General features: G+C 34.8%; 2 protein-coding genes across 3 annotated transcripts; both read left to right on the top strand.

The window, feature by feature from the left end:
* The first annotated feature begins 22,494 nt into the window (after positions 1-22,494).
* On the top strand, positions 22,495-30,291 carry LOC131156436 (kinesin-like protein KIN-7F). 2 transcript variants are annotated; one of them, XM_058110129.1, is made up of 16 exons: positions 22,495-22,757; positions 22,935-23,034; positions 23,424-23,537; positions 23,995-24,353; positions 24,971-25,060; positions 25,157-25,257; positions 25,380-25,493; positions 25,571-25,652; positions 25,728-25,795; positions 25,909-25,974; positions 26,124-26,248; positions 26,395-26,731; positions 27,608-27,712; positions 27,799-28,770; positions 29,274-29,572; positions 29,799-30,291. In XM_058110129.1, the coding sequence occupies exons 4-16, from the start codon at positions 24,131-24,133 to the stop codon at positions 30,112-30,114; spliced, it is 2,898 nt and encodes a 965-aa protein (XP_057966112.1). In that variant the 5' UTR covers positions 22,495-22,757; positions 22,935-23,034; positions 23,424-23,537; positions 23,995-24,130; the 3' UTR covers positions 30,115-30,291. The 2 variants fall into 2 exon arrangements, with proteins under 2 accessions (XP_057966112.1, XP_057966111.1); XM_058110128.1 differs by having other exon boundaries at positions 22,495-23,034.
* A 2,661-nt stretch (positions 30,292-32,952) lies between these two features.
* On the top strand, positions 32,953-56,388 carry LOC131156435 (NADH dehydrogenase [ubiquinone] 1 beta subcomplex subunit 9). The gene is made up of 6 exons (XM_058110127.1): positions 32,953-33,188; positions 33,289-33,330; positions 41,095-41,176; positions 41,528-41,583; positions 54,471-54,544; positions 56,100-56,388. Exons 1-5 carry the CDS (start codon positions 33,063-33,065, stop codon positions 54,510-54,512), a joined length of 348 nt encoding a protein of 115 aa, XP_057966110.1. The 5' UTR covers positions 32,953-33,062; the 3' UTR covers positions 54,513-54,544; positions 56,100-56,388.
* Positions 56,389-72,089: the final 15,701 nt, after the last annotated feature.

Raw genomic sequence — 72,089 nt, 5'->3', positions numbered from 1 at the left:
CGCTGTGGAGGTTTAATGGTCCTGGAAGATCTACAGACCGCAGCTACAGGTGTATTCTGATTTGCTTGTGATTCTAGATTCTCCTTATCATCTTAACCCCTTTCCTGGACAGTACCTTCAGTCAACTTATCTAAGTTAACAAACTCAGATTTCTTCTGATCTATCATTGTGACATCTGACACTACAGTTGACCTGTCCTTGTACATAACATGTTCATTAAATATCATATTTCTACTTTTTATGATTTTCATGTTTTGTTCATCCCAAAATCGATAGCCAAATTTCTCATCACCATAACCAATGAAATAGCATATTTTGGACTTTGCATCAAGTTTAGTACGAGCATCAAAATCAATATGAACATAAGAAACACAACCAAAAACTTTTAAGTGAGAAAACTTTACCTCTTTATCGCTCTAAACCTCTTCAGGAAGTCTGAACTCCATGAGAACTGAAGGTCCTCGATTGATCAGATAAGCTGCAATACTAACAGCATCAGCCTATAAAGATTTTGGTAGTCCAGCATGCAACCTCATACTCCTAGCACGCTCATTGAGAGTTCTGTTCATGCACTCAGCTTCACCATTCTGTTGTGGTATCCCAAGAATGGTCTTTTCTATTCTGATTCCATGTGCAGCACAATACTCTTTGAACCCTTCATCTATATACTCTCCTCCATTGTCCGACCTGAAACACTTTACTTTCAAACCTGTCTCTGTCTCAACCATAGCCTTCCACTTCTTAAAAGTTTCAAATACATCATATTTATTTTTCAGAAAATAAACCCATACCTTTCTGGTTGAGTCATCAATGAAAGTAACGTAGTACCTTGAACCTCCAAAGGATGCAATGGGAGAAGGCCCCCAAAAATCTGTGTGCACTAACTCCAGTTTTTCAGCCTTTGGTGTTCTGCCACTTTTCAAGAAACTCACCCTTTTCTGCTTTCTTAAGATGCAGCTTTCGCACAAGTAAATATCAACGGACTTCAATTCCGGTAGTTTCCCTTTTGACAGCAGCATCTTCATCCCTTTCTCACTCATGTGACCAAGTCTGCAGTGCCATAAGCTTGTATAAGTACTTGCTTCAGCAACTGCAATTGTGTCTCTTGGAATTGAGGTCATGTATAGAGTACCAGATTTCTTTCCACGAGCCAATACTATGGCTCCCTTTATAACCTTCCAAGTGCCACCAGCAAACAACATTGCATGCCCTTCATCATCAAGCTGTCCGACAGAAATCAAATTCCTACTCAGGTCAGGAATATGTCGTACCTTGTCCAGTAACCAAATAGACCCATTGGGCAACGACATCTGAACGTTTCCCATACCCACAACATCCAAGGTTGTACCATCAGCCAAATACACCTTACCAAAATCTCCTACTACATAGTTATGTATGATTTCGTAGTGTGAAGTGGTGTGAAACGAAGCTCTTGAGTCCAAAACCCAATCATCAAGTGGACTGTCTACTACAAGAAGTAGTGCATCCTGTACCTCTTCTGTTACAGCATTAGCAGAATCTTTCTCATTTTTCTTCTTAAGGCTTTTGCATTGTCTCCTAAAGTGACTCGCTTTCTCGTAGTTCTAGCATTGTCCCTTTTGTCCAGATCTGGATTTACTTCTGTTTCGATTATAGTTTCTGGATTTTGATCTACCCCGATCTGAATTTTGGTCATTACCTCTGCCTCTTGTCTCAAGGTGTAAGGCAAAACTAGATCCTGAGGTTTCATCTGCATCTCTTCAGTGAATCTCCTCAGCCAGAATTAAATCTCGTATATCATTATACTTTAGTTTTTCTTTTCCAGCAGAGTTGCTTACTGCCATCCTCATTGCCTCCCAACTGTTTGGCAACGAAGCCAAAACGATCAATGCACGAATCTCATCATCAAAATCAATTTCTACAGATGATAATTGATTTTTGATAGTATTAAACTCATTTAGATGTTATGCTACTGATGCATTCTCTACCATCTTTAAATTAAACAATTTTTTCATTAGATGTACCTTGTTATTTGTTGACGGTTTTTCATACATACCAAACAAAGCCTTCATCAGATCTGCTATAGTCTTCTCCTTCACAACGTTGTGTGCAACAGACCTAGATAGAGTTAATCTTATAATTCCCAGTACCTGTCTGTCAAGGAGAGTCCATTCTTCGTCCTTCATAGTAGTAGGTTTTTCTCCTAAAAGCGGCAGATATAACTTCTTCCCATAGAGATAATCCTCGATCAGCATCCTCCAGAATCCAAAGTCTGTGCCATTAAACTTTTCTATTCCAGACACCTTTTCTGCTTCCTCTGCCATTGCTCCCACTTGAACCTAACCCTAGGCTTTGATACCAGTTGTTGGGAACTAAGAACAAATTCCTGAAACCTGTGAGAAACAAAATAGAGAAACAATACGTGCCAAAAATAAATAAATCACACGCACAAGACAATATTTACGTGATTCGGCAATTTTGCCTACGTCCATGGAGTTGCAGGGATTTCACTATTATCAGGAAGAAAATACAGAGAGTGCAGCGGTACAATGCTCTCCCTTTCGCTCTCTCACGAAGTGTGAACACATAACCCTAATCGCCCAAAAACAATCACTTTATATGTTGCGCACAAGGTTCCGAATGGGCTACAAAACGGGCTCAAAAAATTTTCAGCCCAAGCCTTCGCTCCATGGACTAAGCCTTAGGATAGAAATCTCTTATTAAATAAAGGTCGGGTCATCATCCAAATTTAACGCAACTAGGCTCCACAAAAGCCCAACATACTTGTTTATATTACATACCAGTATTTAAAAAAAACATACATAAACTATATATAAGCTGTTTATACAAACTTTCCAAAATACTCAAAACTTTACCCTGCCAGAGTGTTTAAATATTACAAAATATACAATCTTTTGTCAATCATCATCAACCCCAACTGAGAAAACATGTCATTAATATCAACATAAATCTCTATATTTATACTCACATCTAATATGCATAAATACTAGTTTCTGATTTCATACTCACATTCATAATAATTTTAAATAATAAAACCCGAGAATATGAAAGATTACCCGCCCATACAAGTAGCTTCCCTCTACTCTAATACCAGTATTAGGGCACTCACCTTACTCAGTAAGTCCTCGGGCTATGTATATAAACAAAGTCTCCAATAATAGGGAAGATTACCTACCCATACAAGTAACTTCCCTCTGCTCTGGCATCAACTAAAAATACCAAGGCACTCGCCTTTTTCAATAAGCTCTTGGTAGAAAGTTTTACTTTACCATATATATATATATATATATATCTATATATATATATATATATATATATAATTAAATTAATATATCATTCATCTTATCAGATCACATTCCATATAAACGATACATAGTCCACACAGGACAAACATCATCACATGGTCCACACAGGACTGGTCCATGCAGAACAAACATCATCACATGGTCCACACAGGACAAACATCTACACATGAACACAACGTGGCCCACTCAGGCACCACTAACCACCAATACAAATCTCCATGACCTACTGTAGGAACCTGAACCGTGATAAATGGGTTTAAATAAATAAAAGAGGGGCAAATTGGAAATTTGGCATATTTCATCGACGAAGCCTTTGTTCTTCTCGTCGACGAAATTCAGAGACTCGTCGACGAGGAGAAGCCAAGGAGTCTTGGAAAAATCGGAGATCCCAGATTCGTCGACGAGGCCACCGATTCGTCGACGAAGTCAGTGGAAGATTCGTCGACGAGAACACCATTTCGTCGACGAGTTGGGCCGGGTCAAAGGGCTATAAATATCAAATTTCATTACTTCTTCATTAATAAACTTCAATCCTATCTCTCTCTCTCTAGAACTCTCCCTACTCTCTCTCTCTCTTTCTCTCTCTAGATTTCTTTGCCAATCATTGATGGAATCAAAAATCTGAAATTACAACGAGGATCGTGGAAGGATTCTTTACAACTTCTACGGATCAGAATCTCATTTCAAAGATTTTTGGGTTTCGGCGTAAAATCGAGGTAAGACTCGGTTTTCAATTTGATCCTGTAGTTTTGTAGGTAACTGTCTTGTGAGTATATTCTGTACTTTGATTTGTAGGTTTTGGAACTTGGTTCGCGATTTAGGGGCCTTGGAGTTCGGGATTTGCTATTCAGGGAAAAGGTAAGGGGAACTATGTTTATATTAGTTATTTTTTAAATCGGACGCGGTGGAACTGTGGTCCACGGTCCTGTGTATGTTTTGGCTACTCATTTGGGGGAATCTAAAGGAAAAACTATGAGTTTTTCATTTTACAGTTTTTGGAAAAAGGAGGCGACGGGTTGCATCCCTAGTTTTGTTGAAAACCAAGGGTATATGTTGATTTATACTATGATATTGGGATGGTTGTGCCTTGACTTGTTTAAACTGTATTTGTGTGAAAAACCATGATTTAGATTACCAAATGGGTGTGGTTTGTTTGGTTATATGAGCATGCATGTGTGTATGATATGTGGAAATGCTAGTAGGAACGCGGTTTCGAAATTGTTCCAGGTACTGAAAGTGTCGGGCTCTATATTCGAGGGAGTGAGCCTATTCTGGCAGATCAGGCCGAAGGGTGTGGATCCACCAGTTAGCGCCGATACGATGCCATGGGAGTTGGAAACTAGTCATGTGCCGGTGGCGCCATGTTCGCGAGTTGGCTACGGGCCAATGCCGTATGTCGCGGGCTGGCTTCGGGCCGAAAGGTGTGACGACACTGAGATTGCTGATCATGTGTATGTGTATAGGTGCGTGTATGCACTATGGAAATTAGTACTAGAATGCATTTAACTGCGTGCATATTGTATCATGATAACTCTGAAATGTCACACACCGATATAACCTGTGTTCTTCCTTACTGAGAGGTGTCTCACCCCTACTGAACATACATTTTTACAGGTCCTTCGAGTAACCGGAACTAGCGTCCTGGTGTAGGGAGCGTAGTGGCCGGTGTATTGCGTTTAGCACTTGGGTAAGTGTTAGGACTGTAATTTTTGGTGGGTTGTCATTTTGAGATGTGTTTGGGCACCCGTTTGTACATTTTGATAGAGTCATGTTCTGCTTTTGTATAGACTCTGGTATGGTACTGCATATGTGTATATAGATGACCTTTTTCCGTTGCATATATGTTTGTGATTGGATGTGTTTAGGGTACCTGGGAACCCCACGAGGTCGGACCCTTATCCATTGTACTGTATCTTTGGATGTTTTATCAGATACATGGACAGGTTAGTTACATTTTCACCCTTGGGTCCCATTTCGGGGTTCGGGGCGTGACAGCTACTCGTAGTATATCAGTAGAACAACCTCCTCAAGTCTGCCAATGCTCTATCCCAATATATAATGACAATATACGAACTTCTCAGGCCTGCCAACGTATATCATGATTACATCTAGGTAATATAACAAACTCCTCAGACCTACCAACGTTATATTGTGATACACTCGAATAATTATACAAAAATCCACACACATATCACATTATTTGTCACGCAGCAAACTCAAGCAACTGTATTCACAATTAATCAGCATTCATCACCAATCAGTATTCACAACATACCAGAATCCACAATTAACCATTGTTCTCAATCCAACAATATATTTCATCATCCCATTCTTACAATAACCAATTAAATTGCAAAAAGTTGTGTTCATTTCAAACAATTTCTTTTTCAAATATATATATATATATATATATATATATATATATATTCTCAAAGTAACCAGTTTAAACTTTAATAAAAATCCTACTATAATAAATTCCCCTTACTAATTCTTCTAAATTATGCCTGTGAAAACCCCAAAATGACGCCGACGGTACTCACCCAGACCCTAATTCAAAAACCCAAGTTTATCAGCCCAAACTTCAATAAAATGTTATTTTATCACTCCCTAGACCCTATATATTCCATATTAACAATATGACTTAAAATATCCTACTTACCCTGATTTTGGGATGATTCCCAAACTCCTCAAACTGAAATTCTGTTCTGGTTAAATTGTAGAGAATCTCCGCCAAATCAACGTGGTAATTTCTAATCATCGAATCGAGGAGAAACGGGGCCGGAATCGTAGAGAGAAGGTAGAGGAGCCAAATTTTAGAGAGAGAGAAACAACAGAGAAATGAATTCCTTCGTATTCTGATTTTTGCCTATTTATAGGCAACTTACCACGTGGCCTGGTCGACGATACATTTAGACTTATCGGCGAGCCCAAGCACACCGTTCATGGACGAAACTAGGAGCTCATCGACAAAATTCAGAATATGAAAACCTCTTTCGATAAGTCATCGTTGACGAGACATGCATACTCAGTGACGAGGCTCAAAAAATCGCTCATCGACAAGAAAATTAGGTTCGTCAACTAGTGCTTGCTTGTTATCCTTTTTAAATTCCTTTCTTCAATTTCCCCTTTTTCTTTTATTTTTTCTAAGTTCAGGTTATTACACCAATTATGTGAGGCATATTTTATCGAACAAAACTGTGAGACTAATGGACAAAAATAGGGCTGACTAAATGAGAGTTAGGTGGATTTTAGTTATTTTGACGACCTTGATCAAAACAAGAGTGGTCAAGAAGGCTCTTACTTTTAGCCTATGTTTAATGCATATAACACACAACTAAAGCGTGCTATTTAGCATTTTTTTTTTATTTTTTATTCTAATTTTATATAGTGAGAAATAAATTATAAAAATGTATTTATTTACATCATTAGTTTTTTGTTTTATCATTAATCGTTAGTTATTTTTGCAAATATTGAATGTGGCTTTCAAAATGATCAAGTGAATTTAAAATATAATTAAAATAAAAATATCAATAAAATTTATAAAAAGTTGAAAAATATTAAAATGAATTCAAAAAACATTTTTACCATTTTTCAATTAGGATGTATAATAGCTAGAAAAGTGGATCTTAAAAAATATATATAATTGATTAAAATAATTATAGTAATTTAAATTTTACTATTTTGAATTTTTATTCTTTTAATCATATATTTTCAATATGATTTTGAGGATATAGTTGATCATTTTTTCAATGGATTTAAATTTATTTAATTTCAAAAATTACAACCCAATAAGTTTTAAATTTTTAATTTTATTTCTATTTTTAGTTTTCTATTATGATTTTGATTTTCATGATTTTTCTACAATATAATAAACAATCCTAGCTTTTACAATTTAAATATAGTAAACTACCCAAAAAGATATAAATCAAACGTAATTTTAGTCTATTTTTTTTTTTTTTTCATTTCTTACTTCTTTATTGCTTTTTTGAAAACACCAAGGAAAAAAATTAAAGAAGAATGAACTTAATTTCTTATTAGTTATTTTTTAAGGGAGAAAAATAAAAGATATATAAATCAGTGAACAAAAAATTGATTTTACAAATTATTAACACTTAATTGTTTAATTCTTATCATATTGGGAATATATATATATATATATATATATATATATAAATGTGATTTTTTTTTTTGGTCTTTTCCCTTTTTCTCAAATAAAATTCTCAATCAAAAAACACAACACACATATATCCTATATTCTATGTCAAAATTTTAGTTGATACAAGCAAATAAAATATTTTCATTTAACTATTCAGTAATATTTCAAAACTTAAATGAATTACATAATAACACAACACATGCTTGAACCCTAACTTAGTCCACGTGATTCACCTCTCGAGTCTCTAGTCACTTTGGGAGAAACGGTTTTAAGGAGTTCTATTGAGGTCGTTGTGTTATTTTTATATATTTGTTCAATATTAGGGTAGTTAGAGGGACTCTTGAGATGACTGAATGTGATTATCAGTAACGTGTTACATATATGCAAGCGGAGGGTAGGAGCCCCACTGAATTTTGAAAATAAAGAGATGTTTAAGGTAAATTAAGGAGATGTTCTCACTAAGAAAATTCATTTGCTCTAATTTTCAAGTGCAATAAACGTAAAATATTTGAATTTTTTTTGTTAAATGATATCATTTGAAACAACTATTTTTTTTACAAGGGTCATTTGAAACAACTATTATTATGAATATGCGTATTTTAAATTACTTGAGTAGAAAATATGAAAATATATTTTTATTTATATAATTTTTTGTCCCAATTGAGAAAAATTTCTAGATCTGTCACGGATGATTATGAACTCGCATGTCTTATAGAAGTCTTTACAAATACATCTTGTGAAAAGTTTCAAAAATAATAAAAATAAAAATAAAATAAAAGGAGTAGAGAAAAATTAGGATAAGGATCGGGATTGGGCATGTGATGCATGATGCCACATTAATATTAAAACAAACAAAAACAAAAGAACAAAGATCTCTTTGGACTACTCTCATGTACAATCTCTTCTACCATATGATTGTTGTACTCTAATCCACTTATCCTGTCTCCCAATTCCATTAGTCCAATGGCCCACCAGCAAGCCCATGCCATGCTACCAAGTGGGCCCCTATAGATTTGACCAATGATAAAAATCTAATTAAATCCATTAATTAATGCTACTATTGCTATCATAATCTAGGGTTTCTTTTTATTCCAATTGAAATAAAAAATTGAATGAAAAATGTAAAAGAATTGGATGGTAACTTAAATTTTATTTTGTTTGGTTTTATTCCATTCTTTTGTGTTAGATTCAATTCATAAAATGTATATTAATTTCAAATTAATCACTGGACTTTAATTTAAATCATATTATTTAGTGCTAAACTTTAAATATTATGTAAGTGTCAACTAATGTATGTCAATAACCTCTCATAAATAATAATTCTAACCTAGTAAACTCTCTGGAGTCCCACCTACACCTATCAATAAATTTATTCATTTTATTTGCCACCCTTGAGGATTAAGGATTCAAATTTGTAAAGTAAAAATTATTACAATGCTTTTGATGAATTTTTCTATTCTAAGAGTCACAAGGTGTAATTAAAATGGTTGACAAACAATGTGCAAAGTCTAGTGTATAATGTGTCGTCTTTTAGCATTCACCCTTTTGTGGGTATTATACAAGCTCACTCACTTTAGGGAAGGTGCAAAAAAATTATGTTAACTTATTTGATGAAATTGTTGAATTTCGACTTATATTCAAAATGATTGTCACAGCGTCCCAGAGAGCTGCCTCTCGAAAAGAGGGGTCAAGTCTTTGAATCGTTTCGACTAAATGGCAACCTTGAAATTAATAAGAGGTTCAAATCTTGTTCAATGGAGTCGCCACTAACCTTATTTCATCCTAAATGAGGTTGGAACACCTAATCAATTACTACCAATTGATTGATCTCTAAACTAATTTAGGATCAATGAATCGATAGCCAAAGTTTGTGTAACCAAATAAAGTTTAAGAGTACAGTTTTGTGAGAGGAAAGTATTAACACCCTTCACACACTCATCTTGTGGACGGTACTTGATTAACTTAAGATTATCTTTGAAATCAACTGATCAAGACTTTCATTCTTCCGTTCTTTACCAAGTCTTAGATATTGGATAACTCTGTGAAAGATAAAAATTATTCTCACCTCAGAATCCCCAAAGGTTTGTGTGGAGATAACCCCTAAGAATCCCTATGAGGATTTATTTATTATTGAATGCTTTTTCCACTGCACTTTTTGTGTGAGTTATTTGTCTTACTTTAATTATTGGGGGGGTCTGGCACAGGACAAAGACCTCCCTCACTTCCACAGTCTCAGAAGTGTGCAAAGACATGACCTCTAAATTGCAAAAGAGGGTTTACTATGAACAACCATTTGGTTTAATCTAAGAAGCACATAGAGACAAATCGTACATATAAATGAATAGATCAACTAACTTTATGCTCAAGTATAAATGCAGAAAATTATGCATATAAATGGTGCAATCAAATTTAGCAGAAAGGAACCAAAGACCCCTGAAATGAAAGGGGTTTTACGTCAATTTGTGTGCATAAGGTCAAAATCATTGTCGAATCCTACCTTACTATTCCAAACTGCCCCAAATCATCAAGGATAGTAAAAATGACAAAAACAAAATGAAAAAGATTTGTCTGTGTTTGTTTTTGTGTTTTTATCTTCTTTATTAGCTTTGTTTAATTTTGTTGTCTTGATTTAGTTGGTTGCTGGTGTTGTTTCTGAGAGGGTTTTATTTTATTTTTCTATTATCTCCCGTTTGCTTATCTTGTAACCACAGTTTTCCTCCGCCAAAAGTGAAGGTTTATTAATAAATAATTGGAGGTACCACCCTCTTTTAGTAAATATATATATATATATATTTAAAATCCATAAATATATATAAGCAAGAAGTTTGTCATGCAGGGTGAGGATTTTTTGTGGTATTTTGAGATAGGAAGTAGCATTATTATTATAATGCCACGAACTCGAAACTGGGGTCCGGAGTGTTATTTAAAAAAAAAAAAATCTCTGATATCAAATAATTATATAGCAGAAGACCTCAATATTTAAACACTAGAGTACTAAAAACCTTTTATTACAAGAATATCTCCAATAATAAATTTACATAAATTCTTATAAATTTTAAGATAAACCATAAATAACAAATTTAATTATAAATCTAACCTACTATTTCTAATCTCACCCATGCTTCCACTGCGCTACTCTGATTCCCGTCTCTCTCCACAGGGCATCTGAAAAATATTTGATAATGATGGGGTGAGACACTTCTTAATAAGGATGAAATAAATTATTATCAGTGTGTGACAGATGAGTTTTGGTGTATTCAAAATATAACAATTTAATTATTCACCAATAATTGAACAAACACTTACAGACAGTACTCGCACATACATCATCATCCATAACATAGAAATCCGCATATACATATATCACACGTATTGCCATAGTACCTCCACCATCACAGATCACACCACAACATATTCACAATCACAATGCATTCAATTCACATACAATATCCCGAGGATTTGGGAGTTTACACGCCCATATATGTAACGTTCTTTTACTTTGATATCTTATATAACTTTACCCATTTAGCCTGGGTGCAGTTACAAGTGATACCTATCAGGGCACTTGCCTTATTCAGTAAGTCCTTCGGAGGAGAGTTTACCTTGCTTCAATCATAAAAAATGCCACAGTTACAACACATAAGACCTTATTCATAGTAAATCGGTAAAATGAACTCCTCATCCCACTACCAACGTTTTAACCCATTTATATAAATAACGATATAATGACCTCCTCATATCATTGTCAACGTTATATCGCGAATTATATCATGTACGATATAACAACCTTCTCATATCACTGTCAACGTTATATCACAATTTACATGAACAACAATACCATACCATAATATATCAATTAAATACACCACAACAATCATATCACTTCCACAGTTACAACACACAAGACCTTGTTTATAGTAAGTCAACAAAACGAACTCCTCAATCCCACTGTCAACGTTTTACCCCATTTATATAAATGACGATATAACGACCTCCTCATATCACTGCCAACATTATAATGCAATTTATATCAAGTACGATATAACGATCTCCTCATATCACAATCAACGTTATATCGCAATTTACATGAACAACAACTCAATACCATAACATATCAATTAAATACACCACAACAATTAACATGTCAATTAAATACACCACAACAATCACATTCAGTTTATTATATATAAAAACAAATTAATCTCATGTTACACGATTTGAGTATTAATCATACTTGAATAAACTACCTGTATAAAATATAACATAATACCCAAAACTTTTATTTTCATCCTTTTAATTCATTCACAAAATCCTTTACAACACACACACACACACACACATATATATATAATAACCCAAAACTATCATTTTCATATCCCTGAATAATTCATGAAAAATCATATATCAAATCCCTGCAATTTATTTAAATTCCAAAATATTTCTAAAAAAATCTGATTTAATCAAATACTACAATTTAGTCAGTTAATTTTGAAAATAACAATTATTATAAAATCCTTACACTCACAAATGTCAATTTAATTAACTCATAATAATAATAATAATCCAAAATCCAATTTCCATATGCCAAAATATTCAGAAAAACGTATATATAATTCTTGTAATCTCATATTACAATTTAATAGATTAAATTATAAAAATTCCTGATAAAATTTATTCCCCTTACTTCACCCCAGGAGTGGTGTTTACAACGCTCTTACAATAAATTCACTCCGGTTAAAATGTCGATGGTAAAGAATGGAGTTCAGGAGTATTTTCCGTTCTTCGATCAGCGCACATTTGGTCGAGAAAATCGAGGACGGAGGAAAGAGAGAGCGTGAGAGAGCTGGAGAAACCGAGAAAGAGAGAGTAACCTCTCTGTTTACTTCCATCTAAAGATCCAAAGGATCCTTCAATGAACTTTAACTTATAATATACTATATTAATATTATATATATTATATTATTTTTATTAAATTAATTATTATTATTATTTAATTAATTTTTTTTTTTGATCACTATAACTATGTCTTGCATGAAGGTATTTTTGTTGAGAATTCCACTTATGAGTTTGTCTCACATTGGAAGTTTTGAGTGGATGATGGGTGCTTATATACATAATAGGACCCATGAGCCAATAGGCTTAAGATTTTAGGTTAAGTTGGTGTTCACTCACGCGTATCAAACTCACTCATGGATTCCTCTAGTGCTAACAATTTTAGTTATTCATATAAGGTTATATATTAGATATATATTATAAAAATACATACATACTATTTGGATAGGTATTGGATTTGTAGTTGTATTGAATTTGAATAAACTGTAATATAAAATTGTATTCAAATATTTTCAAATCTATCCAAATTCTAATCTAAGGTCCAAAATTCATGCTCCCAAATGTAACATTAGAGTTGAGATTTTATGTTGCGTTTGGAAGCACGAATTTCAAATATTGGATTTGAATTTTGATAAATTTGGATCAATTTTAATATAGTTTTATATTACATTTGAACAAAATTCAATACAAATCCAAATCTAATGCCTCCCCAAACATAGGATTAAGGTAATTTCTATTGATAACAAATTTCACAAGAGTTGAATAAATGTAGACACATTTTAAAACTATGTAAATTGTTGTATTCTTTTTATTTTCTTTCAATTTGTTGTATTTGTTTATAATGTTAGGACATATTATACCACACAAGACTAGATTAATTGCTGCAGCTGATAATTTTTTATTATTTATATTAGAGGGTTTTGTCCTTTAACACTTCTCTTTCTTTTTTCAGGAAAAAAAAAAAATCTCACCCAATAGTTGATGAATTAAATATGCAAGCAAGGAATTTATGCTAGTCGAGGAAAATCTATGTATTTTAAAATTTTTAATTATGATATTAAATTTTTTTAAAAATTGTTTACTTCTATAAATTATCATAATATCCACTTGAACACTAATATAAACAAATTAACGGAAAAAAAAAATCTTTATTTTTAGATGCTTATCTAGTATATAGAAGTTTTTAACTAATTTTTTTATAAATATAAATCTTAAAAGTTAAAAGGGTAAGTTGAGAAAAAAGTTAAAAAGTGAAATAAGCAATTTATACATGTGGGTTAATCAAATACACATCACTTCATAATTAAGGTATTTTAAAATTTTTAAATATAATTAGGTTTTTTTGTCATTTGATAAATTTTAGGGTAAGATTAATAAGCAATGAAAATAATAAATTAAGTAAAAGATATTGATTTTCCTTAATATTTAATAAACAAATACAAATCTCTCTTGAAGTTTCAAAACTTCCTAAAAGCTTCCTTGAGATTTTGAATATTCCATAAATCTCCATATTGATATTTATAAAAAATATACGACACTCCTTAAATATATATATATATATATATATATATATATATTGTTTACATAGGAGCTCCAACAACCAACGAGCCCTTCGGACCCCCTGGTGCGGCACCAAACTTACGAATTAACGCCTTCCGCCCCCCAAGTCTTGCTGATCAGGGTAAAGTCTGGATGTGGAGACGACTTTTGTGCATCAGTTAGACGTTTGGTCAACTCGACTCCCGGGACACATCTCCATTATCATTCACGGTCCCCACTGGCTCACAAAGAACTCTTACCATCCACAGTCTCCGCTGGCTCACAGGGCAAATTCTCACCATCCACGATTCCCGCTGACTGACAAAGTAAATTCTCACAATCCACAAGTACCGCTGGCTCCGTGAGTGTACCTACTTGGAATTGAACCCCCGATGCTCCTTCTTACTTATCGATGTCTTTCCACTGCGCCATGTCGTGGGGGCCGACACTCCTTATATTTGATAAGAGGGTAAAAGACATTGACCTCAGTGAAGGTTAACAAAAAGACACTATTCTACACTTAGATTAAAAATATTTAACAACTTTCTCTAAAGTTTTAAAATTTTCATAGATCTCTCTCTGGGTTTGTAAAAACAGATACAAAATTCCTTTTATATTTCATAGAAAAACACCTTTTGAGAGATTTAAATGTCTAAAAAATCAAATATTATGAGAAGTCTATAAAGTTTTTTGAGATCTAAAAGAAGATCTTTAAGATTTTTTGAAATCTAAGAGAGTGTTTTTTGCCTAAAAGTACATCTTATGAGGAATGTGAGTGTCTCAAAATTCAAATATATAATCTTAAAAGAGGATGAAAATTTTGGAACCTCAAAAGACGTCATTATTTTTTATCTTAAAAAGAAGGACAAAAGAAAATGACCTTTTCTCTTTTGACAAAATGGTAGGGACCTCTCATAAGTTTTTAAAAATCATATTTACCTTTTATGAGATTTCAAATATATTATAGAAACCTTTCGTCAAAAAGATACAAATCTCCCTTCAAATGACTTATTTTTTTGTAAAAGATAAAGAAGATTTGTATTTTTGAACAATTTTTAAGTTTCTAATATTCTTGAAATCTAAATATATGTTTATGAAATTTTAAAAATTTTAAGGAAATATTTTATTTTATTTTTCAAATTACAAGGAAGATCATTGTCTTTTTACTTTAAAAAATAAATAAATAAAGGGGTGGAAATTACAATTGTTGAAGAAGAGTGAGCTTGATGTGTTGTTTAATTTGGACAACCCTCACCCTTGGAGCAATCCTCCAAAAAAAATTGTACAAAAAAAGAATTGCAGGACTTTGCTAATTAGGAAGGAGTACAGAAAATTAAGGAAAATAATTAAAGAAGGGAACAACCTTGACAAGACTGTCTTACGTTACATTGTACATTTTTTATATGATGTGATATTGTGATGTGGCTTTCTCAACTCTTGTTGGCTGTTAGTTGGTCTGACAAACCAGCCTCAACGCTCATCACTCCCCTCTATTTTAATTTCCAAATAAAATAAAATTATTTTAGCAACTACTGCTATCTAGGTGTTTCTAAAATTTTAAAGTTGCTTAATATCGTTGTTATTTCATATTTTTTATTTTTATTTCTCCTCAATAAAAATAATTAAATTATGAAAATATGTTTGTTTTTGTTGTCAAATTTATATTTTTGTTGTTGGTTTTTAGCTATTTCTTAGTTTTGAACTATTTGTCAAAAAATTGAAAAAATTAGATTTTATAATTTTCAGTCATTTTGATAATTTATTGCCAAAAATTTTAATGTCCAGAAATAAAGCCAATACAAAAATACTTTTACTATTTTTCAATTGTTATGTATTGTTGCAGTCAAAAATGTCGATCGACCTTTAGCGAGCTTTTCGATCTCGATCACCTGAAATAGATAGAAAGAAAAATGACTTGGAGGATCCGGGGAATACTCCGAGGGATCTCTCCGATGCCTACGTAAGGGAGTGTTTTAGAGAGGTTGTAAATAACAGTAAAATTATGTTAAGGATGAGATACTTTTGCCTCTCCTCAAAATCCTTATTTATAGTGATGGAGTTGGATCCTGAAGAGATTTGTCATCATGGTGTTTGGTGTGAATTACTCCAGCCATTATAGGGTGGGCACTAATTGCCCTCGTTGGGCGGTTGACTTGGAGGTAACGATCCTCATTAATGCTAAGTTCCTTCTTGACTTATGGTAGGTAATATATTTTGAGTATATCATGTCTAATAAAAATTGTATTATAAAGTAAATTTTGAAAGTAGAATAATTAGGTAAAATAAATTTTTATTTTTATTATAGTAATTTTAATATATATTATTTGTAATTTTATTATTTTAATTATATTTTTATACTATATGATGAAAATGTATTAGTTTTATAAATGTTAATCAAATAGGTTATTGGTTTCTAATTTTAAGTTTTTATTTTTCTAATTTTTTATTTTTATTTATGGTTTTGGTTTCTCTAATTTTTGACAATGATGTTAAACAACCCCTTAATTAATCTATAAGACAAAGACAAGGGGTCATTTTCATAATTCTAATTCACCTTTAACTAAATAGGATCTACAACAAATATGAATAAAAATAAAATATTTTTTTTTAAGTTTGTAAAAAGACACAAACATTTTTTTTATATATTTTTTGATTTTTAAAAATTTTTCATAACCTAAAACTTAATTTTTTTAGATATTTATATTTATTTCTGAATTTATCTTTTTATCAAGTAGTAGAAGCGATACAAGTTCATGAGATATTTTTGAAATTTTAAGGATTTATTTGAATCAAGACATTTACTTAGGAAAAGGAAAATAAGGATAAAAGTCATTTTTCATTTTATTTTTCCTCTATATTAAATTCTATAAAAAAATAAAAGTTTATTTTACATAATTAAAAATTAAGAAAAACTAATATTTATTATGTGTAAAATGAAAATTTGTCCATGGATTTAATATATTTTTTATTTTTTATTCTTAATTATCTCAACAACCAAGCAGGAAAACATGGATTCCTTGATATTTTTCTTTCCATTTCCTAATATGTTTGAGTTTCAAATGGGGCATAAAAGAGATTCATGTTCTTTTGTTAAAAATAAGTAAATATTAGTCAAATCTTTTTTAACTTCCATAAATGTTTGAATTTTTTGTCAAATCTCTTAAGTGGTAGCAACGTAGTTTCTTCCCCAAATTTTGTTCATGCCTTTATGAGTTGTACCGTTCATAAAAAGTATAAGTAATAATTGATTGATTAATGGAGGTTTGGTTAAATGAAGTGTTAAGTGTTAAACCCTGGATTCAAATATAATTTGTAATATAAATTTGAATTGAACATTAAATCTAAAAATTAATTATTTCAGTTGTTTGGTTTCTAATATCTAATATCAATTATTTTTCAATTTTAACTTTCTCGATTCTCACGAGTATAAACATTTCTTAGAAGGTATAAAATTGAAAAACATACATCTAAATTTTCCAAATCTAACTATCTCTGACAACTTTTAAAAAAAGTTAATGTTGCAGGATAAAATTGGTGACAACCTGTGACGTCATTCTCCGACTTCTGATGACCTGAAAATGATAGAAACACTGCAGACTTTGAGGACCCAAGGTGTACTCCGAGGGATCACTCTATGACCAAGTAAGGGAACACTTCAAAGAGGTTGAATGTAACGGTAAAGTAGATTAAGAGTGACTTATCTTGGTTTGTTTGCATCACCATTCTTTATAGTGACGAGGTTTGACCCTTAGGGTAATTCGTTATTATGATGCGGGGACGTGAATCACTCTGGAAGTTTAAAGCATTAGCGTGGATCACTCCAGGCGTTTAAGGCGCTAGTGTGGATCTCTCACTTCATTATTTGACTAGAGCTAATTGCTCTTACTAGAAGATTTGACTTTGATACTGATTATTGGGTTTTGACTTCCTTTTATAAGCTGATATATTTAGAACATATCAGTTAAAACTCACACCAAATAGTTTGCTTATTTAGTTAATCAGTTCTAACATAAACACACAATCTCTATTCAAAATTCATTAGATCAAACAATCGTTCTTTAAATCTAAAATTATTTAAATTTAACATAATTTTCTATTTATTTATGTTCTTAAGTTAGAGAAATCTAATTTAAAATTTCAATTTTATACACATACACAATTTTCTTCTAATATTTATAAAGTTTAAAGAGAAATGTATTTAACCATAATTTATGGTCACAATTTTGGCCAATTAATGCAATAAATTTGTGCACTTTCATTGCCAAAGACCATCATTATGAAAACGCATGTACTATAAATTGGCATCACAATTATTTATTGGTAAGACAATGGCAGACCCAAAAATAAAAGATAATAAATATTTAACGCTAACAATGATGTTGTTTTGAATTTATATTTTTAATACAAGTAATTAGGATATGCATACATTTACATTTAACATAAATAATAAATATTTTAAATAATATTTATTTATAAAAAAATCTAAAAAAATATATTATTACAATTATTTTGTTTTTTTAAAATTTTTTAAAAATTAAATCTTAGCCTTTTGTGTTCTTTTTCTTTAAAAGTGCGGCATGGTAGTATTTTTTAATGAGGTTGATCCCTTTATTTACTTAAAAATTCTATTTCATTTTTAAAATTTCAATGGAAGCAAATTCTATGTGAGTTCGTGTTTATTACTGGGTTTAAATCAATTAAATTCATTATTTTTTTATTAGTTGCAAATTACTCCATTAATTTTAACTCGGCACAAAAAATTCACTAACTAACTATTGAAATTAACTAAGTCAATCTTTCCTTCAAACTTTCGCTAAAAAAACATAATATTCATAATATTATGGGAGTCCTTATGACTCACAACTAATTCCATATGTAGTTTATTAGTATTTGTTTAATTGTAACTCATATTCGGTTGTTACAACCCATGCACAAGACCTCCTTGTTCGCTTAAACAAGTTAAGTTGGGGTGCAGAGTGGGAGCTTCCTCCGCTTGTGGCATGGTACAATATGTTTGAGTTAATGTGTAATTTTCAATTTGAAAGTGAAAATTATGCAGGGACTTCGTAGACCTAGGTAGGGGTGTGCAAGCAATCGGTTCGGTCAAATTTGGTTAATTAACCGAACCATACCGGACCGAATTAACTTTTCGAATAATTCAATTAATCGAATTTCATCGAATAAATTTAAAATTCATTATAAAAACAAAATATGATTGCAAATTTTGTTTCTAATTTACCAATTCTAACTTTATTAATAAAAGAATTTTTGATAAAAATAATATTTTAAGATTAAACATTTAAGATTTAACGCATATCGTATATTAATATTACTAATTTATATTTAATTATTAATCAATTAGTAATTCGGGTAATTGAGTTTACCGAATTAAAGATTCCCCATACCCAAATCGAAAATCGAATAACCAAAATTTTTCAAATCTAGAACTGAACTGAGCCAAACCTATATATTAACCAAACCGAACCGACTGAACTCAGTCGATTAGTTAGATTAAACCCGAATTATCCTCACCCCTAGACCTAGATACATTGTCAAACTACATAAATTCATATTTTTCTACTCCTTTTTGATTTTCTCTAATGTTCATATTTGCTGTGTGTGCATATATAATCTTAATTAGGGCGTAATTTCACAGCACTATTTGAATATTACATCATTAAAGTGCTTTAAAACACAATCAAAGCATTGTGCTAGCATTGTAGATATGATTATTAATAGCTTAAGTATCAAAATATCACTTTGTATAATCGTGTAATCATGTTTTCCTAAATTAATGCAGCATTTTTCGTACAAAAATAGTGTTTGAAATTGTAATATTGCATCCGATTGTGATAAATTCAAACAAAAGTAGTAGTAATAGGTAATTATTATAAGCTTTCGACATAGTTTACATTTATCCCCATTAGATAATTGACTATAAAATCAAAAATTGCAAATATAAACATTATATATAATTAATAATGCTTCACAATGAGTAATTCTAGAGTGATTTTTTTGGAAGAAAAAAAAAAACATGATTTTGCAAAGTAACGTTTGGCTTTTTAATATTTTATAATTGCATTACAACATTACTATTAAAAGTCGTATATGTAATTACAGTGATTATTAGCAACACTTTTTCTTTAACGCAACATGCAAACACTAAATTATGTGTATAATCAATTATACTATAATCGATTTTTCTAATTATGGATCAAAAGTGTCACAACAATAATTCATAAAACTATCTATTTACAATTTATTCCATATAAAAATTAATAAAAAGTAAGTAGAAGTGAGAAAATTATTAGGTAGAATGGGTCTACGACGCCATTCATAGACTAATCCAATAAAATAGTGATAACTTATGAATATTTATTTATTTATATATATATTTAAAAAAATAGAATATCTATTTTCTTACTTTTATTTGATAACCAAATATAAGAAAGTAGATTCATCTATATTTTCCTTTTTTTTTTTCTCTAATTCCAAACAGGGTCTAGAAAGGGTAAGGACAAAAGTTACCTTATCATCGTCATCACCATAATCATTATTTATATATCTGTTGGTTCTCAGGCTATAATTAAATTGAAACACCTTGGCCTTTATTCTCAAAGTTTGAATAATATTAATAATAATAAAAATTAGACTACTTTTAGAGAGATCTAGAGCATTAATGCTAAATTAGCAATTCATTAGATACTTTAGGTATTAAAGACAATTATAGGAGAAACTCCAAATGATGAAAATGTTTTTTTCTTTCTAACAAGAAAAAAAATAATTAAAGAGCTTTGGCCACTAGTTGTTGGCCATTCTCATTTGGCGAGATAATTAATGCAAAAAAAAAGGGGAAAAAAAACTTCAAACAACGTTTAGAAGTATCTTTTCTTTTCTTTTTTTTACAAAAAAGAAGCCATGTTCGATAGCGCTTGGTAAAATAAATTTTAAGTTTGTTTTTTTACAAAATTAGATTTAAATCATTTATCAAGAACATCTAAAAATGGAAAATTTATGGGTCATTTTTTATTTTTATTTTTCCAATAATTAAAAAATGCACTTATTTTCAAGTTTTGAAATTTTTACATACAAATTAGAAAAAACTCATATTTTTTCAACATTTATACAATAAATTCGGAAAATTATAAAAGATGTTTTCTTTTTTTTAACATTGAATCAAAAATGTTGAAGAACTTGTGATAATTCTGTAATTATATGAAACTTGAAAATAAAAAAGAAAGGCCATTTTCCACAATTAATCAATGCCTAAAGTTTAAAGTAGTTAAGTAATAAATAATAAAGGCTATAGTTTTTAAAGAAAAAAAATTCTTGATATTTAACATGTTCTTACATATTTTTTTTTTGCAAATATAAAAAATTTATAACTTTTCTATAAACAAAAAATTTCTTTTTACAAAAAGAACAATAATTCTTCAAAAATCATGAATGTTAAGCTTTGTTTTTTTTGTTTTTTTTTTTCAAAATCTTATTTAGCTACAAGCGATAAAATAAAAGCGACAAAGTTCGATTACTTTAAAATTCAATTTTTTTTTTTGCTAAAATGGTACGTAGTTATATTTTGATAAAGTCTGGTATATGTTTTTAATTTTAATTTTCACTAACAAAAAAACTAATAGTTTGTTACAAGAAAAAACATATAACATATAACAAGTTGTCATAAAAGAAAGTTATATGTATTTTAATTTGTATTTTATTAGGGCAATGAGAATTTATGAGTAGCAGAATTCAAAGTATGCAATTAAGAAACATTATTAATTGCCCCCACAAGCATTGTGCGGTGGAAAGACATCAGCACATAAGAAAGAGAATCGAGGGTTCAATTCCACGTAGATACACTCACGGAACTAGCGATATTTATGGATTGTGAGAATTTACTCTGTGAGCTAGCGGGGACCGTGGATGGTGAAGTTTGCTTTGTGAGTCAGCGGAGACAGTGGATAGTGAGAGTTTTCTATGAGCCAGTAAGGACCGTAGATGGTAATGGAGATGTGTCCCGGGGGTCGAGTTAGCCGAACGTCCAACTAATGTATGGAAGCTGTGTCCACATTCCAGACTTTACCTGATCAGCGAGATCTAGGGAGAGGACGCTGATCCGTAGGTTTGGTACCGCATCAGGGAGTTTGAAGGGCTTGTTGGTGGTTGAAGTTTCTATGTAATAAAAAAAAAAAAAGAAACATTATTAATTAATAAATTAAATTCTTAAAAAAGTATTTTAATATATATCGAAGATGCAAACATGGGCTTCGTTGTTCATAATTTAAAAATAATTTTTTACTGTGAAAAATAAGAAGTACATAAATAAAAATATTAAATTATTTATTAATTAAAATTTTTAGGATAAAAGACAGTGGCCTAATCTGAGATTTAAAAAAAAAAAAAAAAAACATCTATTAAGGGCAGTTCAGTCATCTGAGACATGCCTTAAAGCCACTCCGTGGATCGTGGAATCGTGGTGGAAGACCAATAAAACAGACGGAGAGATGATTGTCCACGTGGCCCTATAAAGTCACACCGGCATCTCGCTCCGCGTGGCAAACTACAGCTTTTTCAGCCTTTCGAACTTTAAAAAAGGAAAAGGACAGAACTGTAATTTCGACGAGTTTACGGTATACTTCACAGTTGAACGAACGGGTAGTACATACTGAGACGTTGACGTCGTAGCAACTAGCCACCACCTCCGCCCCTCTCAGATTTGCTCCGCCATTCACTTTGGAGAGAGAAACTCACCGCTGTGAGGGAGAGAGAGAGAGAGAGAGAGAGAGAGAGAGAGAGAGAGGGCTGCTCTTAGAACTTGGAACCTTCATTTTCCGCAGCCTCAAAGATTTTTGAGATCGTGGTGTGGATTTCACCGATTTGCACTGTTACATCTGCATTGATCCAGTCCTTGTTTGTTTCAATCGCCGGTTGTGCCTTCATTTTCACACATAAACACCTTCATTTTCCACTTTATTGCGGACGTAACGTTCTGTTACGTGTGATTTTTTGCTGCAATTCGCGTTAGATTTTAGTTCACTGCAAGTTTGTCTGGTTTGGCGAGGTTAGGTTTTCCTAGAGCGAGAACCTTTTTTTTTTTTTCCTAGGGAGAAGAAATTTGGTTCAGCCTACACCGAAAATTGCGAAGATCTACTGCCATTGATTTGCGCAGGCTCTGAGGTCGATGCATTTTCGGATTTCGAAGAGGTAAATTAATTCGATTGGGAGAGGCATTTAGAAGATATGTTAGAAAGTCGCTGCAGTTGCCTGATTGTTAGATGTTTAGCTGATTCTTCCGTTAATATAATCTTTGCATTGATAACGTTAAGTTCAGAATTATCAATGTTTAATAAATAAGCTCGCCGTAAATGTTTATGCTGTTGTTGTTGTTATTGCTTTTTTTTTTTTTTTTCGGTTTTTTTTGTTTTTCTTTGAAGGCGGAAATATCATCTGAAAATATTGTTTAATTAACACATTGGATTTTTTTTTTTCTTTCGTGTTAGAGCAAAGATTGCTTCAATTTTTTCCTCCTTTTAAACAAAGAGAAGTACTATAAAAATGCTAATCTAGAGTTATTTTGTCTGTTTACAAATCAGTCTTGTCAGAAATGTTTGGATCCTACCACGACAGAAATGCAGAATAACCAGGCACCAGCGAATTTCTGATTTCTGACGCCGAGGTCGCTCGGATTCCGTGATATGGTCCAGAAGGTGAAGAACTCTTCTTCTCGATTTATCAGTTACAAGGAAAGAATACGTATGAATAAATTAAGAGAGAAAGTAGAGAGCAAAACAGAGTCTGGTGAGCTGGGGACCACCGCCTGTGAAAAACTCCATACTTCACCAGCTATTGAAGTTTTCATAAAATACAGTTACTTTGTCTCCAAGCGTATTGACTCGCCTTTAAGGGAAGCTATGTGCACTGACATTCAAAGCCATTGTTTGTCCAAGCATTTAGATTTTCGGTATTTTTGTTTCTGTTTTTGTTTTTGTTTTTGTTTTTTTTTTTTTTGACACCCAAACACACACGTATTTCTCTTTTTTGAGTTTGAAGCTTCAGACTAAAGATTAAGCAAGGGAGCTTAATCACAACTAACCCATGCATGATTAAGCCTTTTATGGTTCCTTTTTTGGTTCGGTAATAACAATGATTGTTTTGTTGTTGCAGATAAAGTTTTAGCTGCAAAGGCCACAACTCTACTCGAGCATTTTTAACTTTCACTTTTGCATTTTTTATAGACATGGGTTCCATTCGTTTTAATTGTGAGCTGTGGGCTTGAGAAGAACAAAAGGGAAGGGTGGAAATGGGGGCAATTGGGGGTGAAGAACTGATGAGGTGGGAGAAGATGCAAATGGGTGCTAGTGGCAATGAGGAGAAAATTCTTGTTTTGGTGAGGTTGAGGCCTTTGAGTGAGAAAGAGATTGCAAGGAATGAGGTGTCAGATTGGGAATGTATCAATGACACCACCGTTTTGTTCAGGAACAGCCTACAGGAACGGTCTATGTTTCCAACTGCCTATACATTTGGTGAGTGAATGTCATACATTTTTTCTTTTTGTTAGGCTTTATTCTCCTTTGGGCTCTGCATCAACTCTTTCAGTTTTGCAACTTTAATTGGATCCCTGAAACTTACTGAGGTGGAAGAAACATCTATGATGTGAACATAATCCTAAGCATTTTGTTGTTGTTTCAACATGTGCACACAAAACAAAACCAAAGAACAAATTAGCCATTAACGATGATTAGCTCGAGCTAGAGCCTGTGTAGGTTGTTTTGAGTATCACAATTTTTTGTTTTCTGGCTCAATCCAATTTGCCCGTGGTTTTTTCATTTTTCCCTGTCCACACTTTCAAGGATTTGCTCATCAAATTTTGGTTAATTGTTGCAAAATAATCTTAGCACTTAATCTCCATGCATATTTGAATGCATTTTACATTGTAAATATGAATATTCAAAATGTGCAATTTTTTTTTTTTACATGCATTGGAGATCAAAATGGGAGCTTATGGGTGAATATTGTCCTCATAGTTTAGATTTGGAAACAGTTCTTGCAATTTGTTTGTCCCCTACAGCTCTGCAGTTCCATGTAACTTTCGTTAGTTTGATCTTCTCATATCTTCTTTCTTGGTTCATGCGTGGGATAGACAGGGTATTCCGGAGTGACTGCTTCACAAAGCAGGTGTATGAGGAAGGAGCCAAGGAAACTGCTCTTTCAGTTGTTGGTGGTATTAACTGTAAGGATAATATTTATTTGTCTGCCATCCCATGTGGTATAGCAACTTATTTCTCAAGTGAAAAATGGTCACCTGCAAACTATATTTTCTTGTCAGCAACTATTTTTGCATATGGGCAAACAAGCAGTGGAAAGACATACACTATGATTGGAATAACAGAGTATACTGTAGCAGATATATATGACTATATACAGAGGGTAATACTAACTTCACATCTACTTATATATATATGCATATGTATGTTGTATGTATATGTATTACATGAAATTATGCTCCTGCTCTTGAAGCTATTTAACATTGTCATTGTTTAATATTGTAGCATGAAGAAAGGGCATTTGTCTTGAAGTTCTCTGCAATGGAAATCTATAATGAGGTTGTTAGAGATCTTCTCAGCACAGATAGCACTCCACTAAGGCTTTTGGATGATCCAGAGGTGAATACCATTTTCTTTATGGGTTCCATTTTCATGATTTGTCAGTATCTAATGTGTTAGAATTTTCTTTTTACCAGAGAGGAACTATTGTGGAGAAACTCACAGAGGAAACTCTAAGGGACTGGAATCATCTAAAAGAACTCCTTTGCATTTGTGAAGGTGAAGGAATTTCTTCAATAGTCCAGCTGTCACTGTATGATTGCACATGCTTATCTGTTGTATTGTATTTTGCAGCCCAAAGGCAGACTGGGGAAACTTCCTTCAATGAAAAAAGCTCCAGATCTCATCAAATTCTTAGATTGGTGCATCCTTCTCTCCCTTACATTGTCTGATAAGAGCAGTAGTTTTGCTAACACATTGTGCCATTTATTTAGGATCCTTTTGCTTAACCCTTTGTAATCATATTGATTTTCAGACAATTGAAAGTTCTGCTCGTGAGTTCTTAGGCAAGGGAAATTCAACTACTCTTGCAGCTAGTGTGGTATAGATAAATTAATTTTCTTTCTGATCAATATGTTAATAAAAAATTTCCCATAAATCTTAGTGAATCATTTCTACAGGGAAATAAGCGTAAATAACTGTCAAGGACAAGTAGGCGTCACAGTAAGCTAATTTGGTTTCTTTATACAGAATTTTGTAGATCTAGCAGGGAGTGAGCGTGCATCTCAAGCATTATCTGTTGGAGCAAGATTGAAAGAAGGTTGCCACATCAATCGTAGTTTGTTGACTCTTGGAACAGTTATACGCAAGCTAAGGTTGATTAACTACTACTTTATTTATCATGTTTACCCTTGTTAGCCAATTTTAAGAATTATTAAATATTTTATAGCCAAAAGGGTGTTGGTGTGGCTGCACCATGCATATGTTTACTCTATATGGTGTTTTCTTGTGTTGGGTGCAGCAAGGGAAGACATGGACACATCAATTATAGAGATTCTAAATTAACACGCATATTGCAACCAAGCCTGGGAGGCAATGCTAGAACTGCCATCATTTGCACTGTGAGCCCGGCACGCAGTCATGTGGAGCAATCCAGAAATACTCTTTTTTTCGCTAGCTGTGCAAAGGAAGTGACAACTAATGCAAAGGTCAATGTTGTCATGTCTGACAAGGCCTTGGTAAAGCATTTGCAAAAAGAGTTGGCTAGATTGGAAAGTGAGTTGAGAAGTCCTGCTCCTGCTTCTTCCACATATGATTATGGGGCATTACTGAGAAAGAAAGATCTTCAGATTGAAAAGGTGGTGATTTTATTCCTACACTTAATTCTTTGGTATGCATTTCATCATGTTATTATCATTATTTTGTTGGGTCGGAGATGCTAAGTTATTACTTAGGGCAAAAGACACTGATATCCCTTGAGGTTTGGGAAAAAGACAGGGACCTTCCTTGATGTTTCAAAATTCCATTGACCTCCCATGAGATTTCAAAAATGCCACAGACCTCCCCTGAGGTTTGTCAAAAAGATATAAAGCTCCCTTCAAAAGACTTGTCTTTTTTGCAAAGTACAAGGGGAGGTCTGTGTTTTTGTTTACAAACCTCAGGGGAGGTCTTTGAAATTCTTGAAACTTCAGGGTATGTCTCTAAAATTTTTGAAACGTCAGGGGAGGTCAGTGTCTTTTTAGCAGCCTACCATACCTTGACCAGTATGAATTACATTGATTACTTTTTCTTTTCTTTTATTCATTTATCTATTGGTTTTTGGGTGGGAGAGCTGTTCCAATGGTGACAATGGACTAGTGGAAACTCATATTTTGACCAAAGTAGAAATACCTATATCTTATGAGAGTACAATGATTCAGCCCTATAAATATTTGGCAGCTCTTTTATAACCTCTCAATAGCTGGAGGTCAGCATTTCTCGAGTCTTGCCTATCCTATTAATTTGACATTATGACAGAGAACTATAAAATTGGTTCTAGAACTTAGACCCATGGTACACTCATCAATTTTTTAGCAAAGTTCAGAGAATTGATTTAATGCATGTATTCTTGGGCTTTACGCATAATGTGAGCGTGCATGTATGTATGCATACACGTGCATGTACACATGCACATTTGTATGAGAAGGAATGATATTCTTTGACTAAAGTTAATTGATTGGTTTTCTATCTTGTAGATGGAGAAAGAAATAAGAGAACTGGCTAAGCAACGGGATCTTGCGCAATCTCGGGTTGAGGATTTGCTGCAAGTGATTGAAAATGATAAAGCCTCAAGACAATGGGTACATACTGTTTATATTTACAGTATTTCACTACTCCTGAATGATGCTACCCCATTTGCTGACTTTTGTTTTCCCTTCCTCTTTAGGTTGAGATTAGTAGTCAGTCTACTTGGCAAGCGGGGTATACATGTGAGGATGAATGTTCAGTGTCAGAATCATCAGATGTAGCTGATTCCAGTTGTCTGGATGTAGGTGTTGGGAAGTTCAATACAACTCAGTATTCTGATGAAGTTGCTAGCGACATGCCTGAGGGGCAGAATCAGCAATATCCAGAAATTACTGAAGAGCACTCTCTTTCTGATGATAACTCTTCAATGCCCCAGTCCGACCGGTTTCAGGTTCAGGATATTGCACCGAGAACTGGAGAAGATCCTGATGATCTCTACAAGGATGTCCAGTGTATTGAGATGGAAGAGTCCAGCGAGGGGAAGAATTTTGAATCACTTGCTTTGTTGACTGGTGAAAGTGAAGGAGTGCCGGCTTTAACAGTGTCTGGCAACAGGGATGTTGCAGAACAAGGAATGATTTCAACACCTCTGAAGGGAGATATAGAAGTTAGCCAGGTCCAAGCTGATTTCACATATGGCTCCATGGAGCAGAAAATTCATGATGTACAGAAGGCTATTGATTCTCTTGTCAGTCCATATGCTGACAAATCATCTCCCCAGGCCCTGGCAAGAGATATGTCGAGTTGTAGAAGTTTGAAGTTAACAAGGAGCTGGAGCTGTGGAGCGAATATCATGACTCTCTCATCTTCTCCCTGCTCCGACAAGGCACAACGGAATGTTAAGACCCCAGCTAATGGGTTTGAGAGGGACTTTCCTGGGAGACCAGAAGGCATGCAAAGGAAGTTCCCTTCTCTAAAATATGACACTAGCTTTTCAAGGCTGTCCAGAAATGATTCTCAGTCTTCTGCTGAGAGTGCTTTCATGGATGGGCTAAAAGTGCAGGACACCAAAAATTCTGCTGATGAGGATATTACTAGTGTCCATACTTTTGTTGCAGGATTAAAGGAAATGGCAGAGCTTCAGTATAAGAAGCAATTTGTTGAGGGTCAGGTGAGGGTGTCTCTTTTTTCTTTTTCTGCCTCATTTTGTGCAAAAAATTGTCAGTGGTTATATTGTTATTTTTTCTTGTCGCAAAAATTCGTACGTTGGTATAGAACTGTATTCATAGTTTTATGAGAATGCCCCATAAAAAAAAAAATCATTGTACACCTGATTGTCTCCTATTTTCCTATGTAAGAAATAGTGATGGCATCCGGGGCCATTGAAATATTTATTTATGTTACTCTGTAAATGTGGGATGCAGTGGCAGAGAGGGAGATTATTGATATTATTCTTAGTGACAAATGGTTGGGGCCGGGGGGGGGGGGGGGGGGATTGCAAAAAGAATAAATCTGGGGCAACTGAGTTCTTTTACTGCACCCTGTTCTTGCAACTTATTTCACTTGTATTTTCTTGACAAATTTTGTATGATGATTTAATTAGAAGTGCTTTTGGAAACTTGAGCCTCTTCAAATCAATCTTGCATCCTTTAACAGTCTTTGTTTTCATGCCAGGTTCCAGGGGCTGGAAAGAATGTAAGAGATGTAGGACTGGATCCCATGCAGGACGCATTGGAAGATTATCCAGATTGGCCCCTGGAATTTGAGAGGCAGCGAAGCACCATAATTGAACTCTGGCAAACTTGCAATGTTTCCTTGGTCCACCGGACATACTTCTTTGTGCTGTTCAAAGGTGATCCTGCGGATTCCATTTATATGGAGGTAGAGCTTCGTAGACTTTCCTTCCTGAAGGAAATGTTTTCACGGGGGAATCAGGCTGTGGAAAATGACCAGACCCCAACACCGGCTTCAAGGTACACATAATATCCTGCTATATGAGTTTGTGCCTGCATGCATGAGAGAGAGAGGGAGGAAACTTTCTGAATTTTCTAAGACCGACTTGCAATTTTCAAAATTTAGGATTTGCATACTTTCTTTGAATCATATGGATATGTTTCCTGTATCCAGCTAATATTCATGGAATCTTTTATATCGACTTAATACGCCTACTCGTCCAATTCTTTTCATATTGGGATACAGCATGAGAGCTCTACGTCGTGAGAGAGAGATGCTGTGTAAGCTGATGCAGAGAAGGTTATCGGAGGGAGACAGAAGGGCACTCTACCAGAAGTGGGGCATTGCATTGGACACAAAGAGGAGGAAGTTGCAGCTGGTGCAACGCCTGTGGAGCGACATAAAGGATATAAACCACATATCGGAGAGTGCTTCCCTTGTTGCGAAGCTGGTCAGGTTCTCTGAGCAGGGGCAGGCCCTGAAGGAGATGTTCGGGCTTTCCTTCACATCCCCATGCCCAAGGAGGAGATCCTATGGCTGGAAACATAAAGCTTCTTTCTAGTAAGCTTCTTTCATGGATGCGTGCATATATAGAGATTTGACTGTAACAATTTCTTTTTAATGATTCAAACTGCTCACAGAAATCATCAATTTATGTCTATACCGATGCTATGTTCTGATTCATGTTGTACTACTTTTTTCCCCATTAATATATGGAATTATGGCCTTGTGGTGTGTATTTTTTAAATGTAAATGTAGCTATTTATGATCTGAAATTTGACTGTTCATATTCTGATGGAAGATTTTGAATCGAAAATAGACTGAGGTCTGAGATACCATCTTGTACAAGTGTACAACCAGAAGCCAAGAAGATGGTGACAATGTTGGAAGACTTTTTTCTTCTCTTGTTTGTTAACATGTAACAAATTTAACACATTTGGATTCATGCAATTTGGTTTAGCCTCAGTAGACATTACAGGGAAATAATAAGGGTATCAGGGACAGAAAAATGAATTTCGAATTTGGGGATATGTTTGGAGATAGAAACAACATTATTACCATGTTGTCTAAATTTATATAAATCTGAATTTAACTTTTGAATGTACTTCCAAATGCAGGGTAAGAAAAATCTTCCTTCTCTATCTGCTGAAAAAAAAAGAAAAATCTTACTTCTCATGATCATAATCGTGTGGAAATGGAAAACATGCAGACCATCATTTGTTAACATGAGAAATCCGAACCTCTGTTTCGATTCGTTTCACAGTATTACCTGCTTTCATTCTCTGTATTATTACTAAGTGATATTTGGTAGAGAATACCCCCTTCAACATAGATAAGACTTGGATAAAAGTTTTTGTTTTGTAATAAAAAAATGCCCCTTCCAAAACTAAAATCTCTAGCGAATTTGGATTTGTGTAAATTTTAATAAAATGAAATATAATATTGTATTAATTTCATAAAAATTTTTTGTAAATCTTTTAAGAAAAGATTTATGCCTTTTTGTCAAATTCAGAGAAGGTCTGTGAATGTCATAGAAGTAGGTGGATGTCTTTTGCCTAAAAAGATGTTATCTAGATTTGTTCTGCGCATTGAGATTTCAATCATTAGAGTGATATATATATAACTAGTTCTATTTTTACATGTCTAGAATATTATGTTGACATGAGCGTGTCTTACTAAGTTATGGGCCCGTGATGTCGTTGGCCCATGTGATAAGTAGTATACCATGCAAAATAGTGTTTGGACACAGACTATTTTGCACTATATATATATATATATATATACACACACACGTGCACAATTACTATGCGAAATAGTGTCGAAATAGTGTAGGACGTAGACTATTTTGCACAATATGCTGCCACCACGCGGGTTAGGCTCATGACATTCAACACTTTTATGAGATGAGCAATTCAACCGCTTGTTGATCTCGTGTTTTGACCAATTTGACTAACACAACAATTTCATTGGATTAACTATAAGTTTGATTTTTTAAATTATGTGTAAAGTGCAATAGTCTAGCTAAACTTTGTGATGACACATGCTTCACTTTCTTTTGAATCAAGGATTTAATTTGAGAAGAGAAAAAGAAAAAAAACTTATGACAAAGAAGTATTTTAATTTTATTTTCACTATATTAAAAATAAATGCCCCCTCCAATACTAGAAAATATCTAAGCGGATTTGGATTTGCATAAATTTTAATAAAATAAAATATAATAATGTATTAATTTCGTCTAAATCAATATAAATTTAATTTTGAAATTAAAAGTTCATTAAAAAATTTCTTCTTCTGTGAAAACAAATAATTAAAATTTTAAAAAAGATTTGATTAAACTTGTAAAAAGTTAATGATAAAAGATACAAAGATTTCCTAATGTTGACAAAAAGATACTTGACTCTCCTAAAGTTTCAAAAATTTGATGGACCTCCCTGAGATTTTAAGAATTTCAAAAATCTCCCCTAAGGTTTGGGAAAAATATATAAACCTTCTATTGTATTTTGAGAGGATGTGTATGTTTTTTTTATCAAATCTTAGAGAAGGTTTATAATATTTTGAAATTTTAGAAAGAGGTCAATGAAAATTTTGAAACCTCAAGGGAGATTTTTATTTTTATTTTTGTCAAATTTTAGACACGGTGAGTATTTGTTACCCCAAAAATTATTTTTAATTCTTTAAATCTTAAAATCAAACTCTGTTATCTAAATTACTTCTCCACTTGCTAATCTTGCGTTTTGACCAGCTTGACTAACTAAATAGTTTCTTTGGATTAGTTATAGGTTTGATTTTTTAAATTATATGTAATAGTTTAACTAACCTTTAACGTATCATTTAAATTAGAGTCAAGTTCTATAATACAGATCCGTAATGTCAAAACCTCACTTTCCTTCGAATTAACGAGACAAAAACGAAAAGAATCTTTGAAAAAAAATATTTTTATTTAACTTTTATTATGTCAAAAATAAATAATTGTTTTAATATAAATAAAATTAAGAAAAATTAAATGCTAATAATATTCAAATAAAATTATTAATAATTTTTATATATTTTATTTTCTTTCTCACTTTTCGTAATAATTAAATATTAAAAAAATCATTACTTTATGTTCACCATTGTTTAAGTAGTGTAACTGTCACTTTGGGTCAAAAGTTTTATTTGAGGAAAATACCAAAAAAAGAATAAGAAGGAAATTTATTTTTTAATTTAAAATTTAATAATATGCAAAATAAATATTTGTTCATTCACTTCATTTTTATTTTTAGATTACTTTTCACTTTTTTTTTTTATAACCAAATATGAAAAAGACAAAAATTTCATACTTTTTTCCCTATCATTTTTAAGTTTTAAATAAAAAAAGAAAAATAAATAAAAATTTTAAACGACGTCGTGCTTCCGTCCTAACTGGAGGCATACACCCCGGTCTCAGGTGGCACCGTGGCAGACGACCTTTTGAGAATCAGGCGAGGGGGAGAGAGAGAGGGAGAGTGAGGGAGAGAGAGAGAGAGAGAGATGAGTGCATTAGCGTCGTACCTGTCGAGGAGAGCAGCGCAGAAGGAGAGAGTGAGGCTGCTGTACAGAAGGGCTCTCAAAGAGACTCTCAATTGGGCCGTTCATCGTCATCTCTTCTACCAAGACGTGCGTTAAATCCCCATTTCAATTCGATCTTCTTCCACAGTATACTTTGCCCGAATGGTTAAGCGAGAGTGTTGTCCTATTGTTTGTTTGTTTCTTTCAGGCTTCGGACCTGCGCGAGAGGTTTGATGCGAAAAAAAATGTGGTTCGGACTCTGAAACTCCTGAAATCTTTTCGCTTTCTTGTTTGTTGATGATATGTTTGTTCTTATTCTTTCTTAATGAGATCGAAGTTTTGAATTGCTTATCTCACAATAAATTCCAATCAATAACCAAGCGGACTGTTGTAGTTGGATTGAGTATCCTTTTCGAGTTAGAGAGTGGTTTTGGCTAATTAGGTGTTTTGAAACATTGTCCGTTTTACTAAATCTCAGTGGATATCGCCATTGGGTCTGACGCAAATGAAAACATTTGGCGTAAAAATTGGTCAATTCAGCTTGGCATTTTGTCAATGATTTTTTGGGTCATTTGTTAAAGCTACTGAACTTCAGTTGAAACTTCATTCTTCTCAAGATCTTGGGGTAATTTCTATTTATCAAAAGCGCAGGAGCATTTCGGGGTATCTTGTTAAAAGTGGTGTTTTCTTTTGATTGACTACGTGTCATTTTTTTCCTACTTCATAACATTACGCCTCTTTCAGTTGCATTCCACATTGATGAAACAGCAAACAGAGAGAAATGAAAATAAACAGCAAACAGAGAAAAATGAAAATGAAGAATTATTATTGAATTCTCTGCACTCTGATTACATTGACACAGCTGCAATATATATACAACAAAACCAGAATATTCTTTGCATCAGATTTTCACCACAGCAAATGAAAACTTTACACATGTATAACTGAAAATTATTCTTGAGCATTCTGTCTTGGCACATTTCCAGTATTGCCAGAAGAGGTGTTCATTGGGAGCTGATCTTGTGTGGCAGAGGTAATGCTAATACACCCTTGCGAGCCAAGCATGTCTGGAAGAACAGTGAGGCTTGATCTAAATGCTGAAAATCGGGAAATAGACAAGGGCTTGGTAAATATATCAACAAGCTGATCCTTGCTTGAGGGAGAAGAAACTTGAAGAGCTTTAGCTTGAATTCGATCCCGTACAAAATAATAGTCAATATCCACATACTTGGTACGAGAATGTAGCACAGGATTCACGGATAGGTAAGTTACTCCCCGATTATCATAGTAAAAGTAGGGGGTTTGGATAAGAAAGCTCCCAATTTTGTTAAGAGAGGTTGAAGCCACAACAACTCACACATGGCATGAGCAAGGGCCTTATACTCCACCTCCATACTCGATCTCGCTATAGTAGATTGTTTCTTGGAGTTCCATGAGACCAGGTTTTTCCCAAAAAATACAAATACCACCAGTCGACTTTCTGTCATCGAGGTACCCTGCCCAGTCTGCATCGGAGTATGCAGCTAGATACGTAGTAGAAGATGATTGCAGAAATAAACCATAATGAAGTGCTTTAAGTAGCATAAAATACGCTTAACACTTTGCTAGTGAGATAAACATGGAGCATGCATGAATTGACAAACATGGTTGACAGAGAAAACAAGATATGGTCTGGTGAAGAGCAAGTACTGCAAACTACCCACTACACTTCAATATAAGGTAGGATCGTCCATAGAGATGGAGTCAAAAGCAAACAACTTAGTTTAAGGTGACATAGGGCTGCTAACTAGCTTATAGTTCAACATGTTCGTTTTCTTGAGCAAATCCAGAATATATTTCCTTTGAGAAATCATGAGTCTAGTAGAATCACGGTGACATTCGAGACCCAAAAAATAGTGTAAATCCCCTAGATCCTTAAGGGGAAAATCAATGCATAAAACATAAATAAGATGAGCTAAAACACTCAAACTAGAACCAGTAAGCACTATATCATCCACATAGACTAGAAAATATACAACCACAGATTGATGTCGATAAATGAATAGTGAGGTGTCTGGTTTTGTAGCAACAAAATCCAACTCCGGTAGCCGAGAACTGAGTAGCGCATATCAGGCACGTGGAGCTTGTTTAAGGCCATACAGAGCTCGATTTAGTTTGCAGACATAGTGAGGAAATTGAGGGTGTATAAATCCAAGTGGTTGAGTTATAAAAACATGTTCATCAAGAGTCCCATGCAAAAAGACATTTTGGACATCCAACTGGTGAATCGGCCAACCATAAGAGATTGCAATGGAGAGAACTAACCTGATGGAAGATGACTTGATCACAAGGCTAAATGTTTCATTGTAGTCAAAGCCTTCAAGTTGACTGTAGCCCTTAGCAACCAGTCTCACTTTTTGTCATTCGATGAAACCATTGGACAGGTGCTTGGTTTTAAAATCCATCGAAAGCCAACTATATTTTGATTAGGGGTAGGAGGAACCAGCGACCAAGTATTGGTGGATATAAGAGCATCAAACTCCAGTTGCATCACATGCCTCCATTCGGGAAATTTAAAGGCTTGAGTAATAGAGGAGGGTTCCTTTGGAACAACAGTGGAAGTGGCATGGGCGTGAGGTAAAGGCCATGAAACAGTGTCGTTAGTCCTTATTTTGGTGCAATTTTTGTTGGCTTTGGCTCTGGTTTGCATGGGATGAATGGAGGTGGAGGGGATCTTAGAGGAGAGAGGGGTCGCGAAGGGGAAAGAGGATGTTGGAGAGGAAGATTCTAAGAGCCCTAGAAGAGGTAAGAGATGGGCTGGATGATGGAGAGGATTCGGTTAAGATAAAAGGAAGTTGGGTTCATGGGCCAGGAGTAGCAGAATGGGATGGAGACGGTAAGATGTTGAGATTTGGAGATGGCTGGGCCGAGTATAGAGTTGGTTAGGAAAAGAAGAAGGCCCAGGATATTAAGAGGGAGAAAAGAAGGGTAAATGAACGTGGGATGGGTTGGGCCGAGATGGACAGGCACTTGAAATAGAAGCAGAAAATGGAAAGTTGGTTTCATTAAACAAGACATCCCTGGAGATATACAATTTGGTAGTAGGAACATTAAAGCACATATAGCCATGGTGAGAAGAACTATATCCAAGAAATACACACGGGAGAGACCTGAAACTCATTTTGTGATTATTATAAGGCCAGCATAGGCAACCAAAAGTTTTTAGAAACATGTAATCTGGTTTTTGATGAAATAGAACTTCAAATGGTGATTTGTGATGTAAAGTGGGACTAGGAAGGCGGTTGATTAAGAAAACAGCAGTGACAAAGGCATTGGACCAGTAAGAATGAGGTAAAGAAGAATGAGCAAGAAGTGCAAGGCCTGTTTCCACAATATGTATGTGTTTTCTTTCAACCGAACCATTTTTTGAGTGAGCATATGGGCAAGAAATGCGATGAAAAATACCAAAAGATTGCAACACTTTATGAAGAGATCTAAATTCTCCACCCCAATCTGATTGTAAGGAACGAATTTTTGCATTAAAGAGCGTTTCTACATGACGCTTGAAAGATAGAAAAACAGGGACTACATCGGATTTACATCTTAACAGAAAAAGCCAGGTAAATCTATTGTAGTCATCAATAAAGGAAATATAATATCGAAAACCACCACAAGAAAGCATCGGAGCAGGACCCCAGACGTATGAAAATACAAGATGAAGAGGAGCAGGTGAACGAGAGGAGGATCGGCCATATGGGAGTTGGTGGAGTTTGGCCTTGCAACATGAGGAGCATAAACCCGAGGAGGTGGAAGACCTGACAGGTAGGGACACTTGTGAAATTATTTTGTCAACTAGTTGCATGGAGGGATGACCAAGCCAAATATGCCATTGAGATGAGGAGACACGTTCACCAACATAAGCTTGAGGAGATGGAGAATTTTGTGGAAATACATGCATGCCATCTTTAGTACGACCTTGGAGAAGAATTTTTTTTTTGCTGAGTTCGGGAGTCCTTCACACAGAAAAAGGAAGAGTGAAATTCAAAATAAACAGAATTATCTTCACACCGCTGTCGGACAAAAATTAAATTCTTAGAAATTAAAGGAACATGATAGAGTTTAGTGAGAAGAAGATTGCAATGAGTGGAAGAGATGGTGGAGCTACCAATATGATGTAATAGGAAGGGAAGTACCGTCACCTACATGAACTTGTTTATCACCTTTGTACTCAGAGGGATTAAGAGAGATGTTAGAAAAATCATGAGTTAAGTGGTGAGTAGCAGCTGAATCAGGGTACCAGTTGGTGTCTGCAGGAGTGGGAGGAGGCTGAGGGTAATGTGGTCTTGAAGTGAAATGAGCCGAGAGGGAAGGTGGAGGAGGCAATTGAAAGCTGACATTGAACCTATGATAGCAGGTGATGGCTGTGTGGCCTTATGACACACTTGACAAGTGGGCCGGTTAGGTGTACGACCACCATTTCTTCCGTGACTACCACGCCCTCTAAACCTTCCCCTGCCATGAGAGAAGCCACGTCCTCGGGAATAAGTGCTGCCAGAGTGTTTCAAAGTGGTATTAGCCGAGAATTCAGGAGCTGCTGTAAGACCAGTAATTTGATGAGTTAACCTGGACTCATGGGTGAGGAGATGACTGTAGACTTTGGCTGGAGTGAGGGGATCCACACGAGTAGTAATAGAAGTAACCACTGAATCATAGTCTGAGCCTAAGCCAGCCAAGAGGAAAGAGATGAATTTAGAGGATGATAATGTTTTACCAGCCAGAGCAAGGGTATCTTGGAGGAGCTTGGCACGGCGATAGTAATCAGCAATAGAGTCCGAACCCTTTTTGAGGGTGGTAAGTTGCAGCAGTACTTGCATGATATGCGCTTGCGATTTTGCAGCAAATAATGCTTTGAGAATAGCCCACGAGAAGATGATGCCTCTAGAACATGAGCAATAAAAGTTTTAGAGAGAGAGGATATGAGGACACTCATGATGGCTTGGTCCTGTTGTTGCCAGGCCAGGAAAGTTGAAGTTGGTTTGGAACTTTCGTTGAGCAGTTGAGGAGGAACAATAGTGCCATCAACATAGCCGAAGAGATTCTGGCCTTGGAGATAAGGTACGATTTGCGCCTTCCATAGAAGATAATTGTCATTTTTTAATTTGATAGAAATCAAATTGGAGGGGAAGGGGAAGAGAGACAATAAAAGTTTGGGTGGAAGCGATCGGTGCATCAGGAGAGTCAGCCATGGAAACAGGCGCAGGAAGCTTAGGACAGTGAGCGGAGGAGATGGACGTGAGTCCGAACGAGCTCTGATACCATGATCAAACAGCAAACAGTGAGAAATGAAAATAAACAGCAAACAGAGAGAAATGAAAATGAAGAATTATTATTGAATTCTCTGCACTCTGATTACATTGACACAGCTGCAATTTATATACAACGGAACCAGAATATTCTTTGCAACAGATTTTCACCACAGCAAATGAAAACTTTACACGTGTATAACTGAAAATTATTCTTGAGCATTCTGGCTTGACACATTTCCAGTATTGCCAGATGAGGTGTCCATTGAGAGCTGATCCTGTGTGGCAGAGGTAATGCTAATACGCATTCATGGTGGATGCTTAAGTCTTATAGGTTAAGCCTTGTCAGGATCCATGGCAGTCCCTAAATTTTATTGTTTAAGTTCACAAGTGGTTTGAGGATTTATTGGACTGTGGAACATTGTTTGTACTTGTTGCATATATTGATTTATTTTTGATAAACAAGAAAATAATTAAATAAGGAAAAGGAAAATAAAACAAGAGATGGAGAACAAGACGTCTTATAAAAGAGAAAAGACAAATAACAAAGGGCAGCCCTCCAATCCCTTTGCAAATTAAACAAAGAAGTCTCCCAAAACACCCTTGAAGATATAGGAAAACCATCGTGTCCCATAACAAATAGGTTGACTTTGCCTTATCTCTGAAATTTTGTGGGTTCCTCTCCATTCCTCCTCACTCATAATACCCAAAAAATAGGATGACTTTGCCTTATCTCTGAAATTTTGTGGATTCCTCCCTATTCCACCTCACTCATAAAACCCAAAAAATAGCATACAAGCAAAATTCCACCAAAATTGTACCCTTTTTACTTGCCCCCAAATCCCAAACCTTCTCTAACATGAAGTCATCTGCTGTTTGTGGAGTCACCCACGCCCCACCAAACAAGAAAAAGAATTGCCACCCAACAATGTCTAGCCACTTAAAAATGTAGAAAAAGATTCTCATTCGTCTTATTAGACTCCAAACACATCATGGAAATATCTTAACTGATTGCCTTATTGAGTCTTCTCGCGTGCAATGAGTCTTTAGTATTTATGTCATTGAGAATCAAAGTCCAAGCAAAGGCCTTAATCTTGAAATGATCTTATCCTTCTCAAAATGACATTTTTCCAATGGAAAAAAAAAAGTCAAAGATTTCTAAGTATCTAGAAGTAGGGGTGGCAAAATGGGCCGAAACCCGATGAGTGACCCGCCCGTTGAAATCGGGTTTGGGTTTTATACTAGCTGACCCGTTTATAAACCGGTCAACCCGGGTTTTATTTGGCTACTATATAAACACATACTAACACATAAAACCCTAATTTCTATTCCACTCCTGCACAACTGCACTCCAGTCTCCACTGCCTTGCACCCTTGCTTGTCTACCCAGCACGCCGCATGCCCTCACGACGGTGGTGTTTCGGTGGTCTTCTGAAAGCTGAAGCTCAACATCTTCCTCACGACGCTCGGACGGTGGTCGTTTCGGCCTTCAGGTCCCAGATTTCCAGAGGATGAAGACAAACCTGACAAATACTGAACTCCGACCAGCACTGAACCCGGCCATTTCTGTGGGGTGTGGTCCATGTGGAAGGCTTCCTGAGTACGCATTTGCAGCCACGGAAGCACGCAGAGCTGCAGAAACCTCTCGGCTCTCGAGCTCTCCCTTGGCCTCATGCTTATAGATCTGTGTTTGTTCAGATTTGTGCTGGCCATGTTCGTCTGTGTTTGTACAGATCTCCCTCGGCCTCTCGGCTATCGGGCTCCCTCTTGGCTCTCGAGCTCTCCCTCGGCCTCACGCTTACGGCTCTCGGGCTCTCCCCCAGCCTCACACTCACAGATCTATGTTTGTTTAGATCTCCCTCGGCCTCACACTAACAAACACCCATTTTTTAAACATTTTTTTTTTTAACACTCCTTCATGCAGTCTGCATGAATAAATGTTTAATTTTTTTTTTTAAATAAATAAATTAGATTTTTTAAATGGGTAACTTGTTTATTAAATAGGCGGGTTTGGGTTTACATAGTGGTCACCTGGTAATAAACAAGTCAACCTAAACCTGAATATGTTTAACCCTGACCCGTTTACGACCCGCCCAAACCCAGCCCGTTAACCCGTTTTGCCACCCTTATCTGGAAGAGCACCTCAAATAGGAACAGATGAATCCAAAACTCCCAACAAAATAGCTAGCTTGTAGGTATACAAATTTTTATGGGAACACCAACTCCCTCTTATATTTGCTGCATATTTAACCCATCATGATCTCATGGATGTAATACTCTAAGAGTGCCTTGTGACATGTATCTCCTCTCAGCATGACAATAAATTAGGGGTTTCTTTTATATTTTGTTTTCAGTGTATTTATGGTATTTTTAACCATTGAGTGATATGAAATTATGAACAGAACTGAGTCTTGCAATTTATAATCATATATCATTTTTTTGTTTTCTGTCTTTGAATAATCCTACTTTTATTTTGTCTGGTATAACTGCATGATGCCTTCCTATCTGCAATTTGTTGTCTATACTATATGCAGCAATGGATATAATAGCTATTTGAGTGTTTGTATTTTGCTTCAGGCTTGAGGCATTTAATAGGATTGTAATAATGACTGTATAACTGGAAAAGCATTGGAATAATTGGGTTTGATTCCATGAAGCATGTTCTAAACTTTGTTCCCTATGCTGCTAGTGAATTTTATGCTGTTACATTGCTTTCTTTGATTGATTCTCAGGATGATCTCGATACAATTGATAGAATGATAGCTGATGGTGAAGCACAATATAATAAGTGGCGGCACCCTGATCCTTATATTGGTAAGCACAATGATAGTAGATCAAGTTTTTCATTGTTTCTTTGGTGTTTTAGGAGTAGTTTTTCTCGGAAGTTGGTTTGCATTTGAAAATCAACTTTTGTTACATGTTCTTGCTAAGATTGCTTGCGTAGTTATAAAAAGCTCCAGTGCCATTGACATGAGAAAGATGGCATTTCGATTGTTTGATGTTGGTCTTATTTGTCTTAAGTTGCCAAATGTTGGTCATTCAAATGTTGATAGTGAAGAATTTTTTTTTTTTTTGTGTGTAGAATTTATAACTTTGACCCATTATCTTCTTATTAGTTAAGCCTAGCCATGCTTTTTGAATCTTACATATCCTTCCCATGGGCAGTTCCTTGGGCTCCAGGTGGTTCCAAGTTCACACGAAACCCGACACCACCTTCTGGGGTGAGCTTTATTTTTTACTTTTTTTTAGTTTTGTCAATTTATCAATCTATTGTTTTCTTCATGACTATAGTATTACTTCTATTATGTTTGTTATCGAGTACATTTTTTTTGGTTTGTATTATGGGTACTAGTTGTTCCTTTTCATAGTGTTAGTTGCATAATTTACATTTTTAATAGTGAAATCATATGATTGTTTGTCTATGTGAAAATAAAGCACATTTTTAAGACACAAAGATGCTAGTTTTATATTTGACTTTTGGCTCTAGGTTTTACACAACGAACAACAATCAAACAACAAACCAAGCCTTAAGTACCACTAGATGGGGTTGGATTCATGAATCCTTTTTTGCTAGCTTACACTATCATGGGCAATTTCCTCCTACAATTTGAGGGCTTTAATTACTTACTATCTTATTCCAAGTTATTTTATGTATACCCTTAGCCACTAATAGTAACTAGCTAACTTCACGGGTGCACTATTTGGCCTATGGAGTGGATGCCCAGAGCATTTAGACGCCCTTTCCTTTATCTTATCTTTGGAAGTTCTTAACTTACCACAAATATGTTCATTCCTTAATTTATCGTTTAATGTTATACCACTTATCCACCTTAGCATTTACATTTCAACAACCTTTATTTTTTGGATAGGTTGTTTCTTAGTTGCTCAATAGTGTGATCATATAAAATAGCTGGTTTGATAGTTGTCCTATAAAAGTTTCCTTCAAATTTTAAGGGTGTTCTATGATCACACAGATACCTGAAGCACTTTTCCATTTTATCTTATTAGCTTTAACTTTGTGTATTACGTATTCTTTGATTCAGATCTAAGGTATCTAAATTTAATTGGTGCTATTAATTTCTTGACCATCAAGATCAATCTTTTCTCCAATATTTCTCCTATCATGACTGAAATTACATTTTATGTATTTTACCTAGTTCTACTTATCCCAAAACCTCTATATTCTAATGCTTCTCCATAATTCAAACTTAGATTTTATTCCACCCCTAGTTTCATGAATCAAGGCAATATCATCTGCAAACAGCATGCATTGAGGGAACCTCATTTTGGATTTGGACACTTATAGTACGTTCATTTATTAGTAATGCAAAAAGATGAGGGTTCAAAGCAGATGATGTACACGTATTGTAATTTGAAAGTCCCTATACCCTCCACCTCTAGTCCTAATGCTGGTCATTAATCTATCGTTCATTAATCATCATACATATCCTTATTGACATTGGTATACCTACTTGTCATTGGCCGAACACTTCACGCCTTGTGAAGGGCCGTGTAGCACTAGCTAGAACACTCTCGCTTAACTACTTGGGGAAAGTATGCTGCGGTTTACCACAAGAGCACATTGACAACCGTTGAATGCAAAGTATGTAGATGCAGTAAGAAATTCATGCAAGTAAATGACAAGCACGCAGTAAACATTGAAAAAAAAGAAAAAAGAAACACCACCTTTGCAGGCGACATGTGTTTAGCGAAGGAGGCAAGCGGGCGAAACCTGTTTACAAATACTAGTGAGTTTTACAAGTCTAATGAACAATTGCCCTCCCTTAAAGAGATTTCTATGCTATTCTAGCCCTGACACTAGGAAACATCAAAATGATCAAGGAGTCATACTCCCATTCTACAATAAGGGATAAATGCACTCAATGAATAAAACCTATACTATTATTTTTAGAATGCTTACCCATCCCATGTACACAAGGCAATCGGTCATAGGCAAGCATAATGGCTAATGCCTTGAACAAGCTTGGATCGTGACATTCTCCCACACATATGCCGTCAACGTCTTTGTAGACTTTGACGCTAAGCACTCTTCAACTTTATCCATGAATGGTTGCAAGTCTTTCGTTGACATCCAACCAGTTTCTTTGTCTTAAGGCCTTTCCACTTCACTAAGAACTCATGTGACTTCTTCCTTAATTGATGTGAACTTTCTATCTCCAAGTATGACTTCTATTTCTCTTCAATTAAGTTGTGCTATCTTCAATGGTGCTTTGGTTGACTGACTTTTGCTTGGATCTTTAGTGTCGTTGTTGAATGGCTTGAGGTAGCTGGCGTGAAACGCAGGATACACTTTTTATTTAAGCCGGAGGATCAACCTTGTAAGAGGCCTTCTGGACTTTAGCCAAGATGGGAACTTGTCCTTCATATTAGCAGAATAGTCTCCTATATATACCCATAGTGGCTTGATTTGTTCAAGATGGAGCTTAACAAGCACTAAGTTGCACATGTTGAAGTCCAACAGTCTTCTCGCCTGATTTTCCTACTTCTTTATTTGCTTAGATCCTTTCTCTAGGTACGCTTGGGTGATTTCTGCTTTTGGTCTTCATTCTTTGGTGAAATGTATTCTCAAAAGGGTTCTTGTTGGTTATTTAGTTCTTTTGGGTATTGAAACAAAACCAAGCCACGTTGAGTTGCTGCACCCAATTCTTCTGGTTGGACAATGGTGCAAGTACTCCTCTAACAGCTTGTGGAATCTCTCCATTTGCTCATTTGTCATTGTCAATGTCTTGGGGAGCACTCCAATACTTCACAACATGTTTGAAAATAGTTGTGTCGTCTCCTACACCGAATAGTACTTTGGTGCGGGTAATGAAAGTACCGCATTTCGACAACTTGTCTATAACCACAAGTATAGACCTTGCTTTTCCAACTCTAGGCCGATGATGAAGTCAAGTAAGACACTCCCATAGTTTCATTGGTATTCGAAGAGGCTCCAACAACCTCACAATCTTATTTCTATCCACCTTGTCTTGTTGGCAGGTAAGACAAGTTTAGGTATACTCGACCACCTCATCACACATGCATGACCAATTACCCTTACCTTATCATGCTAAAGTGCTATACTGTCTTGGATGGCCTGCCTACATGGTTTCATGACACTCTTTTAGTACTGCCTTCCTCAGATCTCCAACTTAAGGTACAAAGAGCCAGTTACCATGTTTCATTAGTAATCCATCTTTTAACTAGCACACTTTGCCCTCTTTTACCAACTTCATGAGGTTCTGGGCAGTTAGATCTTTGACAGGGTTCTCCTTAATGTGCTCCCACATTGTCGTGGTAACCTTATTGTCAAGTGCGTTATCATTTGTATGGTCATAAGCTTGGTCTTCCTGCTTAATGCATCTACGACTTGGTTCATTTGTGCACCTTGTGCTCAAATAAGAAATCAAACTCCACTTGAAATTCTTGCCAACAAGGTTGCTTGAATGATTACGTAGATTATGTTAAAAAAATGGCTAACAGCCAAGTTATCTGTTTTCATCACGAACTTTGACCCAAGCAGGTAATACCTCCATACGCGAAGACAGTGTATCCCCACTAGCACCTCTTTCTCTTCAGTTGTGTACTTCCGCTCTATTTCACTAAGCTTGCAACTTTCGTATGCAATAGGATGCCCAGCCTGTAACAAGGGTCCCCCAAGCGCATAGTCTAATGCATTTTTCTATACTTTGAAGGGATTCATGATGTTTAAAAGAGCAAGTACCAGATCTCACTTCATGGCTTCCTTCAAGTTGTCAAAGGCTTTGAGGCAATTTGTTGTCTAGTTACACCTATGACCCTTCTTTAGCAATTTTGGTAATAGGGCATTTCTCCTTGAGTACCTCTCCATGAACTTGTAATAGTAATTGGCGAGTCCAAGAAAAGAACACAACTTGTTCACTGTTGTTGGGTTCTTCTAGTATTGAATAGCTCTCATCTTCTCCATATCCAACCAGATACGACCTGACTCAATCACATGACTGAGGAATTTTATGCTCCTCTGAGCAAAGGAGCACTTTTCTTTCTCCACATAAAGGATGTCCTCCTTTAGCTTGTCAAACACTTTAAGTAGATGCTCTTCATGTTTCTCTAGGGTGGAACTGTAGACAACAATGTCATCTAGGTATATTATAACAAATTTGTTGAGGTATTCATAAAATACTTGGTTCATCTAGGTTCAGAATGTTGCTGATGCATTCGTCAACCCGAAGGGCATCACCAAGAATTCATATACTCCATACCTTGTGATGCAAGTAGTCTTTGGCTCATCACGATTTTCTATCCTTACCCGATAATAGTCTGATTACAAGTCAATTTTGGTGAAGTACTTGATTGCTTGGTCAAGTAGTCAAGTTTTCTGATCAAACAAATCAGCAATTAGTGGAATAAGATATTTGTTGCGCACAATCACCTTGTTGAGCATACGTTAGTCCACACACATTCGCATGCTTCCATCATGTTTCCTTTGAAAACAACACTGGTGCTCCAAATAGTGCTTTGGGAAATATACATACCCCACTCCCAATAACTTATCAAGTTGCTTCCTCAATTCTGCTAACTTTGGAGGCGACATCCAGTATGGCTCTTTAGCAGGCGACTTCACCCATGGTAATAATTCAACCTCATGCTCCACACCCCATCATGGTGGCAAGTTGTCAGGTAGTTTATATGGTATAACAACTTTATACTCTTCTAACGTATTTTGGATGGTAGTAGGCACTAGCTTCTGGCCTACTTCTTCATCTACCACCAATATGGCAAGAAATGACTACTCACCCCTTCTCAATCCCTTCTTGAGCTTCTCTTAACCATTTTCATGCGTCCTAAGCCCTTCTCCAAGTTTAAGTTGAGTCTTTGTGCTTATGAGTTATGAATAGCAGACAAAGTATGGGTAGCATCGGTATCTACCATAATATGGGTGCTCTTCCCATTGATCTGCAGATCCACAAACATTAACCTTTTTTTCTTGAGTAATGTTCGGTTCTTTTGCGTGCCTCTCTAATGCGTTGAGTAACCGCATTGCACCCATCTATGAGGTTTCCTCCTCATCTTTATCATCTTCATTTGCCCCCTTTGCAATTGAAGCTTGTAAGGCATTGAGCGATTTGTGAGTGCAATCAATAACTCTATAAGGGCCTTGACATAAGAAGCATGTCATCTTTTCCTTATCACTAATGTGTTAAAAGATCGAGATGATGAAACTTCCCTAGAATTTAATGCCTTGGTGTTGGCTCTCCCACTTTTGGGTTCGCCCCCTTCTTGAAAGACTTTTCGTTGTTTCCACCTATGTTACTCTATTTTGACATTGTGGAACTCTCTCCAATATAGTCCGTCAAGCTTTTTGCAGTAGCTTGTGCAATAGGCAAGTGTTGAAGTCTTTGTCGATGAAGTTCTACCCTTGTCCATGGTTTCAACGCCTTAAAAAAAAGAACAACTTTTCCTTCTCTGACATGTCTTAGATATCCCACATCAAAGCAAATTTCACGTACTCCCTAATTGTACTTACGTGTTTGAGGTCGTGTAGTTTTCGCTAGCATTGTACTTAACATTGTCAGGAAGTGGGACTTAAGCTCTCTTTTTAAGTTTGCCTAGCAATTAATTACACACCCCCCATTTTGTATTTTATTGTGTCTGGTACGCCACCACAACTTAGTGTTACCACTTAACTAAATAGTTGGCACGGATATTTTTTCGCCTCCTCTGAGTTGGTCCTCTTTGCTTGAAAGTATTGTTCCATGTCAAATAAGTTCTCCAAATCCTTAGAATCATGTGCACCCCATACGCTTGGGGTTCTAGAATCTTTGTTCTTCCATACTCTATCCTCATAAAGTTGGGATTTCCCATAGCTCAAACCATCAGGTTCATTTTAGTATTCAGATTCTCAATTGGATATGTAAAGCCTCTATGATAGCATGGGAGCCCTTTGACATCTCTGTAATGAACCTGTTGATGTTTTCGTGATCCCTCCAATGCATCATCACAGTTAGCCGGTTTAGCTATCTTCATGGCCACATTGTTGGTTGTCTTAGCTTGCGCCTCTGGTGCCTTAATTCTCTCCGCATTGGTTGGCATGGTCTCTAATCGATGCTTCACACAATCTCACAATATAAAGGCAATAGAATTCACAACCAATTAACCAAGCTTTGATACCAATTGTCATGAGCCGAATACTTCATATCTTGGGAAGGGTTGTGCAACACCAGTTAAAGCACTCTTGCTTAACTAGTCAATTAAAGTATACTGCGGTTTACCACAAGAGCATGCAAAGTAAGTGGAACAAATAAGCAATTCATGTAGGCAAATGACAAGCATTTGGTAAACCATTGATGCAATGCAATTCATTAACAAGTAACAACCTCTGTAGGTAATTTGTGTTTAGCGAGAGAGGCAAGTGAACTAAACATGTTTACAAGTGCTAGTGAGTTTTTATAAAACTGATGAACATTCACCCTCTCATGAAGGACTTTATAGGTTGTGCTAGCTTTGACATTACGTAACATCAAAATGATCGAGGATTCATAACACTCAATGAATAAGACCTAAAGTACCATTTACATAATAGTTACCCACCCCAAGTCATAGGCAAGCATAATGTCTTGAACAAGCTTGGCTTGTGAGTCTTTGGCACGATTGCTACTATTTTTTTTTCCCCCTAAAACCGACCTTAGAACTTCCCTAGATACCCTATCATAAGCTAAACCATATGCAGTCCCACTTCTTTTCCCTAAATTTTTCATTTAATCCTCATCAAAGATATATAATGTCTATTGTCAACCTATGGGCATAAAACCAAATTGATTTTCCAAGAGCCTTGTTTCTAACCCTAGTCTTTTTTTGATTACCCTTTCTCACAATTTCATTGTATTACAGTATTACTCTTAAGTTCTATTCTATGATAGTTATTATAATTTTGAATATCCCCTTTATTTTTTCATATTATAAAGTAAAACCAAATTGATTTTCCAAGAGCCTCGTTTCTAACCCTAGTCTTTATTTGATTACCCTGTCTTACAATTTCATTGTATTACAGTATTACTCATAAGTTCTATTCTATGATAGTTATTATAATTTTGAATATCCTCTTTATTTTTTCATATTATAAAGTAAAACCAAATTGATTTTTCAAGAGCCTCATTTCTAACCCTAGTCTTTATTTGATTACCCTTTCTCACAATTTCATTGTATTACAGTATTACTCATAAGTTCTATTCTATGATAGTTATTATAATTTTGAATATCCCCTTTATTTTTGCATATTATAAAGTGCTTCTCCTCCATTGGTCTAACATTTTTTTAGTTTATATAATTGTTTAAATAAATTAGTTAATCATATAAATTCCGTTTCATCTGGGCATTTCCATACTTCAATTTGGATGTCTTCCAGTCTAGCTTTTATATATATTTTTTGTCCTTTTTAATGCAAACTTAGCTTTATTAACTCTAATTTTTTGAATAAATCTCAATTTTTTTTAGCCTTTTCCTCATTTATGAACATTTAAGCCTTCTTTTTGGTTTTCATTAAATAACTTATTAAAGTAATTTCGTCATCTTTCTTTTATGTCTTCTTCTCTAACCAAGATATATATATATATATATATATATATATATATATATATATATTATATTTACATTATCTAAGTCCTTGTGTTTTCTTTATCTAACTTTAGTTAGTTTAAATATGCCCCTTTCCTCTTCTTTTGTCTCTAATCTAGAATATAAATTATTATATGTTATTTGTTTAGTTTCACTGACTACCTTTTTTGCATCTTTTCTTGCCTTCTTATACATTTCAAAGTTTTCCATGTTTCTATATTTTTGGCATGTTTTATACCAAGTTCTTTTTGGTTTTATGGTTTTTTGGACATCTCGATCCCACAACCAACTTTCTTTTCTAGTCTTGAATCTTCCTCTATATTTATCTTAATCTCTTTTGCTTTTTTTTTTTTTTATTGAGCTAGCTATCCTACTCTAAAGAGAGTGTTTGTGTCTACATTATCCTTTATTGACCAATCACCATCTTTGATCATTTTATATTTAAATTTTATTGTATTTTCTCTCTTTGGGCTCCACCACCTAATGCCCTAGCATTGATTTATATTACTCTTTTAGTCTTTCTCATTCATTTTTTAATAAATATATCTAACACTAGAACTCTATGTCATGTAGCTTGAGATAACTTTGCAATCCTTAAATGATAAATGTTCTACCCTCTTAGTTAAGAAAAAATCTATTTGAATTTTATTTTGTCCACTCTTGAAGGTTGTTAAGTGTTCTGCGCTCTTCTTAAAGTATGTGTTCATTATTGTAAGATCATACGACATGCGAAATCTAAAGATCATATCATTGGACTCAACGTCCATGTCCACCATGTTTCCTCTTTTTACCTTTATTATTTTTTTTGAATGTGTCCATCCAAATCAGCTCCTATGATTATTTTTTTACCCAGATATCCTTTGGATAATACTATCCATATCTTCTGAAAATTGTCTTTTGAAGTTTTTTGTTAAGCCTATTTGAGGAGCATAAGCACTAATAACATTTTTTATCTCTTGTCCTTAGACCGTCTTTATTTTTATGATTCTATCCCCTACTCTTTTAACATCTGCAACACTATCGTTTAGGTCTTTGTCTAGAATTATTCTTATCTCATTCTTATGTTTTTATTTTCCATGTAACAAAGTTCTGATCCTGAATTTTCAATTTCTCTAGCTTTTTCCCCTACCCACTTAATTTCTTGAAGGTAGATTACGTTAATTTTTCTTTATTATCTTCATGCTTGTACTCGTAAGTTTCCTTATGTTTCAAGTTGCTAATCTAGCCCCAGTCTCCCAAATTTACTTGCTCACATCTAGAATGATATAGGAACCCTCACATATTTAACCTCATACTAGCTATTGACATGATACATGGTTTAGGGGCAATGACCTAGCTCAACCTTGCCCATTTTTGCTATACTTGGATGGTATAGGTGTGACACATAGCTTGTAAGGGATGACCCAACTGATGAGGATTTATATCATAGAAATTTGACAAGTTTTACATCAACTGTCAGCTACCCAACACGACCATCTTCCTTTACCAAGGATTGGAACAAGCTGTTAGCCACCATTTTTTTGAAATCTTCTGTTTTGTTTTGCGGGTGGAAATAGTGCACTTCCTCTTTTAGTTAAAGAACTGATGTAATTAACATCCCTCCTTGTTGCTTCATTCATGTTCTGTACTAGATTGTTCTTTACTTCATTTATTTGGGAGAGTAGGATAACACTATTAGTGTTGTCAAAATTAATCCCAATGGATATATTTGATGGTCCATAGTCTTTCCTGATTTGGTTACTCATTAAACGGCCTAGTAAAAGAAGTGTTTACATATCAAATAAATATGGTTATCTAGTAATGAGGATTTCTTGTTAATTTTTATTTGTTTGACTTAAATAATATAATTAGTGCCTAGTGGATGAGCTTGTGTATCTTGAGTATTCCCTACTTGTTTTGCTGTAAAGATTTTATTTTTATGATTGCATGCTGGAAAGATTTTATTCATTTATCTATACATGTGGATATAACTGGTTCCATGCTTGCAAGTTCAAATCATGAAAATAGCCTCTCCATGATGTGGAGATAATGTTGCATTATTTGGGCTGTGGGTGCCTTGCGCCTTGATTTGTTTATATGTATGTTTGAAGAGTGACTGATTGCAAATTTAGGAGATTGAACTCTTACTATATTGGTGGTGAGACTCCATCTGAGGACTAAGTGAGTAGTGTGACCCTGATCTTAATTTTATTGTCCTTTTATTTTTCTACCCCCCTTCTCTCCAGGCATTTGAATGAGAAATCCTACCGTCACAGCCTCCTTTTTCTACTTTTGTCATTGGTTTAGAGAATAGACACATTTTCTTTGTAATGTCTGAGCTATCTTATTTTCATTTATGTTATGCTATTGTCTCTAAGAGGACTTTTTTCTGCATTGATCGATGGTTAGCCTCCGGTCCCCTTTGTGCTAAGGTTCAGGAAATCAGCAATCATAAGTTACAAACTCGAGATTGTTGGGATAGAGATGGGTGGAATGTTGATTTATTAGTGGATCTATTGGGTGAAGTTCAGGCTGAGGAAGTAATGAACTCTGCTATTTCTTGCAAGGAGGGTCTAGATGCAGTAATTTGGGAACCTTCAACAGATGGGAAATTCACCACGGCAAGTGCTTGGGAAATTATAAGGGAGCGTAAAGAGGAATTCTCAGTTGCAAAAAGGATCTGGCATCCTATGTTGCCAAAAAGGGTGTCAATTTGTATGTGGAAGTCTTGGTTCGCTTGTCTTTCGGTTGATACTCGTATTAAAGAAGTAGGTGTTCAGATGACCTTTCGATGTGATTGTTGTTCAAATGCCAAGATTGAATCTCTAAATCATGTGTTTTGCACTGGATCTTTTGCTCAGGAGGTTTGGAAACAAGCAGTAGTGGCGTTGGGTGTTAGTTGTATGACAATGAGTACTTGAAAAGGCAAAGTTAATGTCTGGTTTAGTTGTGCAAGACAGGCCTCACAGTTAGGCATTTTGGTAGGGCTCATACCTAGTCTCATCATTTGGAGATTTTGGACTCGTCAATGTAAAGCCAGGATGCAATCAATTCATGATTCGGTGAGAACTGTGTGGCTTGATATTAAATATTGGTTGAGATCTATTTCGGACAAGTTAAATAGATGTGCACCTGCTTCTTGCACGAATATTGTAGTCCTTTGTGCTTTGGATATTCAAGTAAAAAATGTGGGGGGTTCGGCTTCCTCGTGTAGTCAGATGGTGTAAACCTGGGAGAGTTTGGGTTAAGTTGAATGTGGATGGGAGCTGTAGAGGTAACCCAGGTAATTGTGGCGGTGGAGGTGTGATAAGAGATGAAAAAGGTTTATTTAAAGCAGCTTTTTCCTCATTATTGGGTTATGGGACAAATAACATGGCTGAATTGAAGGCGATTATTTTAGGGATTAATTTGTGCAAAATCTCGGATTTGATCAAGTGGAGATTGCATGTGACTCTACTTTGGTGGTTCAGTGGATAAATTCTGGGAAGTGCTTGGTTTGGAACTTATGGGAATTGTGGGAAGAACTTATGCTAGCATTGAGAGGCATACAGTTCAAAGTGGAACATGTTTACAAGGAGGTGAATAAAAATGCAGATTTCTTTGCCAAACAGGGTGAATCTGGTATTTCTCGATCATATAGTTGTCAGGATGATCTTCCTCAGCAAGTCAGGGGAATGTTCGATTGGATTTGTTGGGATTTCCTTCTTTGCGCTCGTGATGTTTTGTGTTATCTTCCGGAGTTTTGTTTGTTTTCCACTTGTAGTTTTTTAGTTCTTAGTTTTTTGTTTGGTTGTTGGTCTTTGGTTTATTGGTTTTGATTATGTTGGTTATAGGGTCTTGGAGGTTGATTTCGTTGTCCCAAAGTCTCAAAATTGGAACCACGGTTTTCCTCCTCCATAAGTGAGGGGTTTTCTAATAAAGTTAGGAGGTGCCGCCCTCTTTTACCAAAAAAAAAAGGGTCGGACCTCTTGTTGGTTGAAAAATAAGTGAATTAGAGTTGTTTGGTAAAGCCTCTAAATGGTCCATATGTCTCTTTGACAATATAAGACATGTTTGGTAGGAGCCTTACTCTTAAGGCTTTTTAGACTGTTTTACCCCACCAAAAAATGGAACTTGACGAGGCCTGAATGATTCAGTTCCAGATCCTCCATTCATCTCTCTCTCTCTCTCTCTACTTGTGTCAAACTGCCTTGAGAAGAATGGTTTAGAAAAAGTGTTTGGATTGGGTTAAAAAGGGATGACAGGATGAGAGTGTAGACAACCTCACCCGACCAACCCAGTTATAATGACAAAAAAGTGAAGAACAACAAAAATAAAGGGAGAGAAGGCTGAAGGCTGAATTTAGCAGCTGGGTTTTGGGTTAAGGTTCCTTAGAGAAACACCTTCCAGTTCAATCTCCATTCAATCTATAAGAGACTTAAGTCACTTGCATATGTGTTGGAAATTTCAATTTCACATAATATTTTACATATTATTTGCTTCTTTAAAAAAAAGAAAAAATAAAAACACCAGCCCAACCCGATCCACCTGAGTATTTAACCGATTCAAACAAATCCAAAATGTATCCAGTTCGACTTTGGTTTGAGTTTTTTCTCAAACCGAGCTAGTTGGTTTGGTTGGAAATATGAGCTCAACCTGATCTAGGCTAACCATAAGCTGCCCTATTTGTGGCTGTGGTGGGTGGGAATCTGAGGGTTTTGTATCTCTGCTAGATCTCCTGCAGCTGGGTTCTGGTAGCAATTCCTGCTTTTCTCTGCTCGATCACCTTGATTATCTGCCTCTGACCTTAATTTCTAGCAATGATTGCCACGGTGGCTGGGGTTTGTGGCTTGCGAAATGGTGTATGGGGATTTTATTTGATGATGACTATAGCTATTTCAAGTGATTCTGGCTAATGGTAGATGGAAAAAAAATTGAAATAAACAGTGGTTGGTACAAACTAGTGCAGTTTTGTGTTTTGAGTCAAGTCTCAAGTGGGTGGATCGATTGGTGTGGCAGTGATCCAGTTTGAGGCTGTGATGTTTTTTTTTATTGTAAATTTTTTAGAAACCTGCATTTTTTTTTCCGATGATTCCTTTTTTGGGTAATCTGTATTCTTTTTCAATGTTGCAATTTTTTATCTGTAAATTAATCTGTTAATGAATAATATTCCATGAATTGACTTTTTTTTTTTTTCCCCTTATTTTCGTGTATTTTCCCTTATTTAGGTTTTTAAACAAACATATGAGGTCACAATTTTTAAAGGGTTAAGATTGTAAAGGATATGCATATTCAGGCGATTAAACATATCAATTATCAGACAACAAAAATTGTTTTACTGTTTAGAGTCCAAACTGTTTCTAAATCCAGTTTATTGGTCTTGAATCTGTGTTCAGAACAATGCATAATTTAAAAATTCTTGGATTGTAGGCTTTCTTGTGATTAGGGGTTGACAGACATTCCAGTGATTTCATGGGTTGCCTCCCTTGATCGTTCATGCAATTGGTTTTTAATCTGTTTTGATGCTTTTTGCTGTTTTATTTTGTTCATGATGCAGATTGAGATAGTATATGATTATGGTCGAGAAGATAACGATTAAAGCTAGCACCTTTCCAGTGGCACAAAATAAAGGTTAGCATTATACTAGCTGTGGGTCATTTGTGGCATTTTCACCATTCTTTTTTTTTCCACTCATGATATTTATGTGTGAAAGACATTATTTGCAAGGATCTATTCTAAAATTTGGTCCTTGGTGGAGCAGAATGGTAAAAAAGATGTATATAATGATCTGATGTACTTAGGATGAAGTTAATTGAGTGTATAACTAGGTTTGAGCTTGTAGATGTAGTGGTTGTCTATGACCATGTTACCAAAGTGCCATGTCTTGAAATATTCTTTTTTGCTAAAGGTGTATTGAGGTGTCTGGTCCAGGACTCCCACAGTAAATGGGATGTTAATGGGGCAGTCTGAGTGGCTGTTAGATTGGCCTGCTCCTCTGGATCTGAAGAGTGGTTGGGCCACAACAGTCAACAGCTTGCCTGTTGATCTCAGGGATATGTGTTGGTAGTTCACCCTGAAAAGGAAAAGAAACCTGAAGCCATTAGAAAAGGCATATTTGATCGAAGAAGAAAGAGTATGCACAAGAAGGAGGACAAGGAATCCTCATACAGAAAATAAACACGATAAATAAAATACAACCAACTCAATAAAGCCTTCCAATCCTTCTAATCATCCTCAAATTCTCAAAACAAAGTGCCCTTACCACAGCCTGCACTAAGATCCCAAAAAGAAATGCTGAAATCTGAATACCTTATCCTGTCCCAAATGCGAAGTTTGAAGAATGAAGACAATTTCTTTCTGGACAAGACACTTAGCATTTTTTCCAACCCAATCACACAAAACGGCAAAGAATACACACTTCCACAAAACAACCATTATCCTTATTCCTCCTGAATTCTGTAAAGAAATTCTCATGGCTCAACCACAATCTTTGGACACATCCAAATCTAAAAAAAAAAAAGAAAAAAAAGAAAGAAATCCTACTCCACATGCCCCAAATAAATGAATGGTGCAAAAGCAAATGAAAAACGATCTCCAAAGTGTTAGAACACAAAACACACACTTTGGGTTTGGGACAATATCTTTGTAGGCTCTTACTCTGCAGCAGATTGTGGGTGTAACTCTAGTAAGGGCCACCAACCACGTAAACACTTTATTCTTTAGAAGGGACTTTGGTTTTCCCAATATTACAAAGGGGAAAAGACTCACTAGACCTGATAAGGCAACAAAAGAAGGATTTACAAGAGTGATCATATGAAGAATCCAAAACCCACATTCTAACATACCTCCCGTTAGAGATGTGATAACCCCCCAACACAATAAGCAGGGAAAAAAAAAGGCTGCTCCATCTCCAAAATGGACCAAAGAAGATGATATGCGGATATAGTCAAGTAATCACTAATGCTGAATCCCCCACCTAAACATCCTCCTGAGCACCATTATTCAATCTAAACTTTGTCAATGGAAGAAGTAAACTAATGAAATGAAACCGCAAACTATTGCATGCAGTGGTGATAAAAGGATGAGACCCCCCCTCTCCTAGTCCCGTGTTTGTGTAGAGAAAGGGTACACAACTTCGTAATTATTATATTTTGATGTTAATTCTGAGAATTTTTCACTGTTGCAGATTGAGAGATGATGTATGATGGCTGGTGAAGAAGATGATAGTCTGGTCTTCTTCTTCTTCTTTTTTAAAAATTTTATTAAAGTGAAATGCCAACTGTAGCTTTAAACAATTGAGAACCGATCAGTATCAGTTTGCTTCTCAATTGCTTTGTATCTTCTTTGTTGTATTGAGATGGGACGTTGGGTGATGACAGAGAGTACCAACCGGTTGCTGGACTTCCATGTATCCTTTTTAAGTTGTGAACTTCATTTTGGCCCATAGGGGAAACCCCTTTCCTCATTCTGATGAACCATTAATGTTGATGACTCCCCACTCCCACCTAAAACGGAGGTTGATGGCTTTGGAAAGACAGGCCCTGGTGAAAGTGGCTTTCACGTTAGTGTCCCTCGCCCAACTGAGATCAGATCACTTTGCTCCTAACCTTTATATGGAGCATGATGGAGCTTCCATCGACACCAAAAATACAAAAAAAAAATGATAAATAAAATACGTGATACCCACTTTTAAGTTTTTTGTGCAAATATAATGCGTTTTATTGTTAAATTATGGATGGGTATTTTTGTCATATTGAAATAAATTAGGACATCATAGACAAATAATTTGTTAAAAAAAGTTGACTTTTATTTTTAAAAATAATTCATATTTTTAACTGGCGGACGAAAGTTCACAAAAGAAGATATAATATGATTTTTAAGAAGTTAGAATTTTAAAAAATTAAGATAATGAATTTATATATTTGGATTTGAATTTAGATTAGTGTAATTTTAAGAAAAAAATCAATACAATTTTGTATAGTATTTTATGCATTCAAATGTTGGGTGAGTAAATTTATTGTGCTTTTTTAAAAAAAAAATAAAAAAATTGCTCATTCAAGAACTACGCTCTTTGAAGGCAAATCAAGGAAACTTAATTTCCTAATAGTGAAGCCATAATTATAGAAGATAAAATTTATTATTATTATTATTATTTTCATTTTCTGTTTGGGAGCTTGGAGTTTTGATTTTAAATTTGGATGTGTACATCTCCGAAGACAATATAGAAAATTAAGACTAAAGACATTGATCTCACTTAAGGTTGAGTAAAAAGATAGGGGTCTGTTTGAGGTTTCAAAAATTGTAGGGATATTTGCTGAAATTTTAAGAATCTTTTCTAAGATTTGTCAAAAGAACACAAATTTTCTCTTATATTTTGCAACAAAGGTAAGTCTTTCGAGAGGAGATTTGTGCCTTTTGGCAAACCTCTGTGATATTTTTATAATCTTATTGAAAGTTTTGAAGCCTTAGGGAAAGTTTTTGTTTTTTGTTTTGTCATACTTTAGAGAAGATTAATGTCTTTTATTCAAAAAATATTGAATACTTCTTTTCTTAACCTAGCTTGTATACTTGCACCATGATTACATTTCATTTTCACCGGATTCTCTCTCTCTCTCTCTCTCTCTCTCTCTCTCTCTCTCTCTCTCTCTCTCTCTCTCTCTCTCTATATTCTATTCTATATTTGGATGAATTTAAGTTTTACATAAAAGTGTACGATATAAAATGGTGCAATACACTAACAAGATTATCATATTTCACCTCTCGCCTTCCCCCTCTATTTTCTTTGACAAATGGATGGATTAATATTAATATTCATGTAGTACCGTAAAATGACATGATCATGTCAATAAAATGATTTTACAGTGAATTGAAGACATTGTAAGCCCATGCAAAGAAAAAAAGCTAGTTTGTCATGCTTACATAACATAAAGCTCAAATTACAAGTGATAATGAGAGTTATAAAGTAGAGGTTTGACTTGTAACATCACATTAGCAGGTCTCCTCCGAGTTCAATAAAAGCGTGACATCCATATTAATAATTATGAGACCTAATGTATGCATTGACTTATGGTTGCATTGACTATAGGTATATGCTATAATCTCATTCATGCCTTTTCAAAATACAAATCACGCCTAGCGAGGCAGACCAATGCTGTAAACTGTAAAGTCTCCAAATGCAAAACATCAAAAGCTATACATATATAAATGTATAATACTATACTCTCTCTCTCTCTCAACACACAACCCAGAGTGCAAGTCTACATAGACTTTCACCGGTCTTATGCCTAGGGCACCATAATTCCATATCAGACTTGCCACCACAATATTCAACTCATCATAACAAACCATATATAATAGAGAGATCAACACACTTGTTCAATTCATGACCATTTCTCGTTTTTGGTTCCCGGAGCTCATGCTGGACGAAGCAAGGACCATCCGCAAAAGTGGTGCTGCACGCACAGGTGCGGTCATGGTGGACGAAGCAGCAATCTGCAGGCTTCAGCAGAAGGCTGCCCGGGTTTCGGACGAGGAGGCTGCGGCTGCGGCTGCGGCGGCGGCGGCGGAGGCCAGGACGGTCCGAAAACACGTGGCGGTGATCGCGGGGTCGGTGATCCCGATGCTGATGCTGCTGTGGATCATGCACACGGGCTTCAAGCTGGTGACAGAGCCCAGGAGAGATCCCAAGTACAACCACTTGGCTCTGCTGCTGGGAATTGTGAGTATTGCGTTGGGGCTGGTGTATTTCCTGCATGGGGTTGCTATTGTTGCTTGCATGGTGCTGGACTTAATAGCGTGGCTGCAGAGGAAGAGGAAGAAGGCTGCAGGGTTTGCCCATGGCTGCCACAGCACAGATTCAGATTTTGTTTGTTTCTATGGGTAGGTTGTGTTTAATGATTCTAAGATTTTAATTATTACAGTGGAGTAATTATAATGGGAGAGTATATATATCTTGTTGTATTGGGAATGGGTGAAGACTGTTCTGAATAATGCAGAAAAGGGAAAGTATATGGAAATAAAAGGTATACACACAATTTATAAAATAAGTTGTGTTTGTTATTGTTTTTGTTTTTGTTCTTATTTTATTTTTATTTAGAGGAAGATACATTGACTTTCGCCGCTCGATTTGACAAAAAGACAGAGATTTCTATTGATCGCTCTCTGAAGTTTCAAAAATACTAGAACCTCGTATTTGGATAGGCCTTCGACATGAAATTGCATGCAATTTAGATAAAATGATGTATTAAATTTGTCCAAATCTATCCAAGTTCTAAAATTCATGCTTCCAAATGCTACCTAAATCTCATCTAAAATTTGCCAAAAAAATAAAATATTGCTCTCAAAAGACTTATTTTTTTATAGAGTCCATATGTTTGTATTTTTGACAAATTTCAGAAAATGTCTCTAAAAATTTTAAAATTTTAGGTCAGGTCAATGTCTTTTGTCCTTTTATTTATTTTAGGTTGCATTTGGGAGAATAAATCTTAGAAATTCAAATGTATTTAAATAAAATTTAATATTATATTTGATCTAGATTAACATATATTTAAATCTAAATAGAATTATTGTTTTTGCGGTTGAAAGTTTTGTAATAATTGTGAGTGGAAAAATAAGATAATGCTTGAACCACGCCAGGATTAATGTTGGGACCATTAGTTATGAGTGGTGGGCATGAAGCAAAATGTTAATTTGGTGGAAGGGGCTAGGTCAACAACCCGCCCGCCATGCACACATGTCGCAATTAAGTGGTATCACCCACTTTGAAAAAAATAATTAATTAATTTGGCAATGAAAAAATATTACTAATTTTTCAAAGAAGTTAATTGGAAGATATTCGTTTATTATTAAAGGACAAGGTGTGTCCCTCCACTGTTCACTAAATTAATGTTTTAGTTTAAAGGCACAATTTTTTTAAAAGAAATGTAGCAAAACACAAATTATCGGAATCTACATTTTTTTTTAAAAAGAATTGGAGGCCTATGGCATTGGGTTGATTGATCGGTCTACAACTTTAGATACACAACGGCAGGTACCTCATAGGAGGGCAAAATGAGTTGATGGGTCGGGTTTGGGCAGGTAATAAAAGGGTACCCATTAAGCATCCATTAAATGATATAGTTTGTGTTAATTTTTCTTTACGATTTCGACTTAATTTTTTTTTAAAAAAAAACGACACTCATTTATTTTGTTTATTGATTTCTTAACAAAATTTTCAAAATTTAAAAACCAGAACATCCCTTTAATTTTTTTTAAAATAGTACAATTTAAAATTTTAAAACAACACTTATATAAATATAACTTATATAAATATAATCTAGCTATATAAACATTATTTTATCGAAAAGCCCATAGGCAAAAATAAAAATTATTAAATATTAATTTTTTAATGTAAAAGGGTGAGCTGAGTACCCAATCCAAACCCTTCTAAGCCGTTTATTAAATGGGTTGGATTCGAGTTGACCCGTTTATAAATGGATTATCTCCTTTTAATCCCAAATCCGGTCTGAATATGAGGGTTATAGGTCTTGAATTTTAACCTATTTTGCCACCCCTAGTAGCTCATCTCTCATACCATATCCTTTCACCCATCCGAGGATTTGAACTCGAAACCTCAAACATGGATGCCTCAAATTTTTAGCCACTAAAACATCTCTCAGAAGACAACAAAATATAATAGCTCACAAAATATATATATATAAAAAAATCACACAAGAGGCAAATTTCATAGATTTTCGAAGAGATACATACGCAAAACAATTTTTCACTTAAAATTTAGAACTTACCAATTTTAAAATGTTACGTAATATTTTTTATCCACAAAAGTAAGATAGATATAAATTTGCTAAATTGAAGCACTAGTTTTTTGTTCTTTCTTGTGAGGGAGCATAAATTTGTTTTCAACATTTAAAATCAAATGAAGTTTCAATTATGATATTTGAATCATCCTTTGGAAGATATTTCCTTAGTTAAAGAGAATTTTTATATTTGAAGTTTCAATTTCAAATCTTGAGAGAGATAGAAAGAAATATGAGAAAGGAAAACAACGATAAAAAAAAATTTATTTACATAATTAACCTTACTTTAATCCACTACATGTACTTTTATATTATAAGTTTCAATTTGTGATCGTCAAAACCAGAACGCTATCATTTTTCTTGACGAAACAAAATAATAAATTAATTTCCTCCACCTTGTTTGCCTTTTCACTTATGAAGTCAAAATCAATGAATTCAACTACCCTTTTTTGCCTTTTCACTTACGAAGTCAAAATCAATGAATTCAACAACCGTTTAATACATTAAAAGATAAATTAAAGTGTTAATGATTTTTTTTAAGTGTCAATATGATCTCCTTTATGAAAATACATATATAATTAGGTATTGAGTAATTACAAATTTTATTCTCTAATAAACTTTGTTCTAATTATTGGATATTTAAATATTATTTCATCTCATTGTTTATGAGAATACACACACATAAGGCCTTGTTTGGGATTAAAAAAAGGAAAATTTAAATATACCCAATATTTCATGTTTGGTTATGAAGAAAATGGTAAATTAAATAAAAATATATAACAAGCTAGTGAACAAAATTTTGATTCTATACATCACCAACATTTAATTTTAAAATTTTTAATCACATTAGGATAAATCTTTATTTTTTTAAAAAAAATATTTAATTTTGAGAGAAAATATAATGAAAATTAAATTTATTTCAAAATTTTATTTCCTTTCTTTCGCTCAAGTAAAATCTTAATCTGAACGAACCCTACATTTATAGAAACCTCTAATATAGTGGTAATTGAATTTTAGATGTTAAACATGTGGGGAATGACGTCATACATTCATTAATATTAGATATATAAAAAGAGAGAAGCATTTTTTACATATTTAAAATTTAAAAAATAGATATGCGGGCACATGAAAGAGTAGATTCCCTCATAATTTCTCCTCTTATAGGGTCTCTATTATGGTATAAGTTAATTTAAAATATCGCGGTTAATGCAAAATTACATGAGCCCTACCTATTATAAATGTGATAATATGATATTCATATAGAAATTATTATTATTGTTACAGTTAATGCAAATTTGCTTGAACTCATATGATCATGGCATCATAAGGATAAACCTATGCAATGAAAAATCCCCTAATTGAAATTGCCTTCTTTATAAATTTAAACAACTTATTTTTATGTCATCAATATTTGTACTCTCTAACTCATATTAAATTAAATTTTGTATAGAAATATTTTATGATGTTAAAAAAAATGCACAACAAAGAAAGAGTCGTAGTTGTGATTATGGTATGTGGTAGGTGGAGGTGTTGATTTTAATTTTCCATCGCCATCACTAAGCACTTGGTTCATGTGCACCACTCATAGTGCAAAGCATTAATCCATGGTTTAGGTATTCCACATATAACACAAAATTGAGATGGATGTGTGTTGTGGTTTGTGTGGTTAAAAATTTTATATATATATATATATATTTACCCTTCCAATAACCTAGAATAAGACAACCAATTCAAACAAATTTAACCACACAATTACTATGAGAACTATTTTAGTCTTGGAGGCTCAAGCTTAGGTCACATCACAAGTGACAATTTTCAACAGCGACATCAATTTTTTGTTTCCTTACATCCAAGCTCGATCTAAACTAAACTCAAATATTGAGCACTTGTTTTCGAATTAATCGATCTCAACCATAATTTGTCATTTGTTGTTAGGTTTTTTTCTTAATTATAAATTTTAAAATTTAAAGTTTACGTTTAGCATTACATTTATATTGATGGGTTTTTAATATCAGTTATAGGATAACTAGCCGATTTATTGCAAATAAAAACCTTTTAGTATGGAATGCATGATGAATGTTGTAACATTAAATTATGATCTTCTATAGTTGTTTTTAAATTTATTTTTTGTGATACAAATAATTTACGAAATTGCACATCTTATAAATAGTTTAAGCTAGTTATGCGATAGTTGTTTTAGTTCATGAGAGTATCATGCAGTAGTCTTTTGGTATAAGGGGTTTTATACCTTTTAACTTTATTATACCTTTTAACTTTATTATTATTGCTGCACACAAATATTTGATCATCTATAAAAGAGAAAATAACGTTGGGAGGACCTGAGGTGTCTTTAAGGATCATTTTGATGCTCAAGTCAAGAATGGAAGAAAAGATGGCCAATATAGGCAATGACAATAAAAGTGAGTGTCTTACTTACCAAAAAGGTAGAGCTTACCCTAACTTAAATGCCCTCACCTATTTGGGAGATTTTAAACTTTTACATGGGGGTTAGAACTCCTTCATCAATTTCCTTAACTCGGTTACACATATTCTCTTTATTCTTAAGACAAATAATGGACTTCTCATTGAACAACAATTGATCCTTTGCCATGTTAAGGTCTATGTTTGCTCCTAATGCCTCCCACAGCCATGACTTGAAAGACTCATCACGTTTGGGAGTATATTCTCCATAGATTGACTCTCTCTCTCTCTCTCTCTAAACTTCAAGATGATTAATGAACGTGGATCTTGACTCCTTGGACCGTGATTATTCTTGGGCATTCTAGTTTAATCTATTATGTTTTCTGGCCCTCAGATTTTACCAAGTTGGAAACTTGTATTCTTAGATCAAGGTGCCCTTTAGCCTTTTTTATTCTTCAATTTGCACCTTGCAAGTGCTTGGACCAACATGAACCTTGGCTTCTAGGGCCAACGTGGCCATTTGACATTTTTTTTTTATTATTCTTTAGTTCACACCTCAAAGGTTGGTTGAGATGAACCTCAGATTCTTGGATTAAGCTAATCGTTGGACCTTTTTTTGCCTTGCACCTTGGATGCTTGGACCGAGGTAGACCTCATCTTTTCTAACTGAGGTGGACACTAGGCCTTCTTTTTTCTTCTTGTACCTCGGATACTTGGATCGAGGCAAACCTTGCCTCTTTTGACCTAGGTGGCTAGTCATTGAGCCTATCTCATTCTTCCTCCTTAGACACTTAGGCTAAGATGGCCAACATACCTTCTTTTATTCTTCAATTTTGAACCTTGAAGACTTGGAATGAGGTGGACCTTGGCTTCTTTGACCAAAGGTGGTCATGGGCCTCTTTTACTCTTACACCTTGAGCACTTGGGACAAAGGTGGACCTCAAATTCTTTGACTGAGGTGGCCATTGGGCCTTTTTATGCTTGCACTTGGATGCTTGGACCAAGGTGGACCTTCGCTTTTGTTATTTATGGCTCTTATACTTTTGTTTTTATAAGCAGAGAAGGAAGGAGGAAAAATATAAAGGGGATAGCACAGCAGGACTCGTCGATGAGGGGCCTATGCTCGTCGACGAAGGCTCTGAAGCTTGTCGACGAATAATTACCAAGAGCGAAAATTTTTCAAATTTCTAGCATCGTCGATGAGAGAGCCCTATATTCGTCGGCGAAGGAACTTCTTAGTCTCGTTGACGAGGTCCCGTGTTCGTCGACGAGAGTCGCTTGGGCTGCAGCAATTTTTCTGAATTTTGAAAGTAGTTGAGTAAACGGGGGGAAACCTCCGAGGAAATTCTATATATGTCATTTGGGCATATTTTAAGAAGATTCATGATCATTAGAGAAGTGTATTGTGTACATTTTGATTTCATTAGTGAATTTGTGTGCCATTGCTTCCGTGGATGTAGGTTTTGCCGAACCACGTAAATCTTTGTGTTGATCTTGTTTAGGTTGTGTGTGTGTTATTTATATTTACTTGTTGTTGTTTATTCCGATGTGCATATTCATTATATGATCCATATCACAACGAGTTGGTATCAGAGCATAGTTGTTATGGCATCGGGATCATCTTCTGCAAGATTTGACGTTGTCAAATTTGATTGAACTGGAAACTTCGGTTTATGGCAGAGGAGAGTGAAAAATATTCTAGTGCAACAAGGAATGGCTAAAGCATTGCTTGATACTCAACCAAAAGGAATGGATGATACAAAATGGATAGATTTGAAAGCAAAGGCAGCGTCAACAATACGCTTGTGTTTGGCTGACGAAGTTCTCTATCGGGTGATGGAGGAAGATTCTCCATCGGCTATTTGACGAAAGTTAGAAAGTTGGTACATGTCTAAATCCCTCAATAACAAACTTTTTCTTAAGCAGTGTTTATATTGGCTTAAGATGGTAAAAGGATCTAGTTTAGATCAACACATCAATGCGTTTAATCAAATCATAAGCGATCTCATGAGAGTTAATGTGAAGTTTGATGAGGATGATAAGACTTTGATGCTGTTAAATTCTTTGCCCTTAACTCATACCTACAAAAATTTTGTGACCACTCTTATGTGGGGAAAAGAAACACTTGATTTGGAAGAAGTAACAAGTGCCCTGTTAAATTTTCATCAAAGATTGAAAATATGTGATGAAGGAGAAGGACTTGTGATAAAGGGTTATAATGAGCGAGGCAAAGGAAAGTTTAAAATTGGGTCTAATCAAAAATCCTGAAATCAATCCAAGAAGAAAAAGGAAATCCGGTGTTATAAATGCGGTAAAAAGGGGCATATGAAACCAGAGTGTCCGGATTGGAAGAATGGAAATGCTAATAAGCATGAGGGGATTTCTAAATCAGTGAATGTTGTTCAAGAAAAGGATTCAGCAGATGGTGATGTTCTATCAATTTTAGCTCAGTCGAATAATCTAACGGACACTTGGATACTTGACTCGGCATGTTCTTATCACATGACACCAAATAAGGACTAGTTCAACACTTACAGGTTAGTAAATTCTAGATCAGTTCTTATGGGTAATAATGCTTCCTGCAAGATCGTTGGCATAGGAAATGTAAAGATAAAGATGTTTGATGGTGTTGTAAGAACATTGTATAATGAAAGACATACACCTGAGTTGAGAAAGAGTCTGATATCTCTTAGTACTTTAGATTGTAATGGCTTTATTTACAAGTCCAAAGGTGGAGTCTTGAGGGTATGGAAAGGTAATCTGACTATGATGAAAGGGCAAAAATTGGATGGGAATATTTACACGTTGTTGGGAACTACCGTTGTAGGTGGAGTTGCAACCGTGGATGCCGAATTAGATGAGACTGTCTTGTAGCATATGCGTCTTGGGCAAATGGAAGAACATGGCATGAAAAAAACTACACAAGAGAAAATTGTTGAAAGGTTTAAAATCATATCAGTTGGAATTCTGCAGATTTTGTGTTTTTGGAAAATGGAATAAGGCAAAATTCAGATCAGCTACTCACAAGATGAAAGAAATTCTTGACTATGTACATTCAGATGTTTGGGGCCCAGTTAGAGTTGCATCAAAGGGTGGACATGTGTACTATGTGGGTTTCATTGATGATTACTCACGGAAGGTTTGTGTTTACTTCATGTGTCACAAATCTAGTACGTTTGCCAAGTTTAAGATTTGCAAGGCTGAAGTGGAAAACCTGACAGGGAGGAGAATCAAATATTTAAGGTCGGATAATGGGACCGAATATGTTGATTCTCGGTTTATGAAGTTTTGTGCGGAGCAGGGCATCAAGAGACATTTTACAGTTCGCCGGACACCTTAGCAAAATGGTGTGGCAGAACAGATGAACCAGACTCTTGCTGATAGGGCTCGGTGTCTCAGATTGAAAGTTGGGCTACCAAAGAACTTCTGGGTCGAGGCAGTTAGCATGACTTGTTTTTTGGTTAACCGATCACTAAAGGCATCACTAGTGGGTAAAGTGGTGGAAGAGGTTTGGACGGGAAATGCAGTAGACTACTCCGAATTGAAGGTATTCGAGTGTCCAACCTATGTCCACGTGTCTAGTGAGGAGAGGTTTAAGCTTGACCCGAAGTCTCGTCATTGCATCTTCTTGGGATATTCAGAAGGTGTGAAGGGGTATAAGTTGTGGGATCCAGTGGCAAACAAGGTGGTGATCAGTAAAGATGTAGTCTTTGATGAGAAGATAATCACGTTTGGGAGTATATTCTCCATAGATTGACTTATGAAAGAAAATAATCTCTCTCTCTCTCTCTCTCTCTCTCTCTCTCTCTCTCTCTCTCTCTCTCTCTCTCTCTCTCTCTAAACTTCAAGGTGATTAATGAATGTGGATCTCGACTCCTTGGACCGTGATTATTCTTGGGCATTCTAGTTTAATCTATTATGTTTTCTGGCCCTCAGATTTTACCAAGTTGGAAACTTGTATTCTTAGATCAAGGTGCCCTTTAGCCTTTTTTATTCTTCAATTTGCACCTTGCAAGTGCTTGGACCAACATGAACCTTGGCTTCTAAGGCCAAGGTGGCCATTTGACATTTTTTTTTTATATTCTTCAGTTCACACCTCAAAGGTTGGTTGAGATGAACCTTAGATTCTTGGATTAAGCTAATTGTTGGGCCTTTTTTTGCCCTGCACCTTGGATGCTTGGATCGAGGTGGACCTCATCTTTTCTAACTGAGGTGGACACTAAGCCTTCTTTTTTCTTCTTGTACCTCGGATACTTGGATCGAGGCAAACCTTGCCTCCTTTGACCTAGGTGGCTAGTCATTGTGTAACGTCTTGCCTAATTTCCATACATATATATATATATTTTCACATAATAGCTTGCCAATAATCATAACTACCACATACATAATCCAGCCAGATCCGTGAGTGCTGGGAAATAAACCTGTGATATGAACCTTATACCCTAACAGCGGAAGGCTACAACATATACATATCAAATAGTCCAACAAACACAATACCATAACATAAAGTTCCCTAGGATCTTTACCCCAAAATCCATCTGACCCTAGTAGAACGACTTACCCTTCTAGCAAGGTAGATCAGGCGACCACTATCGCTGCAGAGCTCTATTCGCTCCCCTACCTGGATTCCCTAAAATATTTTAGAGCTGGGGTAAGACACCTCTCAGTAAGGGAAATAAACTAATATCAGTGTGTGACAACATACGTATTTCACGTGTCATAAGCATATACTGTACATAAATCATATCTGAGAAATATGTCTGATAAATACTGAATAAATATATTTGAAAGTAGTATACATGTCATGCTATATATCTGTACATGTAAAACATCTTATATCACTGTATAATACGTGGGATTTAATGGATAGCTAGTTGGTGTCATGTGTTACCCTCACATGACTGGGTTATATGACCCAAAGGCGGGACCTAGTACTGGCTGGCCGACCATGCTAGATTAATATAAGTCTGTAAGTACGATGGGTCCGCCCCACCCTGGTCTGGATTGTCAGGGGGACGTCTACAACTCTACACTGAAACCACATCGACTGCCAATCTTCCACAGCCCCTTGCGGCATATGGTAGCACTAACATAATCTGAATACATATATAGTTACGGTACCGTGCTGCTGAACTAAACTAAACTAAGTCATCCGAGTACTGATATCATATACTGTATTTCATATGCTGAATATAACCATTTCACCATAATATCTAACATAATAATATTTTCATAAAAATAACATATCTTTCATTACGGCCCTTGCGTCGACATTTCATATCATTATAATATTTTCATAAAAATAACATATCTTTCATTACGACCCTTGCGTCGACATTTCATATCATATCATATAAATTAAAGTCCCTTGCGCCATTTCACATAAATTATAGCCCTTGAGCCGTTTTATAAATTACGAAAAATATAATTTCTGTACTGTTTTAACCATTTCTCGAAAACAATAATAATATGAAGCTTCTGTAAACATAACATTTTTCCATCACATAAATCATAAGATTTTATACCCATGCCACACAAATTAAATCATTTTCCCTAATAATATATATATAAACATTCCCTATAAAGAGCAGCAATTTTTCCAAACATAATTTTATATCATACATAGTTTTTGAAATAAAATGTTGTAGAATAATAAGTAATTCCATGAAAATTCTGACTTAATTTATTCCCCTACCTGATTTCTTGAACTACGCCAACAGGAATCCCAAACTTATGCCTGCGGCGCTCACCCGGACCTTGAATCAAGAATCCTAATTCCATTAAATCAACCCTAAATAAAATATTATATTAATATTTTCTAAGCCCATAAATTCCAAATAAATAATTATACCTTGCAATTGCATCAACACCTTAAAGGTGTCTAGGTGATCGACGGGATCAGACGAGCCTTCATACCTTTCGAAGCTTGACATTTTGAACTTACTCGGCAGTGGGACCTCCATTATTTCTCTGGTGAAAGGTGGATCTAAGGACTTCAGCGAGGTCTCTCCGTAGGAGGGGTTGGTGTGAACCTCCTTCATTATATTTTCTAGTTCATCAATCTTCTTGATCCTCTCCTCTAGTTCGTTGGATCATTGTTCGTTGGTCCCCACACTGTTTGCATCTTCCACCTTCTTCGTGGGGTTGGTTTTTTCATCACTCTCCTTCGTGTTGGCATCTTTTTAGCATGATTCAGGATTTACGTGCTGATGGTGGGGGGCAAGTTCTATATGACCCCTTTACTGTAGGATCATATTAAACATGTCCACCATCTTCTTTTGGGAGGCTACCATGTCCTCCATTTTCCTTTGGAAGGCAAGTAATTCTCCCCTTGTTACATTGGAATGGTCACCAGGTGCTGAGTGAATGGATTGGGGTGATTGGACTTTGACCTTGAAGTGTTGGACATAGTCATGATTCAAGGATCGAAGACCAAAAACAAGATGAAAACCTCTCAGAAGCGTTCCCACAGACGGCGCCAACTGTTGCAGAATAGAAATGTCGAATGATCTCCAATGAACTTTCCGATCTTGATCACCTGAAAAAGGATTAAGTAAGAGTGGCTTGAAAGACCCAGGATGTACTCCAAGGGATCTCTCTGATGCCTAAGTAAGGAATTGACTTGAGAGGTTGTAAGCAGTAGTAGAATAAGTTAGGATGAGATGTCTTACCTCTTTGCAGTGCTTCCCTTTTATATTGGCGAGGTTTGACCCTTAGGAGATTCGCCATTTATGAGCGTGTTTATGGCGTTTGGCGTGAATCCCTCCAGTTATTACAACGCTGGCGTAGATCGCTCTGGTCATCATGGCGCTGGGGTCAATTGCTCTAGCCAAGCAATTGACTTGGGTGGTAACTGCAATGGTGGGCTCTAGTCTTCTCTTGACTTATGGTAGGTGATATATTTTGGGTATATCATATAAAAGTATTATTTGTTTCTTTCTTAGTATTAATTTTATATTAATAAAAAATATTTTTATGATTAAATCACTAAATTTAGATAATTACATCAATTAAATAGTCAAATATTTGTTTATTTTTTTCATTTTGAGCAAGTAATAAAAGTGGTTCTATCTTTTTCTAATTTAAAAGAGTGTGCTCTAAACAATTAATTGAAAAATAATAAAACAATTGTATTTATTTTATTAAACTGTTTTTTTTTTCACTCGGTATAACCCTCAATTCGCATATATTTAATTCAAATTTTTTTTATGAGCTATGATATTTATTGCCTGCTAAGAAAGTTGGAAAATAATTAAATATTTTTATTTTTATTTAAATTTATTATACAGAAAATTTAAATTAAAAATAAATGTTAAAAATATTTTTACTAGTAAATGGTCTCAAATTTTATTTTTGCAACTCTACAAGCATTTAATTCCCTTTTGCACGTTCAAAATTATGTTATCATTCTCTTAAATTTAAGCAGTCAACCAAACTATGCCAATTTCATTAATACTAGCTACTAAATTCATGCTATTCAAGTTTAATGTATGCTTCTTCAAGTTTTTTTTAAAAATAAAATTAATGATCTTTATAGTTTTTAGTATTGATTATTTTACATTTTATCGAAATTATTTTTGAATCTTTAGTATTCATTCTTTACTCCATCTTAATTATTATGAGTTGAAATATGAGTGATAACAAAAATCTTTCTAAATTTGAAATTGATATTAAAATTTGAACACCAAAGGAAAGTAGTAAATAATTCTGAGTATTTATGAGTGAGTAAAAGAATATTTATGTATCAATTATATTTTTTTATGAGCTATGAATTATTTATAAGATACACAAATTTTTTTCTTATATTGTCATTATTTTTATTTCTCAACTAATATTTAAATAAAATTATTTGAAGCATAAAAATACATAAAGTAATTCCTTTACATCTATTTGTCATGATATTTTCAAAGCAAAAAGTATTAAAATTGAGAATTAACATAAAATACTTTATTGCTAAGAGAACTTATCCAATCTACATCAGCCGAATTATTTATTGTCTCTTAGATAGATAGATACGATGTTTTCATGGACCTCGACGATCATGCCTAAGCTATTTAATAATAATGGGGGCAATAATAAAGAATTTAAAAGTTATTTGTAGGTTTAAAGAAAAATATTATCTTCCAACTGTATTTTTATTTATTAAAATTTTATTTCATTTAATATATTAATTTTTGTCAATAAAAATAATGGCATTATAATTTTTCAAAGTTTTAAAAAGCGAAGGAATTTAGTATTCACAATAAAAACACAAGGTAGCTTAGTAATTTTTGGTCAAACCTCAAGGGGGTTTATGTATTTTTGATAAAAAAATATTTAATAAATAAATAAAACATCACTGTTTACTCATTCATTACCCCTAAACTATTAAAAAAGAACAATACATTAAATACATATCAAAATAATTAAATTATAAAAATGTCTAATTAAAAAAAAATTGGAACTTCTTATCTTGAAGCAGATCTTTTCCAAGAGAATCAGTCTACATATAGACTTTGAACCACAAACCTACAAACCCCGTCAACACCTTTTCCTATTTCAATTTGTATCATCTTCTAAGATCCTCTACCAACTCTCTCATTATTTCCACTATATGAATACACCACCATCATCATCATCACCACCATTATTTCCCATTTGTATTCCCTAAAAGGAGATGGGTGATCAAATCGCCAGAGAAGCAAGGACCATCCGAAAGCATATTGCACGCATTGGCGTGTTCATGGCAGATGAAACAGCGGAGCAGGCGAAGGCAACCCAGATTCCTGCATTGACAGACAATGAAGAAGCTGCGAAGGAGACGAAGACAATACAAACATATATTGCGGGTATCGTGGCATCTGTGATTCCGATGCTCATGCTCCTGTGGATCATGCACACTGGTTTTAAACTTGCAACTGAACCCAGACAAGATCCCAGATACCATCACTTAGCTATCCTATTTGGAGTTGTGAGTATTG

The sequence above is a fragment of the Malania oleifera genome, chromosome 5, assembly GCF_029873635.1.
Source record: "Malania oleifera isolate guangnan ecotype guangnan chromosome 5, ASM2987363v1, whole genome shotgun sequence".
Classification (NCBI taxonomy): domain Eukaryota; kingdom Viridiplantae; phylum Streptophyta; class Magnoliopsida; order Santalales; family Ximeniaceae; genus Malania; species Malania oleifera.
This window is presented reverse-complemented; position numbering and strand designations above follow the sequence as displayed.

Coding starts and splice junctions, on each gene's coding strand:
- LOC131156436 (XM_058110129.1), top strand. CDS start 24,131: ATGGGGGCAATTGGGGGTGAAGAACTGATGAGGTGGGAGAAGATGCAA. Junction 26,732..27,607: donor AAGATCTTCAGATTGAAAAG/GTGGTGATTTTA, acceptor TCTATCTTGTAG/ATGGAGAAAGAAATAAGAGA. Junction 28,771..29,273: donor AGCAATTTGTTGAGGGTCAG/GTGAGGGTGTCT, acceptor TTTTCATGCCAG/GTTCCAGGGGCTGGAAAGAA.
- LOC131156435 (XM_058110127.1), top strand. CDS start 33,063: ATGAGTGCATTAGCGTCGTACCTGTCGAGGAGAGCAGCGCAGAAGGAG. Junction 33,331..41,094: donor TTGATGCGAAAAAAAATGTG/GTTCGGACTCTG, acceptor ATTGATTCTCAG/GATGATCTCGATACAATTGA. Junction 41,584..54,470: donor ACCCGACACCACCTTCTGGG/GTGAGCTTTATT, acceptor TTCATGATGCAG/ATTGAGATAGTATATGATTA.